Below are 69,826 nucleotides of genomic sequence, written 5' to 3' on the forward strand. Positions count from 1 at the left end.
TACTGTTTTCTGCACAAAAGCGATTCTTGCGAAGCAATGTGAACACTTCTGCTTCCCAGGCACAGAGAAGGTGCTAGCAGGGAATTCTCTGCCTGCCTTTCCCCAGTGCTCTGCAAGCTCTCCAGGACAACATAGAATCTGGGGCTCTGTGCTTTCTTTCGTTCTGAACAAGTGTTACTGTTTTCTGCACAAAAGCGATTCTGCGAAGCAATGTGAACAGGCACAGAGAAGGTGCTAGCAGGGAATTCTCTGCCTGCCTTTCCCCAGTGCTCTGCAAGCTCTCCAGGACAACATAAAATCTGGGGCTCTGTGCTTTCTTTCCTTCTGAACAAGTGTTACTGTTTTCTGCACAAAAGCGATTCTTGCGAAGCAATGTGAACACTTCTGCTTCCCAGGCACAGAGAAGGTGCTAGCAAGGAATTCTCTGCCTGCCTTTCCTCAGTGCTCTGCAAGCTCTCCAGGACAACATAGAATCTGGGGCTCTGTGCTTTCTTTCGTTCTGAACAAGTGTTACTGTTTTCTGCACAAAAGCGATTCTGCGAAGCAATGTGAACAGGCACAGAGAAGGTGCTAGCAGGGAATTCTCTGCCTGCCTTTCCCCAGTGCTCTGCAAGCTCTCCAGGACAACATAAAATCTGGGGCTCTGTGCTTTCTTTCCTTCTGAACAAGTGTTACTGTTTTCTGCACAAAAGCGATTCTTGCGAAGCAATGTGAACACTTCTGCTTCCCAGGCACAGAGAAGGTGCTAGCAGGGAATTCTCTGCCTGCCTTTCCCCAGTGCTCTGCAAGCTCTCCAGGACAACATAGAATCTGGGGCTCTCTGCTTTCTTTCGTTCTGAACAAGTGTTACTGTTTTCTGCACAAAAGCGATTCTGCGAAGCAATGTGAACACTTCTGCTTCCCAGGCACAGAGAAGGTGCTAGCAAGGAATTCTCTGCCTGCCTTTCCCCAGTGCTCTGCAAGCTCTCCAGGACAACATAGAATCTGGGGCTCTCTGCTTTCTTTCGTTCTGAACAAGTGTTAGTGTTTTCTGCACAAAAGCGATTCTGCGAAGCAATGTGAACAGGCACAGAGAAGGTGCTAGCAGGGAATTCTCTGCCTGCCTTTCCCCAGTGCTCTGCAAGCTCTCCAGGACAACATAAAATCTGGGGCTCTGTGCTTTCTTTCCTTCTGAACAAGTGTTACTGTTTTCTGCACAAAAGCGATTCTGCGAAGCAATGTGAACACATCTGCTTCCCAGGCACAGAGAAGGTGCTAGCAGGGAATTCTCTGCCTGCCTTTCCCCAGTGCTCTGCAAGCTCTCCAGGACAACAGCAAATCTGGGGCTCTGTGCTTTCTTTCCTTCTGAACAAGTGTTACTGTTTTCTGCACAAAAGCGATTCTTGCGAAGCAATGTGAACACTTCTGCTTCCCAGGCACAGAGAAGGTGCTAGCAGGGAATTCTCTGCCTGCCTTTCCCCAGTGCTCTGCAAGCTCTCCAGGACAACATAAAATCTGGGGCTCTCTGCTTTCTTTCGTTCTGAACAAGTGTTACTGTTTTCTGCACAAAAGCGATTCTGCGAAGCAATGTGAACACATCTGCTTCCCAGGCACAGAGAAGGTGCTAGCAAGGAATTCTCTGCCTGCCTTTGCCCAGTGCTCTGCAAGCTCTCCAGGACAACATAAAATCTGGGGCTCTCTGCTTTCTTTCGTTCTGAACAAGTGTTACTGTTTTCTGCACAAAAGCGATTCTGCAAAGCAATGTGAACACATCTGCTTCCCAGGCACAGAGAAGGTGCTAGAAGGAATTCTCTGCCTGCCTTTCCCCAGTACTCTGCAAGCTCTCCAGGACAACATAGAATCTGGGGCTCTGTGCTTTCTTTCGTTCTGAACAAGTGTTACTGTTTTCTGCACAAAAGCGATTCTGCGAAGCAATGTGAACAGGCACAGAGAAGGTGCTAGCAGGGAATTCTCTGCCTGCCTTTCCCCAGTGCTCTGCAAGCTCTCCAGGACAACAGCAAATCTGGGGCTCTGTGCTTTCTTTCCTTCTGAACAAGTGTTACTGTTTTCTGCACAAAAGCGATTCTTGCGAAGCAATGTGAACACTTCTGCTTCCCAGGCACAGAGAAGGTGCTAGCAAGGAATTGTCTGCCTGCCTTTCCCCAGTGCTCTGCAAGCTCTCCAGGACAACATAAAATCTGGGGCTCTCTGCTTTCTTTCGTTCTGAACAAGTGTTACTGTTTTCTGCACAAAAGCGATTCTGCGAAGCAATGTGAACAATTCTGCTTCCCAGGCACAGAGAAGGTGCTAGCAAGGAATTCTCTGCCTGCCTTTCCCCAGTGCTCTGCAAGCTCTCCAGGACAACATAGAATCTGGGGCACTCTGCTTTCCTTCGTTCTGAACAAGTGTTACTGTTTTCTGCACAAAAGCGATTCTGTGAAGCAATGTGAACACTTCTGCTTCCCAGGCACAGAGAAGGTGCTAGCAAGGAATTCTCTGCCTGCCTTTCCCCAGTGCTCTGCAAGCTCTCCAGGACAACATAGAATCTGGGGCTCTGTGCTTTTTTTCGTTCTGAACAAGTGTTACTGTTTTCTGCACAAAAGCGATTCTTGCGAAGCAATGTGAACACTTCTGCTTCCCAGGCACAGAGAAGGTGCTAGCAAGGAATTCTATGCCTGCCTTTCCCCAGTGCTCTGCAAGCTCTCCAGGACAACATAGAATCTGGGGCTCTGTGCTTTCTTTCCTTCTGAACAAGTGTTACTGTTTTCTGCACAAAAGCGATTCTTGCGAAGCAATGTGAACACTTCTGCTTCCCAGGCACAGAGAAGGTGCTAGCAGGGAATTCTCTGCCTGCCTTTCCCCAGTGCTCTGCAAGCTCTCCAGGACAACATAGAATCTGGGGCTCTGTGCTTTCTTTCGTTCTGAACAAGTGTTAGTGTTTTCTGCACAAAAGCGATTCTGCGAAGCAATGTGAACAGGCACAGAGAAGGTGCTAGCAGGGAATTCTCTGCCTGCCTTTCCCCAGTGCTCTGCAAGCTCTCCAGGACAACATAAAATCTGGGGCTCTGTGCTTTCTTTCCTTCTGAACAAGTGTTACTGTTTTCTGCACAAAAGCGATTCTTGCGAAGCAATGTGAACACTTCTGCTTCCCAGGCACAGAGAAGGTGCTAGCAAGGAATTCTCTGCCTGCCTTTCCCCAGTGCTCTGCAAGCTCTCCAGGACAACATAGAATCTGGGGCTCTGTGCTTTCTTTCGTTCTGAACAAGTGTTATAGTTTTCTGCACAAAAGCGATTCTGCGAAGCAATGTGAACAGGCACAGAGAAGGTGCTAGCAGGGAATTCTCTGCCTGCCTTTCCCCAGTGCTCTGCAAGCTCTCCAGGACAACATAAAATCTGGGGATCTGTGCTTTCTTCCGTTCTGAACAAGTGTTACTGTTTTCTGCACAAAAGCGATTGTGCGAAGCAACGTGAACAGGCACAGAGAAGGTGCTAGCAGGGAATTCTCTGCCTGCCTTTCCCCAGTGCTCTGCAAGCTCTCCAGGACAACATAAAATCTGGGGCTCTGTGCTTTCTTTCTTTCTGAACAAGTGTTATTGATTTCTGCACAAAAGCAGTTCTGCGAAGCAATGTGAACACTTCTGCTTCCCAGGCACAGAGAAGGTGCTAGCAAGGAATTCTCTGCCAGCCTTTCCCCAGTGCTCTGCAAGCTCTCCAGGACAACATCAAATCTGGGGCTCTGTGCTTTCTTTCCTTCTGAACAAGTGTTACTGTTTTCTGCACAAAAGCGATTCTTGCGAAGCAATGTGAACACTTCTGCTTCCCAGGCACAGAGAAGCTGCTAGCAAGGAATTGTCTGCCTGCCTTTCCCCAGTGCACTGCAAGCTCTCCAGGACAACATAAAATCTGGGGCTCTGTGCCTTCTTTCGTTCTGAACAAGTGATACTGTTTTCTGCACAAAAGCGATTCTGCGAAGCAATGTGAACAGGCACAGAGAAGGTGCTAGCAGGGAATTCTCTGCCTGCCTTTCCCCAGTGCTCTGCAAGCTCTCCAGGACAACATAAAATCTGGGGCTCTGTGCTTTCTTTCCTTCTGAACAAGTGTTACTGTTTTCTGCACAAAAGCGATTCTTGCGAAGCAATGTGAACACTTCTGCTTCCCAGGCACAGAGAAGGTGCTAGAAGGAATTCTCTGCCTGCCTTTCCCCAGTGCTCTGCAAGCTCTCCAGGACAACATAGAATCTGGGGCTCTGTGCTTTCTTTCGTTCTGAACAAGTGTTACTGTTTTCTGCACAAAAGCGATTCTGCGAAGCAATGTGAACAGGCACAGAGAAGCTGCTAGCAGGGAATTCTCTGCCTGCCTTCCCCAGTGCTCTGCAAGCTCTCCAGGACAACATAGAATCTGGGGCTCTGTGCCTTCTTTCCTTCTGAACAAGTGATACTGTTTTCTGCACAAAAGCGATTCTGCGAAGCAATGTGAACAGGCACAGAGAAGGTGCTAGCAGGGAATTGTCTGCCTGCCTTTCCCCAGTGCTCTGCAAGCTCTCCAGGACAACATAAAATCTGGGGCTCTGTGCTTTCTTTCCTTCTGAACAAGTGTTACTGTTTTCTGCACAAAAGCGATTCTTGCGAAGCAATGTGAACACTTCTGCTTCCCAGGCACAGAGAAGGTGCTAGAAGGAATTCTCTGCCTGCCTTTCCCCAGTGCTCTGCAAGCTCTCCAGGACAACAGCAAATCTGGGGCTCTGTGCTTTCTTTCCTTCTGAACAAGTGTTACTGTTTTCTGCACAAAAGCGATTCTTGCGAAGCAATGTGAACACTTCTGCTTCCCAGGCACAGAGAAGGTGCTAGCAGGGAATTCTCTGCCTGCCTTTCCCCAGTGCTCTGCAAGCTCTCCAGGACAACATAGAATCTGGGGCTCTGTGCTTTCTTTCGTTCTGAACAAGTGTTACTGTTTTCTGCACAAAAGCGATTCTGCGAAGCAATGTGAACACTTCTGCTTCCCAGGCACAGAGAAGGTGCTAGCAAGGAATTCTCTGCCTGCCTTTCCCCAGTGCTCTGCAAGCTCTCCAGGACAACATAGAATCTGGGGCTCTCTGCTTTCTTTCGTTCTGAACACGTGTTAATGTTTTCTGCACAAAAGCGATTCTGCGAAGCAATGTGAACAGGCACAGAGAAGGTGCTAGCAGGGAATTCTCTGCCTGCCTTTCCCCAGTGCTCTGCAAGCTCTCCAGGACAACATAAAATCTGGGGCTCTGTGCTTTCTTTCTTTCTGAACAAGTGTTACTGATTTCTGCACAAAAGCGATTCTGCGAAGCAATGTGAACACTTCTGCTTCCCAGGCACAGAGAAGGTGCTAGCAGGGAATTCTCTGCCTGCCTTTCCCCAGTGCTCTGCAAGCTCTCCAGGACAACATAGAATCTGGGGCTCTGTGCCTTCTTTCGTTCTGAACAAGTGTTACTGTTTTCTGCACAAAAGCGATTCTTGCGAAGCAATGTGAACACTTCTGCTTCCCAGGCACAGAGAAGGTGCTAGCAAGGAATTCTCTGCCTGCCTTTCCCCAGTGCTCTGCAAGCTCTCCAGGACAACATAAAATCTGGGGCTCTCTGCTTTCTTTCGTTCTGAACAAGTGTTACTGTTTTCTGCACAAAAGCGATTCTGCGAAGCAATGTGAACACTTCTGCTTCCCAGGCACAGAGAAGGTGCTAGCAAGGAATTCTCTGCCTGCCTTTCCCCAGTGCTCTGCAAGCTCTCCAGGACAACATAGAATCTGGGGCTCTGTGCTTTCTTTCGTTCTGAACAAGTGTTAGTGTTTTCTGCACAAAAGCGATTCTGCGAAGCAATGTGAACAGGCACAGAGAAGGTGCTAGCAGGGAATTCTCTGCCTGCCTTTCCCCAGTGCTCTGCAAGCTCTCCAGGACAACATAAAATCTGGGGCTCTGTGCTTTCTTTCCTTCTGAACAAGTGTTAGTGTTTTCTGCACAAAAGCGATTCTTGCGAAGCAATGTGAACACTTCTGCTTCCCAGGCACAGAGAAGGTGCTAGCAAGGAATTCTCTGCCTGCCTTTCCCCAGTGCTCTGCAAGCTCTCCAGGACAACATAGAATCTGGGGCTCTCTGCTTTCTTTCGTTCTGAACACGTGTTAATGTTTTCTGCACAAAAGCGATTCTGCGAAGCAATGTGAACAGGCACAGAGAAGGTGCTAGCAGGGAATTCTCTGCCTGCCTTTCCCCAGTGCTCTGCAAGCTCTCCAGGACAACATAAAATCTGGGGCTCTGTGCTTTCTTTCTTTCTGAACAAGTGTTACTGATTTCTGCACAAAAGCGATTCTGCGAAGCAATGTGAACACTTCTGCTTCCCAGGCACAGAGAAGGTGCTAGCAGGGAATTCTCTGCCTGCCTTCCCCAGTGCTCTGCAAGCTCTCCAGGACAACATTGAATCTGGGGCTCTGTGCCTTCTTTCGTTCTGAACAAGTGTTACTGTTTTCTGCACAAAAGCGATTCTGCGAAGCAATGTGAACAGGCACAGAGAAGGTGCTAGCAGGGAATTCTCTGCCTGCCTTTCCCCAGTGCTCTGCAAGCTCTCCAGGACAACATAAAATCTGGGGCTCTGTGCTTTCTTTCCTTCTGAACAAGTGTTACTGTTTTCTGCACAAAAGCGATTCTTGCGAAGCAATGTGAACACTTCTGCTTCCCAGGCACAGAGAAGGTGCTAGCAGGGAATTCTCTGCCTGCCTTTCCCCAGTGCTCTGCAAGCTCTCCAGGACAACATAGAATCTGGGGCTCTCTGCTTTCTTTCGTTCTGAACAAGTGTTACTGTTTTCTGCACAAAAGCGATTCTGTGAAGCAATGTGAACACTTCTGCTTCCCAGGCACAGAGAAGGTGCTAGCAAGGAATTCTATGCCTGCCTTTCCCCAGTGCTCTGCAAGCTCTCCAGGACAACATAGAATCTGGGGCTCTCTGCTTTCTTTCGTTCTGAACAAGTGTTACTGTTTTCTGCACAAAAGCGATTCTGCGAAGCAATGTGAACAGGCACAGAGAAGGTGCTAGCAGGGAATTCTCTGCCTGCCTTTCCCCAGTGCTCTGCAAGCTCTCCAGGACAACATAAAATCTGGGGCTCTGTGCTTTCTTTCCTTCTGAACAAGTGTTACTGTTTTCTGCATAAAAGCGATTCTTGCGAAGCAATGTGAACACTTCTGCTTCCCAGGCACAGAGAAGGTGCTAGCAAGGAATTCTATGCCTGCCTTTCCCCAGTGCTCTGCAAGCTCTCCAGGACAACATAAAATCTGGGGCTCTGTGCTTTCTTTCCTTCTGAACAAGTGTTACTGTTTTCTGCACAAAAGCGATTCTGCGAAGCAATGTGAACACATCTGCTTCCCAGGCACAGAGAAGGTGCTAGCAGGGAATTCTCTGCCTGCCTTTCCCCAGTGCTCTGCAAGCTCTCCAGGACAACATATAATCTGGGGCTCTCTGCTTTCTTTCGTTCTGAACAAGTGTTAATGTTTCCTGCACAAAACCGATTCTGCGAAGCAATGTAACACATCTGCTTCCCAGGCACAGAGAAGGTGCTAGCAGGGAATTCTCTGCCTGCCTTTCCCCAGTGCTCTGCAAGCTCTCCAGGACAACATAAAATCTGGGGCTCTCTGCTTTCTTTCGTTCTGAACAAGTGTTACTGTTTTCTGCACAAAAGCGATTCTGCGAAGCAATGTGAACACATCTGCTTCCCAGGCACAGAGAAGGTGCTAGCAAGGAATTCTCTGCCTGCCTTTGCCCAGTGCTCTGCAAGCTCTCCAGGACAACATAAAATCTGGGGCTCTCTGCTTTCTTTCGTTCTGAACAAGTGTTACTGTTTTCTGCACAAAAGCGATTCTGCAAAGCAATGTGAACACATCTGCTTCCCAGGCACAGAGAAGGTGCTAGAAGGAATTCTCTGCCTGCCTTTCCCCAGTGCTCTGCAAGCTCTCCAGGACAACATAGAATCTGGGGCTCTGTGCTTTCTTTCGTTCTGAACAAGTGTTACTGTTTTCTGCACAAAAGCGATTCTGCGAAGCAATGTGAACAGGCACAGAGAAGGTGCTATCAGGGAATTCTCTGCCTGCCTTTCCCCAGTGCTCTGCAAGCTCTCCAGGACAACAGCAAATCTGGGGCTCTGTGCTTTCTTTCCTTCTGAACAAGTGTTACTGTTTTCTGCACAAAAGCGATTCTTGCGAAGCAATGTGAACACTTCTGCTTCCCAGGCACAGAGAAGGTGCTAGCAAGGAATTGTCTGCCTGCCTTTCCCCAGTGCTCTGCAAGCTCTCCAGGACAACATAAAATCTGGGGCTCTCTGCTTTCTTTCGTTCTGAACAAGTGTTACTGTTTTCTGCACAAAAGCGATTCTGCGAAGCAATGTGAACAATTCTGTTTCCCAGGCACAGAGAAGGTGCTAGCAAGGAATTCTCTGCCTGCCTTTCCCCAGTGCTCTGCAAGCTCTCCAGGACAACATAGAATCTGGGGCACTCTGCTTTCCTTCGTTCTGAACACGTGTTAATGTTTTCTGCACAAAAGCGATTCTGTGAAGCAATGTGAACACTTCTGCTTCCCAGGCACAGAGAAGGTGCTAGCAAGGAATTCTCTGCCTGCCTTTCCCCAGTGCTCTGCAAGCTCTCCAGGACAACATAGAATCTGGGGCTCTGTGCTTTCTTTCCTTCTGAACAAGTGTTACTGTTTTCTGCACAAAAGCGATTCTTGCGAAGCAATGTGAACACTTCTGCTTCCCAGGCACAGAGAAGGTGCTAGCAAGGAATTCTATGCCTGCCTTTCCCCAGTGCTCTGCAAGCTCTCCAGGACAACATAAAATCTGGGGCTCTCTGCTTTCTTTCGTTCTGAACAAGTGTTACTGTTTTCTGCACAAAAGCGATTCTGTGAAGCAATGTGAACAATTCTGCTTCCCAGGCACAGAGAAGGTGCTAGCAAGGAATTCTCTGCCTGCCTTTCCCCAGTGCTCTGCAAGCTCTCCAGGACAACATAGAATCTGGGGCACTCTGCTTTCCTTCGTTCTGAACAAGTGTTACTGTTTTCTGCACAAAAGCGATTCTGTGAAGCAATGTGAACACTTCTGCTTCCCAGGCACAGAGAAGGTGCTAGCAAGGAATTCTCTGCCTGCCTTTCCCCAGTGCTCTGCAAGCTCTCCAGGACAACATAGAATCTGGGGCTCTCTGCTTTCTTTCGTTCTGAACAAGTGTTATTGTTTTCTGCACAAAAGCGATTCTGTGAAGCAATGTGAACAGGCACAGAGAAGGTGCTAGCAGGGAATTCTCTGCCTGCCTTTCCCCAGTGCTCTGCAAGCTCTCCAGGACAACATAAAATCTGGGGATCTGTGCTTTCTTCCGTTCTGAACAAGTGTTAGTGTTTTCTGCACAAAAGCGATTGTGCGAAGCAACGTGAACAGGCACAGAGAAGGTGCTAGCAGGGAATTCTCTGCCTGCCTTTCCCCAGTGCTCTGCAAGCTCTCCAGGACAACATAAAATCTGGGGCTCTGTGCTTTCTTTCTTTCTGAACAAGTGTTACTGTTTTCTGCACAAAAGCAATTCTGCGAAGCAATGTGAACACTTCTGCTTCCCAGGCACAGAGAAGGTGCTAGCAGGGAATTCTCTGCCTGCCTTTCCCCAGTGCTCTGCAAGCTCTCCAGGACAACATAGAATCTGGGGCTCTGTGCCTTCTTTCGTTCTGAACAAGTGTTACTGTTTTCTGCACAAAAGCGATTCTGCGAAGCAATGTGAACAGGCACAGAGAAGGTGCTAGCAGGGAATTCTCTGCCTGCCTTTCCCCAGTGCTCTGCAAGCTCTCCAGGACAACATAAAATCTGGGGCTCTGTGCTTTCTTTCGTTCTGAACAAGTGTTACTGTTTTCTGCACAAAAGCGATTCTTGCGAAGCAATGTGAACACTTCTGCTTCCCAGGCACAGAGAAGGTGCTAGCAAGGAATTCTATGCCTGCCTTTCCCCAGTGCTCTGCAAGCTCTCCAGGACAACATAAAATCTGGGGCTCTGTGCTTTCTTTCCTTCTGAACAAGTGTTACTGTTTTCTGCACAAAAGCGATTCTGTGAAGCAATGTGAACACTTCTGCTTCCCAGGCACAGAGAAGGTGCTATCAGGGAATTCTCTGCCTGCCTTTCCCCAGTGCTCTGCAAGCTCTCCAGGACAACATAGAATCTGGGGCTCTGTGCTTTCTTTCGTTCTGAACAAGTGTTACTGTTTTCTGCACAAAAGCGATTCTGTGAAGCAATGTGAACAGGCACAGAGAAGGTGCTAGCAGGGAATTCTCTGCCTGCCTTTCCCCAGTGCTCTGCAAGCTCTCCAGGACAACATAAAATCTGGGGATCTGTGCTTTCTTTCGTTCTGAACAAGTGTTACTGTTTTCTGCACAAAAGCGATTGTGCGAAGCAACGTGAACAGGCACAGAGAAGGTGCTAGCAGGGAATTCTCTGCCTGCCTTTCCCCAGTGCTCTGCAAGCTCTCCAGGACAACATAAAATCTGGGGCTCTGTGCTTTCTTTCGTTCTGAACAAGTGTTATTGATTTCTGCACAAAAGCAATTCTGCGAAGCGATGTGAACACATCTGCTTCCCAGGCACAGAGAAGGTGCTAGCAAGGAATTCTCTGCCTGCCTTTCCCCAGTGCTCTGCAAGCTCTCCAGGACAACATAGAATCTGGGGCTCTGTGCTTTCTTTCCTTCTGAACAAGTGTTACTGTTTTCTGCACAAAAGCGATTCTTGCGAAGCAATGTGAACACTTCTGCTTCCCAGGCACAGAGAAGGTGCTAGCAAGGAATTCTATGCCTGCCTTTCCCCAGTGCTCTGCAAGCTCTCCAGGACAACATAAAATCTGGGGCTCTCTGCTTTCTTTCGTTCTGAACAAGTGTTACTGTTTTCTGCACAAAAGCGATTCTGCGAAGCAATGTGAACAGGCACAGAGAAGGTGCTAGCAGGGAATTCTCTGCCTGCCTTTCCCCAGTGCTCTGCAAGCTCTCCAGGACAACATAGAATCTGGGGCTCTGTGCTTTCTTTCGTTCTGAACAAGTGTTACTGTTTTCTGCACAAAAGCGATTCTGCGAAGCAATGTGAACAGGCACAGAGAAGGTGCTAGCAGGGAATTCTCTGCCTGCCTTTCCCCAGTGCTCTGCAAGCTCTCCAGGACAACATAAAATCTGGGGCTCTGTGCTTTCTTTCCTTCTGAACAAGTGTTACTGTTTTCTGCACAAAAGCGATTCTTGCGAAGCAATGTGAACACTTCTGCTTCCCAGGCACAGAGAAGGTGCTAGCAAGGAATTGTCTGCCTGCCTTTCCCCAGTGCACTGCAAGCTCTCCAGGACAACATAAAATCTGGGGCTCTCTGCTTTCTTTCGTTCTGAACAAGTGTTACTGTTTTCTGCACAAAAGCGATTCTGTGAAGCAATGTGAACACTACTGCTTCCCAGGCACAGAGAAGGTGCTAGCAGGGAATTCTCTGCCTGCCTTTCCCCAGTGCTCTGCAAGCTCTCCAGGACAACATAGAATCTGGGGCTCTCTGCTTTCTTTCGTTCTGAACAAGTGTTACTGTTTTCTGCACAAAAGCGATTCTGCGAAGCAATGTGAACACTTCTGCTTCCCAGGCACAGAGAAGGTGCTAGCAAGGAATTCTATGCCTGCCTTTCCCCAGTGCTCTGCAAGCTCTCCAGGACAACATAGAATCTGGGGCTCTCTGCTTTCTTTCGTTCTGAACAAGTGTTACTGTTTTCTGCACAAAAGCGATTCTGCGAAGCAATGTGAACAGGCACAGAGAAGGTGCTAGCAGGGAATTCTCTGCCTGCCTTTCCCCAGTGCTCTGCAAGCTCTCCAGGACAACATAAAATCTGGGGCTCTGTGCTTTCTTTCCTTCTGAACAAGTGTTACTGTTTTCTGCATAAAAGCGATTATTGCGAAGCAATGTGAACACTTCTGCTTCCCAGGCACAGAGAAGGTGCTAGCAAGGAATTCTATGCCTGCATTTCCCCAGTGGTCTGCAAGCTCTCCAGGACAACATAAAATCTGGGGCTCTCTGCTTTCTTTCCTTCTGAACAAGTGTTACTGTTTTCTGCACAAAAGCGATTCTGCGAAGCAACGTGAACACATCTGCTTCCCAGGCACAGAGAAGGTGCTAGCAGGGAATTCTCTGCCTGCCTTTCCCCAGTGCTCTGCAAGCTCTCCAAGACAACATAGAATCTGGGGCTCTCTGCTTTCTTTCGTTCTGAACAAGTGTTAATGTTTCCTGCACAAAAGCGATTCTGCGAAGCAATGTAACACATCTGCTTCCCAGGCACAGAGAAGGTGCTAGCAGGGAATTCTCTGCCTGCCTTTCCCCAGTGCTCTGCAAGCTCTCCAGGACAACATAAAATCTGGGGCTCTCTGCTTTCTTTCGTTCTGAACAAGTGTTACTGTTTTCTGCACAAAAGCGATTCTGCGAAGCAATGTGAACACATCTGCTTCCCAGGCACAGAGAAGGTGCTAGCAAGGAATTCTCTGCCTGCCTTTCCCCAGTGCTCTGCAAGCTCTCCAGGACAACATAAAATCTGGGGCTCTGTGCTTTCTTTCCTTCTGAACAAGTGTTACTGTTTTCTGCACAAAAGCGATTCTTGCGAAGCAATGTGAACACTTCTGCTTCCCAGGCACAGAGAAGGTGCTAGCAAGGAATTGTCTGCCTGCCTTTCCCCAGTGCTCTGCAAGCTCTCCAGGACAACATAAAATCTGGGGCTCTCTGCTTTCTTTCGTTCTGAACAAGTGTTACTGTTTTCTGCACAAAAGCGATTCTGCGAAGCAATGTGAACACTTCTGCTTCCCAGGCACAGAGAAGGTGCTAGCAAGGAATTCTCTGCCTGCCTTTCCCCAGTGCTCTGCAAGCTCTCCAGGACAACATAGAATCTGGGGCACTCTGCTTTCCTTCGTTCTGAACAAGTGTTACTGTTTTCTGCACAAAAGCGATTCTGTGAAGCAATGTGAACACTTCTGCTTCCCAGGCACAGAGAAGGTGCTAGCAAGGAATTCTCTGCCTGCCTTTCCCCAGTGCTCTGCAAGCTCTCCAGGACAACATAGAATCTGGGGCTCTTTGCTTTCTTTCCTTCTGAACAAGTGTTACTGTTTTCTGCACAAAAGCGATTCTGTGAAGCAATGTGAACAGGCACAGAGAAGGTGCTAGCAGGGAATTCTCTGCCTGCCTTTCCCCAGTGCTCTGCAAGCTCTCCAGGACAACATAAAATCTGGGGATCTGTGCTTTCTTCCGTTCTGAACAAGTGTTAGTGTTTTCTGCACAAAAGCGATTGTGCGAAGCAACGTGAACAGGCACAGAGAAGGTGCTAGCAGGGAATTCTCTGCCTGCCTTTCCCCAGTGCTCTGCAAGCTCTCCAGGACAACATAAAATCTGGGGCTCTGTGCTTTCTTTCTTTCTGAACAAGTGTTATTGATTTCTGCACAAAAGCAATTCTGCGAAGCAATGTGAACACTTCTGCTTCCCAGGCACAGAGAAGGTGCTAGCAGGGAATTCTCTGCTGCCTTTCCCCAGTGCTCTGCAAGCTCTCCAGGACAACATAGAATCTGGGGCTCTGTGCCTTCTTTCGTTCTGAACAAGTGTTACTGTTTTCTGCACAAAAGCGATTCTGCGAAGCAATGTGAACAGGCACAGAGAAGGTGCTAGCAGGGAATTCTCTGCCTGCCTTTCCCCAGTGCTCTGCAAGCTCTCCAGGACAACATAAAATCTGGGGCTCTGTGCTTTCTTTCCTTCTGAACAAGTGTTACTGTTTTCTGCACAAAAGCGATTCTTGCGAAGCAATGTGAACACTTCTGCTTCCCAGGCACAGAGAAGGTGCTAGCAAGGAATTCTATGCCTGCCTTTCCCCAGTGCTCTGCAAGCTCTCCAGGACAACATAAAATCTGGGGCTCTGTGCTTTCTTTCCTTCTGAACAAGTGTTACTGTTTTCTGCACAAAAGCGATTCTTGCGAAGCAATGTGAACACTTCTGCTTCCCAGGCACAGAGAAGCTGCTAGCAAGGAATTGTCTGCCTGCCTTTCCCCAGTGCACTGCAAGCTCTCCAGGACAACATAAAATCTGGGGCTCTCTGCTTTCTTTCGTTCTGAACAAGTGTTACTGTTTTCTGCACAAAAGCGATTCTGTGAAGCAATGTGAACACTTCTGCTTCCCAGGCACAGAGAAGGTGCTAGCAAGGAATTCTCTGCCTGCCTTTCCCCAGTGCTCTGCAAGCTCTCCAGGACAACATAGAATCTGGGGCTCTGTGCTTTCTTTCGTTCTGAACAAGTGTTACTGTTTTCTGCACAAAAGCGATTCTGTGAAGCAATGTGAACAGGCACAGAGAAGGTGCTAGCAGGGAATTCTCTGCCTGCCTTTCCCCAGTGCTCTGCAAGCTCTCCAGGACAACATAAAATCTGGGGATCTGTGCTTTCTTTCGTTCTGAACAAGTGTTAGTGTTTTCTGCACAAAAGCGATTCTTGCGAAGCAATGTGAACACTTCTGCTTCCCAGGCACAGAGAAGGTGCTAGCAAGGAATTGTCTGCCTGCCTTTCCCCAGTGCTCTGCAAGCTCTCCAGGACAACATAAAATCTGGGGCTCTCTGCTTTCTTTCGTTCTGAACAAGTGTTACTGTTTTCTGCACAAAAGCGATTCTGCGAAGCAATGTGAACACTTCTGCTTCCCAGGCACAGAGAAGGTGCTAGCAAGGAATTCTCTGCCTGCCTTTCCCCAGTGCTCTGCAAGCTCTCCAGGACAACATAGAATCTGGGGCTCTGTGCTTTCTTTCGTTCTGAACAAGTGTTACTGTTTTCTGCACAAAAGCGATTCTGTGAAGCAATGTGAACAGGCACAGAGAAGGTGCTAGCAGGGAATTCTCTGCCTGCCTTTCCCCAGTGCTCTGCAAGCTCTCCAGGACAACATAAAATCTGGGGATCTGTGCTTTCTTTCGTTCTGAACAAGTGTTAGTGTTTTCTGCACAAAAGCGATTGTGCGAAGCAATGTGAACAGGCACAGAGAAGGTGCTAGCAGGGAATTCTCTGCCTGCCTTTCCCCAGTGCTCTGCAAGCTCTCCAGGACAACATAAAATCTGGGGCTCTGTGCTTTCTTTCTTTCTGAACAAGTGTTATTGATTTCTGCACAAAAGCAATTCTGCGAAGCAATGTGAACACTTCTGCTTCCCAGGCACAGAGAAGGTGCTAGCAGGGAATTCTCTGCCTGCCTTTCCCCAGTGCTCTGCAAGCTCTCCAGGACAACATAGAATCTGGGGCTCTGTGCCTTCTTTCGTTCTGAACAAGTGTTACTGTTTTCTGCACAAAAGCGATTCTGCGAAGCAATGTGAACAGGCACAGAGAAGGTGCTAGCAGGGAATTCTCTGCCTGCCTTTCCCCAGTGCTCTGCAAGCTCTCCAGGACAACAGCAAATCTGGGGCTCTGTGCTTTCTTTCCTTCTGAACAAGTGTTACTGTTTTCTGCACAAAAGCGATTCTGCAAAGCGATGTGAACACATCTAATTCCCAGGCACAGAGAAGGTGCTAGAAGGAATTCTCTGCCTGCCTTTCCCCAGTGCTCTGCAAGCTCTCCAGGACAACATAGAATCTGGGGCTCTGTGCTTTCTTTCGTTCTGAACAAGTGTTACTGTTTTCTGCACAAAAGCGATTCTGCGAAGCAATGTGAACAGGCACAGAGAAGGTGCTAGCAGGGAATTCTCTGCCTGCCTTTCTCCAGTGCTCTGCAAGCTCTCCAGGACAACATAAAATCTGGGGCTCTGTGCTTTCTTTCCTTCTGAACAAGTGTTACTGTTTTCTGCACAAAAGCGATTCTTGCGAAGCAATGTGAACACTTCTGCTTCCCAGGCACAGAGAAGGTGCTAGCAAGGAATTCTATGCCTGCCTTTCCCCAGTGCTCTGCAAGCTCTCCAGGACAACATAAAATCTGGGGCTCTGTGCTTTCTTTCCTTCTGAACAAGTGTTACTGTTTTCTGCACAAAAGCGATTCTTGCGAAGCAATGTGAACACTTCTGCTTCCCAGGCACAGAGAAGCTGCTAGCAAGGAATTGTCTGCCTGCCTTTCCCCAGTGCACTGCAAGCTCTCCAGGACAACATAAAATCTGGGGCTCTCTGCTTTCTTTCGTTCTGAACAAGTGTTACTGTTTTCTGCACAAAAGCGATTCTGCGAAGCAATGTGAACAATTCTGCTTCCCAGGCACAGAGAAGGTGCTAGCAAGGAATTCTCTGCCTGCCTTTCCCCAGTGCTCTGCAAGCTCTCCAGGACAACATAGAATCTGGGGCACTCTGCTTTCCTTCGTTCTGAACAAGTGTTACTGTTTTCTGCACAAAAGCGATTCTGTGAAGCAATGTGAACACTTCTGCTTCCCAGGCACAGAGAAGGTGCTATCAGGGAATTCTCTGCCTGCCTTTCCCCAGTGCTCTGCAAGCTCTCCAGGACAACATAGAATCTGGGGCTCTGTGCTTTCTTTCGTTCTGAACAAGTGTTACTGTTTTCTGCACAAAAGCGATTCTGTGAAGCAATGTGAACGGGTACAGAGAAGGTGCTAGCAGGGAATTCTCTGCCTGCCTTTCCCCAGTGCTCTGCAAGCTCTCCAGGACAACATAAAATCTGGGGATCTGTGCTTTCTTTCGTTCTGAACAAGTGTTAGTGTTTTCTGCACAAAAGCGATTGTGCGAAGCAACGTGAACAGGCACAGAGAAGGTGCTAGCAGGGAATTCTCTGCCTGCCTTTCCCCAGTGCTCTGCAAGCTCTCCAGGACAACATAAAATCTGGGGCTCTGTGCTTTCTTTCGTTCTGAACAAGTGTTACTGTTTTCTGCACAAAAGCGATTCTTGCGAAGCAATGTGAACACTTCTGCTTCCCAGGCACAGAGAAGGTGCTAGCAAGGAATTCTATGCCTGCCTTTCCCCAGTGCTCTGCAAGCTCTCCAGGACAACATAAAATCTGGGGCTCTGTGCTTTCTTTCCTTCTGAACAAGTGTTACTGTTTTCTGCACAAAAGCGATTCTGTGAAGCAATGTGAACACTTCTGCTTCCCAGGCACAGAGAAGGTGCTATCAGGGAATTCTCTGCCTGCCTTTCCCCAGTGCTCTGCAAGCTCTCCAGGACAACATAGAATCTGGGGCTCTGTGCTTTCTTTCGTTCTGAACAAGTGTTACTGTTTTCTGCACAAAAGCGATTCTGTGAAGCAATGTGAACAGGCACAGAGAAGGTGCTAGCAGGGAATTCTCTGCCTGCCTTTCCCCAGTGCTCTGCAAGCTCTCCAGGACAACATAAAATCTGGGGATCTGTGCTTTCTTTCGTTCTGAACAAGTGTTACTGTTTTCTGCACAAAAGCGATTGTGCGAAGCAACGTGAACAGGCACAGAGAAGGTGCTAGCAGGGAATTCTCTGCCTGCCTTTCCCCAGTGCTCTGCAAGCTCTCCAGGACAACATAAAATCTGGGGCTCTGTGCTTTCTTTCGTTCTGAACAAGTGTTATTGATTTCTGCACAAAAGCAATTCTGCGAAGCGATGTGAACACATCTGCTTCCCAGGCACAGAGAAGGTGCTAGCAAGGAATTCTCTGCCTGCCTTTCCCCAGTGCTCTGCAAGCTCTCCAGGACAACATAGAATCTGGGGCTCTGTGCTTTCTTTCCTTCTGAACAAGTGTTACTGTTTTCTGCACAAAAGCGATTCTTGCGAAGCAATGTGAACACTTCTGCTTCCCAGGCACAGAGAAGGTGCTAGCAAGGAATTCTATGCCTGCCTTTCCCCAGTGCTCTGCAAGCTCTCCAGGACAACATAAAATCTGGGGCTCTCTGCTTTCTTTCGTTCTGAACAAGTGTTACTGTTTTCTGCACAAAAGCGATTCTGCGAAGCAATGTGAACAGGCACAGAGAAGGTGCTAGCAGGGAATTCTCTGCCTGCCTTTCCCCAGTGCTCTGCAAGCTCTCCAGGACAACATAAAATCTGGGGCTCTGTGCTTTCTTTCCTTCTGAACAAGTGTTACTGTTTTCTGCACAAAAGCGATTCTTGCGAAGCAATGTGAACACTTCTGCTTCCCAGGCACAGAGAAGGTGCTAGAAGGAATTCTCTGCCTGCCTTTCCCCAGTGCTCTGCAAGCTCTCCAGGACAACATAGAATCTGGGGCTCTGTGCTTTCTTTCGTTCTGAACAAGTGTTACTGTTTTCTGCACAAAAGCGATTCTGCGAAGCAATGTGAACAGGCACAGAGAAGGTGCTAGCAGGGAATTCTCTGCCTGCCTTTCCCCAGTGCTCTGCAAGCTCTCCAGGACAACATAAAATCTGGGGCTCTGTGCTTTCTTTCCTTCTGAACAAGTGTTACTGTTTTCTGCACAAAAGCGATTCTTGCGAAGCAATGTGAACACTTCTGCTTCCCAGGCACAGAGAAGGTGCTAGCAAGGAATTGTCTGCCTGCCTTTCCCCAGTGCACTGCAAGCTCTCCAGGACAACATAAAATCTGGGGCTCTCTGCTTTCTTTCGTTCTGAACAAGTGTTACTGTTTTCTGCACAAAAGCGCTTCTGTGAAGCAATGTGAACACTTCTGCTTCCCAGGCACAGAGAAGGTGCTAGCAGGGAATTCTCTGCCTGCCTTTCCCCAGTGCTCTGCAAGCTCTCCAGGACAACATAGAATCTGGGGCTCTCTGCTTTCTTTCGTTCTGAACAAGTGTTACTGTTTTCTGCACAAAAGCGATTCTGCGAAGCAATGTGAACACTTCTGCTTCCCAGGCACAGAGAAGGTGCTAGCAAGGAATTCTATGCCTGCCTTTCCCCAGTGCTCTGCAAGCTCTCCAGGACAACATAGAATCTGGGGCTCTCTGCTTTCTTTCGTTCTGAACAAGTGTTACTGTTTTCTGCACAAAAGCGATTCTGCGAAGCAATGTGAACAGGCACAGAGAAGGTGCTAGCAGGGAATTCTCTGCCTGCCTTTCCCCAGTGCTCTGCAAGCTCTCCAGGACAACATAAAATCTGGGGCTCTGTGCTTTCTTTCCTTCTGAACAAGTGTTACTGTTTTCTGCATAAAAGCGATTATTGCGAAGCAATGTGAACACTTCTGCTTCCCAGGCACAGAGAAGGTGCTAGCAAGGAATTCTATGCCTGCATTTCCCCAGTGGTCTGCAAGCTCTCCAGGACAACATAAAATCTGGGGCTCTGTGCTTTCTTTCCTTCTGAACAAGTGTTACTGTTTTCTGCACAAAAGCGATTCTGCGAAGCAATGTGAACACATCTGCTTCCCAGGCACAGAGAAGGTGCTAGCAGGGAATTCTCTGCCTGCCTTTCCCCAGTGCTCTGCAAGCTCTCCAAGACAACATAGAATCTGGGGCTCTCTGCTTTCTTTCGTTCTGAACAAGTGTTAATGTTTCCTGCACAAAAGCGATTCTGCGAAGCAATGTAACACATCTGCTTCCCAGGCACAGAGAAGGTGCTAGCAGGGAATTCTCTGCCTGCCTTTCCCCAGTGCTCTGCAAGCTCTCCAGGACAACATAAAATCTGGGGCTCTCTGCTTTCTTTCGTTCTGAACAAGTGTTACTGTTTTCTGCACAAAAGCGATTCTGCGAAGCAATGTGAACACATCTGCTTCCCAGGCACAGAGAAGGTGCTAGCAAGGAATTCTCTGCCTGCCTTTCCCCAGTGCTCTGCAAGCTCTCCAGGACAACATAAAATCTGGGGCTCTGTGCTTTCTTTCCTTCTGAACAAGTGTTACTGTTTTCTGCACAAAAGCGATTCTTGCGAAGCAATGTGAACACTTCTGCTTCCCAGGCACAGAGAAGGTGCTAGCAAGGAATTGTCTGCCTGCCTTTCCCCAGTGCTCTGCAAGCTCTCCAGGACAACATAAAATCTGGGGCTCTCTGCTTTCTTTCGTTCTGAACAAGTGTTACTGTTTTCTGCACAAAAGCGATTCTGCGAAGCAATGTGAACACTTCTGCTTCCCAGGCACAGAGAAGGTGCTAGCAAGGAATTCTCTGCCTGCCTTTCCCCAGTGCTCTGCAAGCTCTCCAGGACAACATAGAATCTGGGGCACTCTGCTTTCCTTCGTTCTGAACAAGTGTTACTGTTTTCTGCACAAAAGCGATTCTGTGAAGCAATGTGAACACTTCTGCTTCCCAGGCACAGAGAAGGTGCTAGCAAGGAATTCTCTGCCTGCCTTTCCCCAGTGCTCTGCAAGCTCTCCAGGACAACATAGAATCTGGGGCTCTGTGCTTTCTTTCGTTCTGAACAAGTGTTACTGTTTTCTGCACAAAAGCGATTCTGTGAAGCAATGTGAACAGGCACAGAGAAGGTGCTAGCAGGGAATTCTCTGCCTGCCTTTCCCCAGTGCTCTGCAAGCTCTCCAGGACAACATAAAATCTGGGGATCTGTGCTTTCTTCCGTTCTGAACAAGTGTTAGTGTTTTCTGCACAAAAGCGATTGTGCGAAGCAACGTGAACAGGCACAGAGAAGGTGCTAGCAGGGAATTCTCTGCCTGCCTTTCCCCAGTGCTCTGCAAGCTCTCCAGGACAACATAAAATCTGGGGCTCTGTGCTTTCTTTCTTTCTGAACAAGTGTTATTGATTTCTGCACAAAAGCAATTCTGCGAAGCAATGTGAACACTTCTGCTTCCCAGGCACAGAGAAGGTGCTAGCAGGGAATTCTCTGCCTGCCTTTCCCCAGTGCTCTGCAAGCTCTCCAGGACAACATAGAATCTGGGGCTCTGTGCTTTCTTTCGTTCTGAACAAGTGTTACTGTTTTCTGCACAAAAGCGATTCTGCGAAGCAATGTGAACAGGCACAGAGAAGGTGCTAGCAGGGAATTCTCTGCCTGCCTTTCCCCAGTGCTCTGCAAGCTCTCCAGGACAACATAAAATCTGGGGCTCTGTGCTTTCTTTCCTTCTGAACAAGTGTTACTGTTTTCTGCACAAAAGCGATTCTTGCGAAGCAATGTGAACACTTCTGCTTCCCAGGCACAGAGAATGTGCTAGCAAGGAATTCTATGCCTGCCTTTCCCCAGTGCTCTGCAAGCTCTCCAGGACAACATAAAATCTGGGGCTCTGTGCTTTCTTTCCTTCTGAACAAGTGTTACTGTTTTCTGCACAAAAGCGATTCTTGCGAAGCAATGTGAACACTTCTGCTTCCCAGGCACAGAGAAGGTGCTAGCAAGGAATTCTCTGCCTGCCTTTCCCCAGTGCTCTGCAAGCTCTCCAGGACAACATAGAATCTGGGGCTCTGTGCTTTCTTTCCTTCTGAACAAGTGTTACTGTTTTCTGCACAAAAGCGATTCTTGCGAAGCAATGTGAACACTTCTGCTTCCCAGGCACAGAGAAGGTGCTAGCAAGGAATTCTATGCCTGCCTTTCCCCAGTGCTCTGCAAGCTCTCCAGGACAACATAAAATCTGGGGCTCTCTGCTTTCTTTCGTTCTGAACAAGTGTTACTGTTTTCTGCACAAAAGCGATTCTGCGAAGCAATGTGAACAGGCACAGAGAAGGTGCTAGCAGGGAATTCTCTGCCTGCCTTTCCCCAGTGCTCTGCAAGCTCTCCAGGACAACATAAAATCTGGGGCTCTGTGCTTTCTTTCCTTCTGAACAAGTGTTACTGTTTTCTGCACAAAAGCGATTCTTGCGAAGCAATGTGAACACTTCTGCTTCCCAGGCACAGAGAAGGTGCTAGCAAGGAATTCTCTGCCTGCCTTTCCCCAGTGCTCTGCAAGCTCTCCAGGACAACATAGAATCTGGGGCTCTGTGCTTTCTTTCGTTCTGAACAAGTGTTACTGTTTTCTGCACAAAAGCGATTCTGCGAAGCAATGTGAACAGGCACAGAGAAGGTGCTAGCAGGGAATTCTCTGCCTGCCTTTCCCCAGTGCTCTGCAAGCTCTCCAGGACAACATAAAATCTGGGGCTCTGTGCTTTCTTTCCTTCTGAACAAGTGTTACTGTTTTCTGCACAAAAGCGATTCTTGCGAAGCAATGTGAACACTTCTGCTTCCCAGGCACAGAGAAGCTGCTAGCAAGGAATTGTCTGCCTGCCTTTCCCCAGTGCACTGCAAGCTCTCCAGGACAACATAAAATCTGGGGCTCTCTGCTTTCTTTCGTTCTGAACAAGTGTTACTGTTTTCTGCACAAAAGCGATTCTGTGAAGCAATGTGAACACTTCTGCTTCCCAGGCACAGAGAAGGTGCTAGCAAGGAATTCTCTGCCTGCCTTTCCCCAGTGCTCTGCAAGCTCTCCAGGACAACATAGAATCTGGGGCTCTGTGCTTTCTTTCGTTCTGAACAAGTGTTACTGTTTTCTGCACAAAAGCGATTCTGTGAAGCAATGTGAACAGGCACAGAGAAGGTGCTAGCAGGGAATTCTCTGCCTGCCTTTCCCCAGTGCTCTGCAAGCTCTCCAGGACAACATAAAATCTGGGGATCTGTGCTTTCTTTCGTTCTGAACAAGTGTTAGTGTTTTCTGCACAAAAGCGATTCTTGCGAAGCAATGTGAACACTTCTGCTTCCCAGGCACAGAGAAGGTGCTAGCAAGGAATTGTCTGCCTGCCTTTCCCCAGTGCTCTGCAAGCTCTCCAGGACAACATAAAATCTGGGGCTCTCTGCTTTCTTTCGTTCTGAACAAGTGTTACTGTTTTCTGCACAAAAGCGATTCTGCGAAGCAATGTGAACACTTCTGCTTCCCAGGCACAGAGAAGGTGCTAGCAAGGAATTCTCTGCCTGCCTTTCCCCAGTGCTCTGCAAGCTCTCCAGGACAACATAGAATCTGGGGCTCTGTGCTTTCTTTCGTTCTGAACAAGTGTTACTGTTTTCTGCACAAAAGCGATTCTGTGAAGCAATGTGAACAGGCACAGAGAAGGTGCTAGCAGGGAATTCTCTGCCTGCCTTTCCCCAGTGCTCTGCAAGCTCTCCAGGACAACATAAAATCTGGGGATCTGTGCTTTCTTTCGTTCTGAACAAGTGTTAGTGTTTTCTGCACAAAAGCGATTGTGCGAAGCAATGTGAACAGGCACAGAGAAGGTGCTAGCAGGGAATTCTCTGCCTGCCTTTCCCCAGTGCTCTGCAAGCTCTCCAGGACAACATAAAATCTGGGGCTCTGTGCTTTCTTTCTTTCTGAACAAGTGTTATTGATTTCTGCACAAAAGCAATTCTGCGAAGCAATGTGAACACTTCTGCTTCCCAGGCACAGAGAAGGTGCTAGCAGGGAATTCTCTGCCTGCCTTTCCCCAGTGCTCTGCAAGCTCTCCAGGACAACATAGAATCTGGGGCTCTGTGCCTTCTTTCGTTCTGAACAAGTGTTACTGTTTTCTGCACAAAAGCGATTCTGCGAAGCAATGTGAACAGGCACAGAGAAGGTGCTAGCAGGGAATTCTCTGCCTGCCTTTCCCCAGTGCTCTGCAAGCTCTCCAGGACAACAGCAAATCTGGGGCTCTGTGCTTTCTTTCCTTCTGAACAAGTGTTACTGTTTTCTGCACAAAAGCGATTCTGCAAAGCGATGTGAACACATCTAATTCCCAGGCACAGAGAAGGTGCTAGAAGGAATTCTCTGCCTGCCTTTCCCCAGTGCTCTGCAAGCTCTCCAGGACAACATAGAATCTGGGGCTCTGTGCTTTCTTTCGTTCTGAACAAGTGTTACTGTTTTCTGCACAAAAGCGATTCTGCGAAGCAATGTGAACAGGCACAGAGAAGGTGCTAGCAGGGAATTCTCTGCCTGCCTTTCTCCAGTGCTCTGCAAGCTCTCCAGGACAACATAAAATCTGGGGCTCTGTGCTTTCTTTCCTTCTGAACAAGTGTTACTGTTTTCTGCACAAAAGCGATTCTTGCGAAGCAATGTGAACACTTCTGCTTCCCAGGCACAGAGAAGGTGCTAGCAAGGAATTCTATGCCTGCCTTTCCCCAGTGCTCTGCAAGCTCTCCAGGACAACATAAAATCTGGGGCTCTGTGCTTTCTTTCCTTCTGAACAAGTGTTACTGTTTTCTGCACAAAAGCGATTCTTGCGAAGCAATGTGAACACTTCTGCTTCCCAGGCACAGAGAAGCTGCTAGCAAGGAATTGTCTGCCTGCCTTTCCCCAGTGCACTGCAAGCTCTCCAGGACAACATAAAATCTGGGGCTCTCTGCTTTCTTTCGTTCTGAACAAGTGTTACTGTTTTCTGCACAAAAGCGATTCTGCGAAGCAATGTGAACAATTCTGCTTCCCAGGCACAGAGAAGGTGCTAGCAAGGAATTCTCTGCCTGCCTTTCCCCAGTGCTCTGCAAGCTCTCCAGGACAACATAGAATCTGGGGCACTCTGCTTTCCTTCGTTCTGAACAAGTGTTACTGTTTTCTGCACAAAAGCGATTCTGTGAAGCAATGTGAACACTTCTGCTTCCCAGGCACAGAGAAGGTGCTATCAGGGAATTCTCTGCCTGCCTTTCCCCAGTGCTCTGCAAGCTCTCCAGGACAACATAGAATCTGGGGCTCTGTGCTTTCTTTCGTTCTGAACAAGTGTTACTGTTTTCTGCACAAAAGCGATTCTGTGAAGCAATGTGAACGGGTACAGAGAAGGTGCTAGCAGGGAATTCTCTGCCTGCCTTTCCCCAGTGCTCTGCAAGCTCTCCAGGACAACATAAAATCTGGGGATCTGTGCTTTCTTTCGTTCTGAACAAGTGTTAGTGTTTTCTGCACAAAAGCGATTGTGCGAAGCAACGTGAACAGGCACAGAGAAGGTGCTAGCAGGGAATTCTCTGCCTGCCTTTCCCCAGTGCTCTGCAAGCTCTCCAGGACAACATAAAATCTGGGGCTCTGAGCTTTCTTTCTTTCTGAACAAGTGTTATTGATTTCTGCACAAAAGCAATTCTGCGAAGCGATGTGAACACATCTGCTTCCCAGGCACAGAGAAGGTGCTAGCAAGGAATTCTCTGCCTGCCTTTCCCCAGTGCTCTGCAAGCTCTCCAGGACAACATAGAATCTGGGGCTCTGTGCTTTCTTTCCTTCTGAACAAGTGTTACTGTTTTCTGCACAAAAGCGATTCTTGCGAAGCAATGTGAACACTTCTGCTTCCCAGGCACAGAGAAGGTGCTAGCAAGGAATTCTCTGCCTGCCTTTCCCCAGTGCTCTGCAAGCTCTCCAGGACAACATAGAATCTGGGGCTCTGTGCTTTCTTTCCTTCTGAACAAGTGTTACTGTTTTCTGCACAAAAGCGATTCTTGCGAAGCAATGTGAACACTTCTGCTTCCCAGGCACAGAGAAGGTGCTAGAAGGAATTCTCTGCCTGCCTTTCCCCAGTGCTCTGCAAGCTCTCCAGGACAACATAGAATCTGGGGCTCTGTGCTTTCTTTCGTTCTGAACAAGTGTTACTGTTTTCTGCACAAAAGCGATTCTGCGAAGCAATGTGAACAGGCACAGAGAAGGTGCTAGCAGGGAATTCTCTGCCTGCCTTTCCCCAGTGCTCTGCAAGCTCTCCAGGACAACATAAAATCTGGGGCTCTCTGCTTTCTTTCCTTCTGAACAAGTGTTACTGTTTTCTGCACAAAAGCGATTCTTGCGAAGCAATGTGAACACTTCTGCTTCCCAGGCACAGAGAAGCTGCTAGCAAGGAATTGTCTGCCTGCCTTTCCCCAGTGCACTGCAAGCTCTCCAGGACAACATAAAATCTGGGGCTCTCTGCTTTCTTTCGTTCTGAACAAGTGTTACTGTTTTCTGCACAAAAGCGATTCTGCGAAGCAATGTGAACACTTCTGCTTCCCAGGCACAGAGAAGGTGCTAGCAAGGAATTCTCTGCCTGCCTTTCCCCAGTGCTCTGCAAGCTCTCCAGGACAACATAGAATCTGGGGCACTCTGCTTTCCTTCGTTCTGAACAAGTGTTACTGTTTTCTGCACAAAAGCGATTCTGTGAAGCAATGCGAACACTTCTGCTTCCCAGGCACAGAGAAGGTGCTAGCAAGGAATTCTCTGCCTGCCTTTCCCCAGTGCTCTGCAAGCTCTCCAGGACAACATAGAATCTGGGGCTCTGTGCTTTCTTTCGTTCTGAACAAGTGTTACTGTTTTCTGCACAAAAGCGATTCTGTGAAGCAATGTGAACAGGCACAGAGAAGGTGCTAGCAGGGAATTCTCTGCCTGCCTTTCCCCAGTGCTCTGCAAGCTCTCCAGGACAACATAGAATCTGGGGCTCTGTGCCTTCTTTCGTTCTGAAGAAGTGTTAGTGTTTTCTGCACAAAAGCGATTGTGCGAAGCAACGTGAACAGGCACAGAGAAGGTGCTAGCAGGGAATTCTCTGCCTACCTTTCCCCAGTGCTCTGCAAGCTCTCCAGGACAACATAAAATCTGGGGCTCTGTGCTTTCTTTCTTTCTGAACAAGTGTTATTGATTTCTGCACAAAAGCAATTCTGCGAAGCGATGTGAACACATCTGCTTCCCAGGCACAGAGAAGGTGCTAGCAGGGAATTCTCTGCCTGCCTTTCCCCAGTGCTCTGCAAGCTCTCCAGGACAACATAGAATCTGGGGCTCTGTGCTTTCTTTCCTTCTGAACAAGTGTTACTGTTTTCTGCACAAAAGCGATTCTTGCGAAGCAATGTGAACACTTCTGCTTCCCAGGCACAGAGAAGGTGCTAGCAAGGAATTCTATGCCTGCCTTTCCCCAGTGCTCTGCAAGCTCTCCAGGACAACATAAAATCTGGGGCTCTCTGCTTTCTTTCGTTCTGAACAAGTGTTACTGTTTTCTGCACAAAAGCGATTCTGCGAAGCAATGTGAACACTTCTGCTTCCCAGGCACAGAGAAGGTGCTAGCAGGGAACTCTCTGCCTGCCTTTCCCCAGTACTCTGCAAGCTCTCCAGGACAACATAGAATCTGGGGCTCTCTGCTTTCTTTCGTTCTGAACAAGTGTTACTGTTTTCTGCACAAAAGCGATTCTGTGAAGCAATGTGAACAGGCACAGAGAAGGTGCTAGCAGGGAATTCTCTGCCTGCCTTTCCCCAGTGCTCTGCAAGCTCTCCAGGACAACATAAAATCTGGGGCTCTGTGCTTTCTTTCCTTCTGAACAAGTGTTACTGTTTTCTGCACAAAAGCGATTCTTGCGAAGCAATGTGAACACTTCTGCTTCCCAGGCACAGAGAAGGTGCTAGCAAGGAATTCTCTGCCTGCCTTTCCCCAGTGCTCTGCAAGCTCTCCAGGACAACATAGAATCTGGGGCTCTGTGCTTTCTTTCTTTCTGAACAAGTGTTACTGTTTTCTGCACAAAAGCGATTCTGTGAAGCAATGTGAACAGGCACAGAGAAGGTGCTAGCAGGGAATTCTCTGCCTGCCTTTCCCCAGTGCTCTGCAAGCTCTCCAGGACAACATAAAATCTGGGGGTCTGTGCTTTTTTTCCTTCTGAACAAGTGTTAGTGTTTTCTGCACAAAAGCGATTCTTGAGAAGCAATGTGAACACTTCTGCTTCCCAGGCACAGAGAAGGTGCTAGCAGGGAATTCTCTGCCTGCCTTTCCCCAGTGCTCTGCAAGCTCTCCAGGACAACATAGAATCTGGGGCTCTCTGCTTTCTTTCGTTCTGAACAAGTGTTACTGTTTTCTGCACAAAAGCGATTCTGCAAAGCAATGTGAACACTTCTGCTTCCCAGGCACAGAGAAGGTGCTAGCAAGGAATTCTCTGCCAGCCTTTCCCCAGTGCTCTGCAAGCTCTCCAGGACAGCATAGAATCTGGGGCTCTCTGCTTTCTTTCGTTCTGAACAAGTGTTACTGTTTTCTGCACAAAAGCGATTCTTGCGAAGCAATGTGAACACTTCTGCTTCCCAGGCACAGAGAAGGTGCTAGCAAGGAATTCTATGCCTGCCTTTCCCCAGTGCTCTGCAAGCTCTCCAGGACAACATAAAATCTGGGGCTCTGTGCTTTCTTTCGTTCTGAACAAGTGTTACTGTTTTCTGCACAAAAGCGATTCTGCGAAGCAATGTGAACACATCTGCTTCCCAGGCACAGAGAAGGTGGTAGCAGGGAATTCTCTGCCTGCCTTTCCCCAGTGCTCTGCAAGCTCTCCAGGACAACATAGAATCTGGGGCTCTCTGCTTTCTTTCGTTCTGAACAAGTGTTACTGTTTTCTGCACAAAAGCGATTCTGCGAAGCAATGTGAACACTTCTGCTTCCCAGGCACAGAGAAGGTGCTAGAAGGAATTCTCTGCCTGCCTTTCCCCAGTGCTCTGCAAGCTCTCCAGGACAACATAGAATCTGGGGCTCTGTGCTTTCTTTCCTTCTGAACAAGTGTTACTGTTTTCTGCACAAAAGCGATTCTGCGAAGCAATGTGAACAGGCACAGAGAAGGTGCTAGCAGGGAATTCTCTGCCTGCCTTTCCCCAGTGCTCTGCAAGCTCTCCAGGACAACAGCAAATCTGGGGCTCTGTGCTTTCTTTCCTTCTGAACAAGTGTTACTGTTTTCTGCACAAAAGCGATTCTTGCGAAGCAATGTGAACACTTCTGCTTCCCAGGCACAGAGAAGGTGCTAGCAGGGAATTCTCTGCCTGCCTTTCCCCAGTGCTCTGCAAGCTCTCCAGGACAACATAGAATCTGGGGCACTCTGCTTTCCTTCGTTCTGAACAAGTGTTACTGTTTTCTGCACAAAAGCGATTCTGTGAAGCAATGTGAACACTTCTGCTTCCCAGGCACAGAGAAGGTGCTAGCAAGGAATTCTCTGCCTGCCTTTCCCCAGTGCTCTGCAAGCTCTCCAGGACAACATAGAATCTGGGGCTCTGTGCTTTCTTTCCTTCTGAACAAGTGTTACTGTTTTCTGCACAAAAGCGATTCTTGCGAAGCAATGTGAACACTTCTGCTTCCCAGGCACAGAGAAGGTGCTAGCAGGGAATTCTCTGCCTGCCTTTCCCCAGTGCTCTGCAAGCTCTCCAGGACAACATAAAATCTGGGGCTCTCTGCTTTCTTTCATTCTGAACAAGTGTTACTGTTTTCTGCACAAAAGCGATTCTGCGAAGCAATGTGAACACATCTGCTTCCCAGGCACAGAGAAGGTGCTAGCAGGGAATTCTCTGCCTGCCTTTCCCCAGTGCTCTGCAAGCTCTCCAGGACAACATAGAATCTGGGGCTCTCTGCTTTCTTTCGTTCTGAACAAGTGTTACTGTTTTCTGCACAAAAGCGATTCTTGCGAAGCAATGTGAACACATCTGCTTCCCAGGCACAGAGAAGGTGCTAGCAGGGAATTCTCTGCCTGCCTTTCCCCAGTGCTCTGCAAGCTCTCCAGGACAACATAGAATCTGGGGCTCTCTGCTTTCTTTCGTTCTGAACAAGTGTTACTGTTTTCTGCACAAAAGCGATTGTGCGAAGCAATGTGAACAGGCACAGAGAAGGTGCTAGCAGGGAATTCTCTGCCTGCCTTTCCCCAGTGCTCTGCAAGCTCTCCAGGACAACAGCAAATCTGGGGCTCTGTGCTTTCTTTCCTTCTGAACAAGTGTTACTGTTTTCTGCACAAAAGCGATTCTTGCGAAGCAATGTGAACACTTCTGCTTCCCAGGCACAGAGAAGGTGCTAGCAAGGAATTGTCTGCCTGCCTTTCCCCAGTGCTCTGCAAGCTCTCCAGGACAACATAAAATCTGGGGCTCTCTGCTTTCTTTCGTTCTGAACAAGTGTTACTGTTTTCTGCACAAAAGCGATTCTGCGAAGCAATGTGAACACTTCTGCTTCCCAGGCACAGAGAAGGTGCTAGCAAGGAATTCTCTGCCTGCCTTTCCCCAGTGCTCTGCAAGCTCTCCAGGACAACATAGAATCTGGGGCACTCTGCTTTCCTTCGTTCTGAACAAGTGTTACTGTTTTCTGCACAAAAGCGATTCTGTGAAGCAATGCGAACACTTCTGCTTCCCAGGCACAGAGAAGGTGCTAGCAAGGAATTCTCTGCCTGCCTTTCCCCAGTGCTCTGCAAGCTCTCCAGGACAACATAGAATCTGGGGCTCTCTGCTTTCTTTCGTTCTGAACAAGTGTTACTGTTTTCTGCACAAAAGCGATTCTGTGAAGCAATGTGAACAGGCACAGAGAAGGTGCTAGCAGGGAATTCTCTGCCTGCCTTTCCCCAGTGCTCTGCAAGCTCTCCAGGACAACATAGAATCTGGGGCTCTGTGCCTTCTTTCGTTCTGAAGAAGTGTTAGTGTTTTCTGCACAAAAGCGATTGTGCGAAGCAACGTGAACAGGCACAGAGAAGGTGCTAGCAGGGAATTCTCTGCCTACCTTTCCCCAGTGCTCTGCAAGCTCTCCAGGACAACATAAAATCTGGGGCTCTGTGCTTTCTTTCTTTCTGAACAAGTGTTATTGATTTCTGCACAAAAGCAATTCTGCGAAGCGATGTGAACACATCTGCTTCCCAGGCACAGAGAAGGTGCTAGCAGGGAATTCTCTGCCTGCCTTTCCCCAGTGCTCTGCAAGCTCTCCAGGACAACATAGAATCTGGGGCTCTGTGCTTTCTTTCCTTCTGAACAAGTGTTACTGTTTTCTGCACAAAAGCGATTCTTGCGAAGCAATGTGAACACTTCTGCTTCCCAGGCACAGAGAAGGTGCTAGCAAGGAATTCTATGCCTGCCTTTCCCCAGTGCTCTGCAAGCTCTCCAGGACAACATAGAATCTGGGGCACTCTGCTTTCCTTCGTTCTGAACAAGTGTTACTGTTTTCTGCACAAAAGCGATTCTGTGAAGCAATGTGAACACTTCTGCTTCCCAGGCACAGAGAAGGTGCTAGCAAGGAATTCTCTGCCTGCCTTTCCCCAGTGCTCTGCAAGCTCTCCAGGACAACATAGAATCTGGTGCTCTGTGCTTTCTTTCCTTCTGAACAAGTGTTACTGTTTTCTGCACAAAAGCGATTCTTGCGAAGCAATGTGAACACTTCTGCTTCCCAGGCACAGAGAAGGTGCTAGCAGGGAATTCTCTGCCTGCCTTTCCCCAGTGCTCTGCAAGCTCTCCAGGACAACATAAAATCTGGGGCTCTCTGCTTTCTTTCATTCTGAACAAGTGTTACTGTTTTCTGCACAAAAGCGATTCTGCGAAGCAATGTGAACACATCTGCTTCCCAGGCACAGAGAAGGTGCTAGCAGGGAATTCTCTGCCTGCCTTTCCCCAGTGCTCTGCAAGCTCTCCAGGACAACATAGAATCTGGGGCTCTCTGCTTTCTTTCGTTCTGAACAAGTGTTACTGTTTTCTGCACAAAAGCGATTCTGCAAAGCAATGTGAACACTTCTGCTTCCCAGGCACAGAGAAGGTGCTAGCAAGGAATTCTCTGCCAGCCTTTCCCCAGTGCTCTGCAAGCTCTCCAGGACAACATAGAATCTGGGGCTCTCTGCTTTCTTTCGTTCTGAACAAGTGTTACTGTTTTCTGCACAAAAGCGATTCTTGCGAAGCAATGTGAACACATCTGCTTCCCAGGCACAGAGAAGGTGCTAGCAGGGAATTCTCTGCCTGCCTTTCCCCAGTGCTCTGCAAGCTCTCCAGGACAACATAGAATCTGGGGCTCTCTGCTTTCTTTCGTTCTGAACAAGTGTTACTGTTTTCTGCACAAAAGCGATTCTGCGAAGCAATGTGAACACTTCTGCTTCCCAGGCACAGAGAAGGTGCTAGAAGGAATTCTCTGCCTGCCTTTCCCCAGTGCTCTGCAAGCTCTCCAGGACAACATAGAATCTGGGGCTCTGTGCTTTCTTTCGTTCTGAACAAGTGTTACTGTTTTCTGCACAAAAGCGATTGTGCGAAGCAATGTGAACAGGCACAGAGAAGGTGCTAGCAGGGAATTCTCTGCCTGCCTTTCCCCAGTGCTCTGCAAGCTCTCCAGGACAACAGCAAATCTGGGGCTCTGTGCTTTCTTTCCTTCTGAACAAGTGTTACTGTTTTCTGCACAAAAGCGATTCTTGCGAAGCAATGTGAACACTTCTGCTTCCCAGGCACAGAGAAGGTGCTAGCAAGGAATTGTCTGCCTGCCTTTCCCCAGTGCTCTGCAAGCTCTCCAGGACAACATAAAATCTGGGGCTCTCTGCTTTCTTTCGTTCTGAACAAGTGTTACTGTTTTCTGCACAAAAGCGATTCTGCGAAGCAATGTGAACACTTCTGCTTCCCAGGCACAGAGAAGGTGCTAGCAAGGAATTCTCTGCCTGCCTTTCCCCAGTGCTCTGCAAGCTCTCCAGGACAACATAGAATCTGGGGCACTCTGCTTTCCTTCGTTCTGAACAAGTGTTACTGTTTTCTGCACAAAAGCGATTCTGTGAAGCAATGCGAACACTTCTGCTTCCCAGGCACAGAGAAGGTGCTAGCAAGGAATTCTCTGCCTGCCTTTCCCCAGTGCTCTGCAAGCTCTCCAGGACAACATAGAATCTGGGGCTCTGTGCTTTCTTTCGTTCTGAACAAGTGTTACTGTTTTCTGCACAAAAGCGATTCTGTGAAGCAATGTGAACAGGCACAGAGAAGGTGCTAGCAGGGAATTCTCTGCCTGCCTTTCCCCAGTGCTCTGCAAGCTCTCCAGGACAACATAGAATCTGGGGCTCTGTGCCTTCTTTCGTTCTGAAGAAGTGTTAGTGTTTTCTGCACAAAAGCGATTGTGCGAAGCAACGTGAACAGGCACAGAGAAGGTGCTAGCAGGGAATTCTCTGCCTACCTTTCCCCAGTGCTCTGCAAGCTCTCCAGGACAACATAAAATCTGGGGCTCTGTGCTTTCTTTCTTTCTGAACAAGTGTTATTGATTTCTGCACAAAAGCAATTCTGCGAAGCGATGTGAACACATCTGCTTCCCAGGCACAGAGAAGGTGCTAGCAGGGAATTCTCTGCCTGCCTTTCCCCAGTGCTCTGCAAGCTCTCCAGGACAACATAGAATCTGGGGCTCTGTGCTTTCTTTCCTTCTGAACAAGTGTTACTGTTTTCTGCACAAAAGCGATTCTTGCGAAGCAATGTGAACACTTCTGCTTCCCAGGCACAGAGAAGGTGCTAGCAAGGAATTCTATGCCTGCCTTTCCCCAGTGCTCTGCAAGCTCTCCAGGACAACATAAAATCTGGGGCTCTCTGCTTTCTTTCGTTCTGAACAAGTGTTACTGTTTTCTGCACAAAAGCGATTCTGCGAAGCAATGTGAACACTTCTGCTTCCCAGGCACAGAGAAGGTGCTAGCAGGGAACTCTCTGCCTGCCTTTCCCCAGTACTCTGCAAGCTCTCCAGGACAACATAGAATCTGGGGCTCTCTGCTTTCTTTCGTTCTGAACAAGTGTTACTGTTTTCTGCACAAAAGCGATTCTGTGAAGCAATGTGAACAGGCACAGAGAAGGTGCTAGCAGGGAATTCTCTGCCTGCCTTTCCCCAGTGCTCTGCAAGCTCTCCAGGACAACATAAAATCTGGGGCTCTGTGCTTTCTTTCCTTCTGAACAAGTGTTACTGTTTTCTGCACAAAAGCGATTCTTGCGAAGCAATGTGAACACTTCTGCTTCCCAGGCACAGAGAAGGTGCTAGCAAGGAATTCTCTGCCTGCCTTTCCCCAGTGCTCTGCAAGCTCTCCAGGACAACATAGAATCTGGGGCTCTGTGCTTTCTTTCTTTCTGAACAAGTGTTACTGTTTTCTGCACAAAAGCGATTCTGTGAAGCAATGTGAACAGGCACAGAGAAGGTGCTAGCAGGGAATTCTCTGCCTGCCTTTCCCCAGTGCTCTGCAAGCTCTCCAGGACAACATAAAATCTGGGGCTCTGTGCTTTTTTTCCTTCTGAACAAGTGTTAGTGTTTTCTGCACAAAAGCGATTCTTGAGAAGCAATGTGAACACTTCTGCTTCCCAGGCACAGAGAAGGTGCTAGCAGGGAATTCTCTGCCTGCCTTTCCCCAGTGCTCTGCAAGCTCTCCAGGACAACATAGAATCTGGGGCTCTCTGCTTTCTTTCGTTCTGAACAAGTGTTACTGTTTTCTGCACAGAAGCGATTCTGCAAAGCAATGTGAACACTTCTGCTTCCCAGGCACAGAGAAGGTGCTAGCAAGGAATTCTCTGCCAGCCTTTCCCCAGTGCTCTGCAAGCTCTCCAGGACAACATAGAATCTGGGGCTCTCTGCTTTCTTTCGTTCTGAACAAGTGTTACTGTTTTCTGCACAAAAGCGATTCTTGCGAAGCAATGTGAACACTTCTGCTTCCCAGGCACAGAGAAGGTGCTAGCAAGGAATTCTCTGCCTGCCTTTCCCCAGTGCTCTGCAAGCTCTCCAGGACAACATAAAATCTGGGGCTCTGTGCTTTCTTTCGTTCTGAACAAGTGTTACTGTTTTCTGCACAAAAGCGATTCTGCGAAGCAATGTGAACACATCTGCTTCCCAGGCACAGAGAAGGTGCTAGCAGGGAATTCTCTGCCTGCCTTTCCCCAGTGCTCTGCAAGCTCTCCAGGACAACATAGAATCTGGGGCTCTCTGCTTTCTTTCGTTCTGAACAAGTGTTACTGTTTTCTGCACAAAAGCGATTCTGCGAAGCAATGTGAACACTTCTGCTTCCCAGGCACAGAGAAGGTGCTAGAAGGAATTCTCTGCCTGCCTTTCCCCAGTGCTCTGCAAGCTCTCCAGGACAACATAGAATCTGGGGCTCTGTGCTTTCTTTCGTTCTGAACAAGTGTTACTGTTTTCTGCACAAAAGCGATTCTGCGAAGCAATGTGAACAGGCACAGAGAAGGTGCTAGCAGGGAATTCTCTGCCTGCCTTTCCCCAGTGCTCTGCAAGCTCTCCAGGACAACAGCAAATCTGGGGCTCTGTGCTTTCTTTCCTTCTGAACAAGTGTTACTGTTTTCTGCACAAAAGCGATTCTTGCGAAGCAATGTGAACACTTCTGCTTCCCAGGCACAGAGAAGGTGCTAGCAGGGAATTCTCTGCCTGCCTTTCCCCAGTGCTCTGCAAGCTCTCCAGGACAACATAAAATCTGGGGCTCTCTGCTTTCTTTCCTTCTGAACAAGTGTTACTGTTTTCTGCACAAAAGCGATTCTGCGAAGCAATGTGAACACATCTGCTTCCCAGGCACAGAGAAGGTGCTAGCAGGGAATTCTCTGCCTGCCTTTCCCCAGTGCTCTGCAAGCTCTCCAGGACAACATAGAATCTGGGGCTCTCTGCTTTCTTTCGTTCTGAACAAGTGTTACTGTTTTCTGCACAAAAGCGATTCTGCAAAGCAATGTGAACACTTCTGCTTCCCAGGCACAGAGAAGGTGCTAGCAAGGAATTCTCTGCCAGCCTTTCCCCAGTGCTCTGCAAGCTCTCCAGGACAACATAGAATCTGGGGCTCTCTGCTTTCTTTCGTTCTGAACAAGTGTTACTGTTTTCTGCACAAAAGCGATTCTTGCGAAGCAATGTGAACACATCTGCTTCCCAGGCACAGAGAAGGTGCTAGCAGGGAATTCTCTGCCTACCTTTCCCCAGTGCTCTGCAAGCTCTCCAGGACAACATAGAATCTGGGGCTCTCTGCTTTCTTTCGTTCTGAACAAGTGTTAATGTTTCCTGCACAAAAGCGATTCTGCGAAGCAATGTGAACACTTCTGCTTCCCAGGCACAGAGAAGGTGCTAGAAGGAATTCTCTGCCTGCCTTTCCCCAGTGCTCTGCAAGCTCTCCAGGACAACATAGAATCTGGGGCTCTGTGCTTTCTTTCGTTCTGAACAAGTGTTACTGTTTTCTGCACAAAAGCGATTGTGCGAAGCAATGTGAACAGGCACAGAGAAGGTGCTAGCAGGGAATTCTCTGCCTGCCTTTCCCCAGTGCTCTGCAAGCTCTCCAGGACAACAGCAAATCTGGGGCTCTGTGCTTTCTTTCCTTCTGAACAAGTGTTACTGTTTTCTGCACAAAAGCGATTCTTGCGAAGCAATGTGAACACTTCTGCTTCCCAGGCACAGAGAAGGTGCTAGCAAGGAATTGTCTGCCTGCCTTTCCCCAGTGCTCTGCAAGCTCTCCAGGACAACATAAAATCTGGGGCTCTCTGCTTTCTTTCGTTCTGAACAAGTGTTACTGTTTTCTGCACAAAAGCGATTCTGCGAAGCAATGTGAACAATTCTGCTTCCCAGGCACAGAGAAGGTGCTAGCAAGGAATTCTCTGCCTGCCTTTCCCCAGTGCTCTGCAATCTCTCCAGGACAACATAGAATCTGGGGCACTCTGCTTTCCTTCGTTCTGAACAAGTGTTACTGTTTTCTGCACAAAAGCGATTCTGCGAAGCAATGTGAACAATTCTGCTTCCCAGGCACAGAGAAGGTGCTAGCAAGGAATTCTCTGCCTGCCTTTCCCCAGTGCTCTGCAAGCTCTCCAGGACAACATAGAATCTGGGGCTCTGTGCTTTCTTTCCTTCTGAACAAGTGTTACTGTTTTCTGCACAAAAGCGATTCTGCGAAGCAATGTGAACACTTCTGCTTCGCAGGCACAGAGAAGGTGCTAGCAGGGAATTCTCTGCCTGCCTTTCCCCAGTGCTCTGCAAGCTCTCCAGGACAACATAGAATATGGGGCTCTCTGCTTTCTTTCGTTCTGAACAAGTGTTACTGTTTTCTGCACAAAAGCGATTCTGCGAAGCAATGTGAACAGGCACAGAGAAGGTGCTAGCAGGGAATTCTCTGCCTGCCTTTCCCCAGTGCTCTGCAAGCTCTCCAGGACAACATAAAATCTGGGGCTCTGTGCTTTCTTTCGTTCTGAACAAGTGTTACTGTTTTCTGCACAAAAGCGATTCTTGCGAAGCAATGTGAACACTTCTGCTTCCCAGGCACAGAGAAGGTGCTAGCAAGGAATTCTCTGCCTGCCTTTCCCCAGTGCTCTGCAAGCTCTCCAGGACAACATAGAATCTGGGGCTCTGTGCTTTCTTTCCTTCTGAACAAGTGTTACTGTTTTCTGCACAAAAGCGATTCTGCGAAGCAATGTGAACACATCTGCTTCCCAGGCACAGAGAAGGTGCTAGCAGGGATTTCTCTGCCTGCCTTTCCCCAGTGCTCTGCAAGCTCTCCAGGACAACATAGAATCTGGGGCTCTCTGCTTTCTTTCGTTCTGAACAAGTGTTAATGTTTCCTGCACAAAAGCGATTCTGCGAAGCAATGTAACACATCTGCTTCCCAGGCACAGAGAAGGTGCTAGCAGGGAATTCTCTGCCTGCCTTTCCCCAGTGCTCTGCAAGCTCTCCAGGACAACATAAAATCTGGGGCTCTCTGCTTTCTTTCATTCTGAACAAGTGTTACTGTTTTCTGCACAAAAGCGATTCTGCGAAGCAATGTGAACACATCTGCTTCCCAGGCACAGAGAAGGTGCTAGCAAGGAATTCTCTGCCTGCCTTTGCCCAGTGCTCTGCAAGCTCTCCAGGACAACATAAAATCTGGGGCTCTCTGCTTTCTTTCGTTCTGAACAAGTGTTACTGTTTTCTGCACAAAAGCGATTCTGCAAAGCAATGTGAACACATCTGCTTCCCAGGCACAGAGAAGGTGCTAGAAGGAATTCTCTGCCTGCCTTTCCCCAGTGCTCTGCAAGCTCTCCAGGACAACAGCAAATCTGGGGCTCTGTGCTTTCTTTCCTTCTGAACAAGTGTTACTGTTTTCTGCACAAAAGCGATTCTTGCGAAGCAATGTGAACACTTCTGCTTCCCAGGCACAGAGAAGGTGCTAGCAAGGAATTCTATGCCTGCCTTTCCCCAGTGCTCTGCAAGCTCTCCAGGACAACATAAAATCTGGGGCTCTGTGCTTTCTTTCCTTCTGAACAAGTGTTACTGTTTTCTGCACAAAAGCGATTCTTGCGAAGCAATGTGAACACTTCTGCTTCCCAGGCACAGAGAAGCTGCTAGCAAGGAATTCTCTGCCTGCCTTTCCCCAGTGCTCTGCAAGCTCTCCAGGACAACATAAAATCTGGGGCTCTCTGCTTTCTTTCGTTCTGAACAAGTGTTACTGTTTTCTGCACAAAAGCGATTCTGTGAAGCAATGTGAACACTTCTGCTTCCCAGGCACAGAGAAGGTGCTAGCAAGGAATTCTCTGCCTGCCTTTCCCCAGTGCTCTGCAAGCTCTCCAGGACAACATAGAATCTGGGGCTCTGTGCTTTCTTTCGTTCTGAACAAGTGTTACTGTTTTCTGCACAAAAGCGATTCTGTGAAGCAATGTGAACAGGCACAGAGAAGGTGCTAGCAGGGAATTCTCTGCCTGCCTTTCCCCAGTGCTCTGCAAGCTCTCCAGGACAACATAAAATCTGGGGATCTGTGCTTTCTTTCGTTCTGAACAAGTGTTAGTGTTTTCTGCAGAAAAGCGATTGTGCGAAGCAACGTGAACAGGCACAGAGAAGGTGCTAGCAGGGAATTCTCTGCCTGCCTTTCCCCAGTGCTCTGCAAGCTCTCCAGGACAACATAAAATCTGGGGCTCTGTGCTTTCTTTCTTTCTGAACAAGTATTATTGATTTCTGCACAAAAGCAATTCTGCGAAGCGATGTGAACACATCTGCTTCCCAGGCACAGAGAAGGTGCTAGCAGGGAATTCTCTGCCTGCCTTTCCCCAGTGCTCTGCAAGCTCTCCAGGACAACATAGAATCTGGGGCTCTGTGCTTTCTTTCCTTCTGAACAAGTGTTACTGTTTTCTGCACAAAAGCGATTCTTGCGAAGCAATGTGAACACTTCTGCTTCCCAGGCACAGAGAAGGTGCTAGCAAGGAATTCTATGCCTGCCTTTCCCCAGTGCTCTGCAAGCTCTCCAGGACAACATAAAATCTGGGGCTCTCTGCTTTCTTTCGTTCTGAACAAGTGTTACTGTTTTCTGCACAAAAGCGATTCTGTGAAGCAATGTGAACACTTCTGCTTCCCAGGCACAGAGAAGGTGCTAGCAGGGAATTCTCTGCCTGCCTTTCCCCAGTGCTCTGCAAGCTCTCCAGGACAACATAAAATCTGGGGCTCTGTGCTTTCTTTCCTTCTGAACAAGTGTTACTGTTTTCTGCACAAAAGCGATTCTGCGAAGCAATGTGAACACTTCTGCTTCCCAGGCACAGAGAAGGTGCTAGCAAGGAATTCTCTGTCTGCCTTTCCCCAGTGCTCTGCAAGCTCTCCAGGACAACATAGAATCTGGGGCTCTCTGCTTTCTTTCGTTCTGAACACGTGTTAATGTTTTCTGCACAAAAGCGATTCTGCGAAGCAATGTGAACAGGCACAGGGAAGGTGCTAGCAGGGAATTCTCTGCCTGCCTTTCCCCAGTGCTCTGCAAGCTCTCCAGGACAACATAAAATCTGGGGCTCTGTGCTTTCTTTCTTTCTGAACAAGTGTTACTGATTTCTGCACAAAAGCAATTCTGCGAAGCAATGTGAACACTTCTGCTTCCCAGGCACAGAGAAGGTGCTAGCAGGGAATTCTCTGCCTGCCTTCCCCAGTGCTCTGCAAGCTCTCCAGGACAACATAGAATCTGGGGCTCTGTGCCTTCTTTCGTTCTGAACAAGTGTTACTGTTTTCTGCACAAAAGCGATTCTTGCGAAGCAATGTGAACACTTCTGCTTCCCAGGCACAGAGAAGGTGCTAGCAAGGAATTCTCTGCCTGCCTTTCCCCAGTGCTCTGCAAGCTCTCCAGGACAACATAAAATCTGGGGCTCTGTGCTTTCTTTCCTTCTGAACAAGTGTTACTGTTTTCTGCACAAAAGCGATTCTGCGAAGCAATGTGAACACTTCTGCTTCCCAGGCACAGACAAGGTGCTAGCAAGGAATTCTCTGCCTGCCTTTCCCCAGTGCTCTGCAAGCTCTCCAGGACAACATAGAATCTGGGGCTCTCTGCTTTCTTTCGTTCTGAACAAGTGTTAGTGTTTTCTGCACAAAAGCGATTCTGCGAAGAAATGTGAACAGGCACAGAGAAGGTGCTAGCAGGGAATTCTCTGCCTGCCTTTCCCCAGTGCTCTGCAAGCTCTCCAGGACAACATAAAATCTGGGGCTCTGTGCTTTCTTTCCTTCTGAACAAGTGTTACTGTTTTCTGCACAAAAGCGATTCTTGCGAAGCAATGTGAACACTTCTGCTTCCCAGGCACAGAGAAGGTGCTAGCAAGGAATTCTCTGCCTGCCTTTCCCCAGTGCTCTGCAAGCTCTCCAGGACAACATAGAATCTGGGGCTCTGTGCTTTCTTTCTTTCTGAACAAGTGTTACTGTTTTCTGCACAAAAGCGATTGTGCGAAGCAATGTGAACAGGCACAGAGAAGGTGCTAGCAAGGAATTCTCTGCCTGCCTTTCCCCAGTGCTCTGCAAGCTCTCCAGGACAACATAAAATCTGGGGCTCTGTGCTTTCTTTCCTTCTGAACAAGTGTTAGTGTTTTCTGCACAAAAGCGATTCTTGCGAAGCAATGTGAACACTTCTGCTTCCCAGGCACAGAGAAGGTGCTAGCAGGGAATTCTCTGCCTGCCTTTCCCCAGTGCTCTGCAAGCTCTCCAGGACAACATAGAATCTGGGGCTCTCTGCTTTCTTTCGTTCTGAACAAGTGTTACTGTTTTCTGCACAAAAGCGATTCTGCGAAGCAATGTGAACACTTCTGCTTCCCAGGCACAGAGAAGGTGCTAGCAAGGAATTCTCTGCCAGCCTTTCCCCAGTGCTCTGCAAGCTCTCCAGGACAACATAGAATCTGGGGCTCTGTGCTTTCTTTCCTTCTGAACAAGTGTTACTGTTTTCTGCACAAAAGCGATTCTGCGAAGCAATGTGAACAGGCACAGAGAAGGTGCTAGCAGGGAATTCTCTGCCTGCCTTTCCCCAGTGCTCTGCAAGCTCTCCAGGACAACATAAAATCTGGGGCTCTGTGCTTTCTTTCGTTCTGAACAAGTGTTACTGTTTTCTGCACAAAAGCGATTCTTGCGAAGCAATGTGAACACTTCTGCTTCCCAGGCACAGAGAAGGTGCTAGCAAGGAATTCTATGCCTGCCTTTCCCCAGTGCTCTGCAAGCTCTCCAGGACAACATAAAATCTGGGGCTCTGTGCTTTCTTTCGTTCTGAACAAGTGTTACTGTTTTCTGCACAAAAGCGATTCTGCGAAGCAATGTGAACACATCTGCTTCCCAGGCACAGAGAAGGTGCTAGCAAGGAATTCTATGCCTGCCTTTCCCCAGTGCTCTGCAAGCTCTCCAGGACAACATAGAATCTGGGGCTCTCTGCTTTCTTTCGTTCTGAACAAGTGTTACTGTTTTCTGCACAAAAGCGATTCTGCGAAGCAATGTGAACACTTCTGCTTCCCAGGCACAGAGAAGGTGCTAGCAGGGAATTCTCTGCCTGCCTTTCCCCAGTGCTCTGCAAGCTCTCCAGGACAACATAGAATCTGGGGCTCTCTGCTTTCTTTCGTTCTGAACAAGTGTTAATGTTTCCTGCACAAAAGCGATTCTGCGAAGCAATGTAACACATCTGCTTCCCAGGCACAGAGAAGGTGCTAGCAGGGAATTCTCTGCCTGCCTTTCCCCAGTGCTCTGCAAGCTCTCCAGGACAACATAGAATCTGGGGCTCTGTGCTTTCTTTCCTTCTGAACAAGTGTTACTGTTTTCTGCACAAAAGCGATTCTGCGAAGCAATGTGAACACTTCTGCTTCCCAGGCACAGAGAAGGTGCTAGCAGGGATTTCTCTGCCTGCCTTTCTCCAGTGCTCTGCAAGCTCTCCAGGACAACATAGAATCTGGGGCTCTCTGCTTTCTTTCGTTCTGAACAAGTGTTAATGTTTCCTGCACAAAAGCGATTCTGCGAAGCAATGTAACACATCTGCTTCCCAGGCACAGAGAAGGTGCTAGCAGGGAATTCTCTGCCTGCCTTTCCCCAGTGCTCTGCAAGCTCTCCAGGACAACATAAAATCTGGGGCTCTCTGCTTTCTTTCATTCTGAACAAGTGTTACTGTTTTCTGCACAAAAGCGATTCTGCGAAGCAATGTGAACACATCTGCTTCCCAGGCACAGAGAAGGTGCTAGCAAGGAATTCTCTGCCTGCCTTTGCCCAGTGCTCTGCAAGCTCTCCAGGACAACATAAAATCTGGGGCTCTCTGCTTTCTTTCGTTCTGAACAAGTGTTACTGTTTTCTGCACAAAAGCGATTCTGCAAAGCAATGTGAACACTTCTGCTTCCCAGGCACAGAGAAGGTGCTAGAAGGAATTCTCTGCCTGCCTTTCCCCAGTGCTCTGCAAGCTCTCCAGGACAACAGCAAATCTGGGGCTCTGTGCTTTCTTTTGTTCTGAACAAGTGTTACTGTTTTCTGCACAAAAGCGATTCTGCGAAGCAATGTGAACACTTCTGCTTCCCAGGCACAGAGAAGGTGCTAGCAAGGAATTCTATGCCTGCCTTTCCCCAGTGCTCTGCAAGCTCTCCAGGACAACATAAAATCTGGGGCTCTGTGCTTTCTTTCCTTCTGAACAAGTGTTACTGTTTTCTGCACAAAAGCGATTCTTGCGAAGCAATGTGAACACTTCTGCTTCCCAGGAACAGAGAAGCTGCTAGCAAGGAATTCTCTGCCTGCCTTTCCCCAGTGCTCTGCAAGCTCTCCAGGACAACATAAAATCTGGGGCTCTCTGCTTTCTTTCGTTCTGAACAAGTGTTACTGTTTTCTGCACAAAAGCGATTCTGTGAAGCAATGTGAACACTTCTGCTTCCCAGGCACAGAGAAGGTGCTAGCAAGGAATTCTCTGCCTGCCTTTCCCCAGTGCTCTGCAAGCTCTCCAGGACAACATAGAATCTGGGGCTCTGTGCTTTCTTTCGTTCTGAACAAGTGTTACTGTTTTCTGCACAAAAGCGATTCTGTGAAGCAATGTGAACAGGCACAGAGAAGGTGCTAGCAGGGAATTCTCTGCCTGCCTTTCCCCAGTGCTCTGCAAGCTCTCCAGGACAACATAAAATCTTCGGATCTGTGCTTTCTTTCGTTCTGAACAAGTGTTACTGTTTTCTACACAAAAGCGATTGTGCGAAGCAACGTGAACAGGCACAGAGAAGGTGCTAGCAGGGAATTCTCTGCCTGCCTTTCCCCAGTGCTCTGCAAGCTCTCCAGGACAACATAAAATCTGGGGCTCTGTGCTTTCTTTCTTTCTGAACAAGTATTATTGATTTCTGCACAAAAGCAATTCTGCGAAGCGATGTGAACACATCTGCTTCCCAGGCACAGAGAAGGTGCTAGCAGGGAATTCTCTGCCTGCCTTTCCCCAGTGCTCTGCAAGCTCTCCAGGACAACATAGAATCTGGGGCTCTGTGCTTTCTTTCCTTCTGAACAAGTGTTACTGTTTTCTGCACAAAAGCGATTCTTGCGAAGCAATGTGAACACTTCTGCTTCCCAGGCACAGAGAAGGTGCTAGCAAGGAATTCTATGCCTGCCTTTCCCCAGTGCTCTGCAAGCTCTCCAGGACAACATAAAATCTGGGGCTCTCTGCTTTCTTTCGTTCTGAACAAGTGTTACTTTTTTCTGCACAAAAGCCATTCTGCGAAGCAATGTGAACACTTCTGCTTCCCAGGCACAGAGAAGGTGCTAGCAGGGAACTCTCTGCCTGCCTTTCCCCAGTGCTCTGCAAGCTCTCCAGGACAACATAGAATTTTGTGCTCTGTGCTTTCTTTCCTTCTGAACAAGTGTTACTGTTTTCTGCACAAAAGCGATTCTGCGAAGCAATGTGAACACTTCTGCTTCCCAGGCACAGAGAAGGTGCTAGCAAGGAATTCTCTGTCTGCCTTTCCCCAGTGCTCTGCAAGCTCTCCAGGACAACATAGAATCTGGGGCTCTCTGCTTTCTTTCGTTCTGAACACGTGTTAATGTTTTCTGCACAAAAGCGATTCTGCGAAGCAATGTGAACAGGCACAGAGAAGGTGCTAGCAGGGAATTCTCTGCCTGCCTTTCCCCAGTGCTCTGCAAGCTCTCCAGGACAACATAAAATCTGGGGCTCTGTGCTTTCTTTCTTTCTGAACAAGTGTTACTGATTTCTGCACAAAAGCAATTCTGTGAAGCAATGTGAACACTTCTGCTTCCCAGGCACAGAGAAGGTGCTAGCAGGGAATTCTCTGCCTGCCTTCCCCAGTGCTCTGCAAGCTCTCCAGGACAACATAGAATCTGGGGCTCTGTGCCTTCTTTCGTTCTGAACAAGTGTTACTGTTTTCTGCACAAAAGCGATTCTTGCGAAGCAATGTGAACACTTCTGCTTCCCAGGCACAGAGAAGGTGCTAGCAAGGAATTCTCTGCCTGCCTTTCCCCAGTGCTCTGCAAGCTCTCCAGGACAACATAAAATCTGGGGCTCTGTGCTTTCTTTCCTTCTGAACAAGTGTTACTGTTTTCTGCACAAAAGCGATTCTGCGAAGCAATGTGAACACTTCTGCTTCCCAGGCACAGAGAAGGTGCTAGCAAGGAATTCTCTGCCTGCCTTTCCCCAGTGCTCTGCAAGCTCTCCAGGACAACATAGAATCTGGGGCTCTCTGCTTTCTTTCGTTCTGAACAAGTGTTAGTGTTTTCTGCACAAAAGCGATTCTGCGAAGCAATGTGAACAGGCACAGAGAAGGTGCTAGCAGGGAATTCTCTGCCTGCCTTTCCCCAGTGCTCTGCAAGCTCTCCAGGACAACATAAAATCTGGGGCTCTGTGCTTTCTTTCCTTCTGAACAAGTGTTAGTGTTTTCTGCACAAAAGCGATTCTTGCGAAGCAATGTGAACACTTCTGCTTCCCAGGCACAGAGAAGGTGCTAGCAAGGAATTCTCTGCCTGCCTTTCCCCAGTGCTCTGCAAGCTCTCCAGGACAACATAGAATCTGGGGCTCTGTGCTTTCTTTCGTTCTGAACAAGTGTTACTGTTTTCTGCACAAAAGCGATTCTGCGAAGCAATGTGAACACTTCTGCTTCCCAGGCACAGAGAAGGTGCTAGCAAGGAATTCTCTGCCAGCCTTTCCCCAGTGCTCTGCAAGCTCTCCAGGACAACATAGAATCTGGGGCTCTCTGCTTTCTTTCGTTCTGAACAAGTGTTACTGTTTTCTGCACAAAAGCGATTCTGCGAAGCAATGTGAACAGGCACAGAGAAGGTGCTAGCAGGGAATTCTCTGCCTGCCTTTCCCCAGTGCTCTGCAAGCTCTCCAGGACAACATAAAATCTGGGGCTCTGTGCTTTCTTTCGTTCTGAACAAGTGTTACTGTTTTCTGCACAAAAGCGATTCTTGCGAAGCAATGTGAACACTTCTGCTTCCCAGGCACAGAGAAGGTGCTAGCAAGGAATTCTATGCCTGCCTTTCCCCAGTGCTCTGCAAGCTCTCCAGGACAACATAAAATCTGGGGCTCTGTGCTTTCTTTCGTTCTGAACAAGTGTTACTGTTTTCTGCACAAAAACGATTCTGCGAAGCAATGTGAACACATCTGCTTCCCAGGCACAGAGAAGGTGCTAGCAAGGAATTCTATGCCTGCCTTTCCCCAGTGCTCTGCAAGCTCTCCAGGACAACATAGAATCTGGGGCTCTCTGCTTTCTTTCGTTCTGAACAATTGTTACTGTTTTCTGCACAAAAGCGATTCTGCGAAGCAATGTGAACACTTCTGCTTCCCAGGCACAGAGAAGGTGCTAGCAGGGAATTCTCTGCCTGCCTTTCCCCAGTGCTCTGCAAGCTCTCCAGGACAACATAGAATCTGGGGCTCTCTGCTTTCTTTCGTTCTGAACAAGTGTTAATGTTTCCTGCACAAAAGCGATTCTGCGAAGCAATGTAACACATCTGCTTCCCAGGCACAGAGAAGGTGCTAGCAGGGAATTCTCTGCCTGCCTTTCCCCAGTGCTCTGCAAGCTCTCCAGGACAACATAAAATCTGGGGCTCTCTGCTTTCTTTCGTTCTGAACAAGTGTTACTGTTTTCTGCACAAAAGCGATTCTGCAACGCAATGTGAACACATCTGCTTCCCAGGCACAGAGAAGGTGCTAGCAGGGAATTCTCTGCCTGCCTTTCCCCAGTGCTCTGCAAGCTCTCCAGGACAACATAAAATCTGGGGCTCTGTGCTTTCTTTCCTTCTGAACAAGTGTTACTGTTTTCTGCACAAAAGCGATTCTTGCGAAGCAATGTGAACACTTCTGCTTCCCAGGCACAGAGAAGGTGCTAGCAGGGAATTCTCTGCCTGCCTTTCCCCAGTGCTCTGCAAGCTCTCCAGGACAACATAGAATGTGGGGCTCTCTGCTTTCTTTCGTTCTGAACAAGTGTTACTGTTTTCTGCACAAAAGCGATTCTGCGAAGCAATGTGAACACTTCTGCTTCCCAGGCACAGAGAAGGTGCTAGCAAGGAATTCTCTGCCTGCCTTTCCCCAGTGCTCTGCAAGCTCTCCAGGACAACATAGAATCTGGGGCTCTCTGCTTTCTTTCGTTCTGAACACGTGTTAATGTTTTCTGCACAAAAGCGATTCTGCGAAGCAATGTGAACAGGCACAGAGAAGGTGCTAGCAGGGAATTCTCTGCCTGCCTTTCCCCAGTGCTCTGCAAGCTCTCCAGGACAACATAAAATCTGGGGCTCTGTGCTTTCTTTCTTTCTGAACAAGTGTTACTGATTTCTGCACAAAAGCAATTCTGCGAAGCAATGTGAACACTTCTGCTTCCCAGGCACAGAGAAGGTGCTAGCAGGGAATTCTCTGCCTGCCTTCCCCAGTGCTCTGCAAGCTCTCCAGGACAACATAGAATCTGGGGCTCTGTGCCTTCTTTCGTTCTGAACAAGTGTTACTGTTTTCTGCACAAAAGCGATTCTTGCGAAGCAATGTGAACACTTCTGCTTCCCAGGCACAGAGAAGGTGCTAGCAAGGAATTCTCTGCCTGCCTTTCCCCAGTGCTCTGCAAGCTCTCCAGGACAACATAAAATCTGGGGCTCTGTGCTTTCTTTCGTTCTGAACAAGTGTTACTGTTTTCTGCACAAAAGCGATTCTGCGAAGCAATGTGAACACTTCTGCTTCCCAGGCACAGAGAAGGTGCTAGCAAGGAATTCTCTGCCTGCCTTTCCCCAGTGCTCTGCAAGCTCTCCAGGACAACATAAAATCTGGGGCTCTGTGCTTTCTTTCGTTCTGAACAAGTGTTACTGTTTTCTGCACAAAAGCGATTCTTGCGAAGCAATGTGAACACTTCTGCTTCCCAGGCACAGAGAAGGTGCTAGCAAGGAATTCTCTGCCTGCCTTTCCCCAGTGCTCTGCAAGCTCTCCAGGACAACATAGAATCTGGGGCTCTCTGCTTTCTTTCGTTCTGAACAAGTGTTACTGTTTTCTGCACAAAAGCGATTCTGCGAAGCAATGTGAACATTTCTGCTTCCCAGGCACAGAGAAGGTGCTAGCAAGGAATTCTCTGCCTGCCTTTCCCCAGTGCTCTGCAAGCTCTCCAGGACAACAGCAAATCTGGGGCTCTCTGCTTTCTTTCCTTCTGAACAAGTGTTACTGTTTTCTGCACAAAAGCGATTCTTGCGAAGCAATGTGAACACTTCTGCTTCCCAGGCACAGAGAAGGTGCTAGCAAGGAATTCTATGCCTGCCTTTCCCCAGTGCTCTGCAAGCTCTCCAGGACAACATAAAATCTGGGGCTCTGTGCTTTCTTTCGTTCTGAACAAGTGTTACTGTTTTCTGCACAAAAGCGATTCTGCGAAGCAATGTGAACACTTCTGCTTCCCAGGCACAGAGAAGGTGCTAGCAAGGAATTCTATGCCTGCCTTTCCCCAGTGCTCTGCAAGCTCTCCAGGACAACATAAAATCTGGGGCTCTCTGCTTTCTTTCCTTCTGAACAAGTGTTAGTGTTTTCTGCACAAAAGCGATTCTTGCGAAGCAATGTGAACAGTTCTGCTTCCCAGGCACAGAGAAGGTGCTAGCAAGGAATTCTCTGCCTGCCTTTCCCCAGTGCTCTGCAAGCTCTCCAGGACAACATAGAATCTGGGGCTCTCTGCTTTCTTTCGTTCTGAACAAGTGTTACTGTTTTCTGCACAAAAGCGATTCTGCGAAGCAATGTGAACACTTCTGCTTCCCAGGCACAGAGAAGGTGCTAGCAAGGAATTCTCTGCCTGCCTTTCCCCAGTGCTCTGCAAGCTCTCCAGGACAACATAGAATCTGGGGCTCTGTGCTTTCTTTCGTTCTGAACAAGTGTTACTGTTTTCTGCACAAAAGCGATTCTGCGAAGCAATGTGAACACATCTGCTTCCCAGGAACAGAGAAGGTGCTAGCAGGGAATTCTCTGCCTGCCTTTCCCCAGTGCTCTGCAAGCTCTCCAGGACAACATAGAATCTGGGGCTCTCTGCTTTCTTTCCTTCTGAACAAGTGTTACTGTTTTCTGCACAAAAGCGATTGTGCGAAGCAATGTGAACAGGCACAGAGAAGGTGCTAGCAGGGAATTCTCTGCCTGCCTTTCCCCAGTGCTCTGCAAGCTCTCCAGGACAACAGCAAATCTGGGGCTCTGTGCTTTCTTTCCTTCTGAACAAGTGTTACTGTTTTCTGCACAAAAGCGATTCTTGCGAAGCAATGTGAACACTTCTGCTTCCCAGGCACAGAGAAGGTGCTAGCAGGGAACTCTCTGCCTGCCTTTCCCCAGTACTCTGCAAGCTCTCCAGGACAACATAGAATCTGGGGCTCTCTGCTTTCTTTCGTTCTGAACAAGTGTTACTGTTTTCTGCACAAAAGCGATTCTGTGAAGCAATGTGAACAGGCACAGAGAAGGTGCTAGCAGGGAATTCTCTGCCTGCCTTTCCCCAGTGCTCTGCAAGCTCTCCAGGACAACATAAAATCTGGGGCTCTGTGCTTTCTTTCCTTCTGAACAAGTGTTACTGTTTTCTGCACAAAAGCGATTCTTGCGAAGCAATGTGAACACTTCTGCTTCCCAGGCACAGAGAAGGTGCTAGCAAGGAATTCTCTGCCTGCCTTTCCCCAGTGCTCTGCAAGCTCTCCAGGACAACATAAAATCTGGGGCTCTGTGCTTTCTTTCCTTCTGAACAAGTGTTACTGTTTTCTGCACAAAAGCGATTCTGCAAAGCAATGTGAACACTTCTGCTTCCCAGGCACAGAGAAGGTGCTAGCAAGGAATTCTCTGCCTGCCTTTCCCCAGTGCTCTGCAAGCTCTCCAGGACAACATAGAATCTGGGGCTCTCTGCTTTCTTTCGTTCTGAACACGTGTTAATGTTTTCTGCACAAAAGCGATTCTGCGAAGCAATGTGAACAGGCACAGGGAAGGTGCTAGCAGGGAATTCTCTGCCTGCCTTTCCCCAGTGCTCTGCAAGCTCTCCAGGACAACATAAAATCTGGGGCTCTGTGCTTTCTTTCCTTCTGAACAAGTGTTACTGTTTTCTGCACAAAAGCGATTCTTGCGAAGCAATGTGAACACTTCTGCTTCCCAGGCACAGAGAAGGTGCTAGCAAGGAATTCTATGCCTGCCTTTCCCCAGTGCTCTGCAAGCTCTCCAGGACAACATAGAATCTGGGGCTCTGTGCTTTCTTTCTTTCTGAACAAGTGTTACTGTTTTCTGCACAAAAGCGATTCTGTGAAGCAATGTGAACAGGCACAGAGAAGGTGCTAGCAGGGAATTCTCTGCCTGCCTTTCCCCAGTGCTCTGCAAGCTCTCCAGGACAACATAAAATCTGGGGCTCTGTGCTTTCTTTCCTTCTGAACAAGTGTTAGTGTTTTCTGCACAAAAGCGATTCTTGCGAAGCAATGTGAACACTTCTGCTTCCCAGGCACAGAGAAGGTGCTAGCAGGGAATTCTCTGCCTGCCTTTCCCCAGTGCTCTGCAAGCTCTCCAGGACAACATAGAATCTGGGGCTCTCTGCTTTCTTTCGTTCTGAACAAGTGTTACTGTTTTCTGCACAAAAGCGATTCTGCAAAGCAATGTGAACACTTCTGCTTCCCAGGCACAGAGAAGGTGCTAGCAAGGAATTCTATGCCAGCCTTTCCCCAGTGCTCTGCAAGCTCTCCAGGACAACATAGAATCTGGGGCTCTCTGCTTTCTTTCGTTCTGAACAAGTGTTACTGTTTTCTGCACAAAAGCGATTCTTGCGAAGCAATGTGAACACTTCTGCTTCCCAGGCACAGAGAAGGTGCTAGCAAGGAATTCTATGCCTGCCTTTCCCCAGTGCTCTGCAAGCTCTCCAGGACAACATAAAATCTGGGGCTCTGTGCTTTCTTTCGTTCTGAACAAGTGTTACTGTTTTCTGCACAAAAGCGATTCTGCGAAGCAATGTGAACACATCTGCTTCCCAGGCACAGAGAAGGTGCTAGCAGGGAATTCTCTGCCTGCCTTTCCCCAGTGCTCTGCAAGCTCTCCAGGACAACATAGAATCTGGGGCTCTCTGCTTTCTTTCGTTCTGAACAAGTGTTACTGTTTTCTGCACAAAAGCGATTCTGCGAAGCAATGTGAACACTTCTGCTTCCCAGGCACAGAGAAGGTGCTAGAAGGAATTCTCTGCCTGCCTTTCCCCAGTGCTCTGCAAGCTCTCCAGGACAACATAGAATCTGGGGCTCTGTGCTTTCTTTCCTTCTGAACAAGTGTTACTGTTTTCTGCACAAAAGCGATTCTGCGAAGCAATGTGAACAGGCACAGAGAAGGTGCTAGCAGGGAATTCTATGCCTGCCTTTCCCCAGTGCTCTGCAAGCTCTCCAGGACAACAGCAAATCTGGGGCTCTGTGCTTTCTTTCCTTCTGAACAAGTGTTACTGTTTTCTGCACAAAAGCGATTCTTGCGAAGCAATGTGAACACTTCTGCTTCCCAGGCACAGAGAAGGTGCTAGCAAGGAATTGTCTGCCTGCCTTTCCCCAGTGCTCTGCAAGCTCTCCAGGACAACATAAAATCTGGGGCTCTCTGCTTTCTTTCCTTCTGAACAAGTGTTACTGTTTTCTGCACAAAAGCGATTCTGCGAAGCAATGTGAACAGGCACAGAGAAGGTGCTAGCAGGGAATTCTCTGCCTGCCTTTCCCCAGTGCTCTGCAAGCTCTCCAGGACAACAGCAAATCTGGGGCTCTGTGCTTTCTTTCCTTCTGAACAAGTGTTACTGTTTTCTGCACAAAAGCGATTCTTGCGAAGCAATGTGAACACTTCTGCTTCCCAGGCACAGAGAAGGTGCTAGAAGGAATTCTCTGCCTGCCTTTCCCCAGTGCTCTGCAAGCTCTCCAGGACAACATAGAATCTGGGGCTCTGTGCTTTCTTTCGTTCTGAACAAGTGTTACTGTTTTCTGCACAAAAGCGATTCTGCGAAGCATGTGAACAGGCACAGAGAAGGTGCTAGCAGGGAATTCTATGCCTGCCTTTCCCCAGTGCTCTGCAAGCTCTCCAGGACAACATAAAATCTGGGGCTCTGTGCTTTCTTTCCTTCTGAACAAGTGTTACTGTTTTCTGCACAAAAGCGATTCTTGCGAAGCAATGTCAACACTTCTGCTTCCCAGGCACAGAGAAGCTGCTAGCAAGGAATTGTCTGCCTGCCTTTCCCCAGTGCTCTGCAAGCTCTCCAGGACAACATAAAATCTGGGGCTCTGTGCTTTCTTTCTTTCTGAACAAGTGTTATTGATTTCTGCACAAAAGCAATTCTGCGAAGCGATGAGAACACTTCTGCTTCCCAGGCACAGAGAAGGTGCTAGCAGGGAATTCTCTGCCTGCCTTTCCCCAGTGCTCTGCAAGCTCTGCAGGACAACATAGAATCTGGGGCTCTGTGCTTTCTTTCCTTCTGAACAAGTGTTACTGTTTTCTGCACAAAAGCGATTCTTGCGAAGCAATGTGAACACTTCTGCTTCCCAGGGACAGAGAAGGTGCTAGCAAGGAATTCTATGCCTGCCTTTCCCCAGTGCTCTGCAAGCTCTCCAAGACAACATAAAATCTGGGGCTCTCTGCTTTCTTTCGTTCTGAACAAGTGTTACTGTTTTCTGCACAAAAGCGATTCTGCGAAGCAATGTGAACACTTCTGCTTCCCAGGCACAGAGAAGGTGCTAGCAGGGAACTCTCTGCCTGCCTTTCCCCAGTACTCTGCAAGCTCTCCAGGACAACATAGAATCTGGGGCTCTCTGCTTTCTTTCGTTCTGAACAAGTGTTACTGTTTTCTGCACAAAAGCGATTCTGCGAAGCAATGTGAACAGGCACAGAGAAGGTGCTAGCAGGGAATTCTCTGCCTGCCTTTCCCCAGTGCTCTGCAAGCTCTCCAGGACAACATAAAATCTGGGGCTCTGTGCTTTCTTTCCTTCTGAACAAGTGTTACTGTTTTCTGCACAAAAGCGATTCTTGCGAAGCAATGTGAACACTTCTGCTTCCCAGGCACAGAGAAGGTGCTAGCAAGGAATTCTCTGCCTGCCTTTCCCCAGTGCTCTGCAAGCTCTCCAGGACAACATAAAATCTGGGGCTCTGTGCTTTCTTTCCTTCTGAACAAGTGTTACTGTTTTCTGCACAAAAGCGATTCTGCAAAGCAATGTGAACACTTCTGCTTCCCAGGCACAGAGAAGGTGCTAGCAAGGAATTCTCTGCCTGCCTTTCCCCAGTGCTCTGCAAGCTCTCCAGGACAACATAGAATCTGGGGCTCTCTGCTTTCTTTCGTTCTGAACACGTGTTAATGTTTTCTGCACAAAAGCGATTCTGCGAAGCAATGTGAACAGGCACAGGGAAGGTGCTAGCAGGGAATTCTCTGCCTGCCTTTCCCCAGTGCTCTGCAAGCTCTCCAGGACAACATAAAATCTGGGGCTCTGTGCTTTCTTTCCTTCTGAACAAGTGTTACTGTTTTCTGCACAAAAGCGATTCTTGCGAAGCAATGTGAACACTTCTGCTTCCCAGGCACAGAGAAGGTGCTAGCAAGGAATTCTCTGCCTGCCTTTCCCCAGTGCTCTGCAAGCTCTCCAGGACAACATAGAATCTGGGGCTCTGTGCTTTCTTTCTTTCTGAACAAGTGTTACTGTTTTCTGCACAAAAGCGATTCTGTGAAGCAATGTGAACAGGCACAGAGAAGGTGCTAGCAGGGAATTCTCTGCCTGCCTTTCCCCAGTGCTCTGCAAGCTCTCCAGGACAACATAAAATCTGGGGCTCTGTGCTTTCTTTCCTTCTGAACAAGTGTTAGTGTTTTCTGCACAAAAGCGATTCTTGCGAAGCAATGTGAACACTTCTGCTTCCCAGGCACAGAGAAGGTGCTAGCAGGGAATTCTCTGCCTGCCTTTCCCCAGTGCTCTGCAAGCTCTCCAGGACAACATAGAATCTGGGGCTCTCTGCTTTCTTTCGTTCTGAACAAGTGTTACTGTTTTCTGCACAAAAGCGATTCTGCAAAGCAATGTGAACACTTCTGCTTCCCAGGCACAGAGAAGGTGCTAGCAAGGAATTCTATGCCAGCCTTTCCCCAGTGCTCTGCAAGCTCTCCAGGACAACATAGAATCTGGGGCTCTCTGCTTTCTTTCGTTCTGAACAAGTGTTACTGTTTTCTGCACAAAAGCGATTCTTGCGAAGCAATGTGAACACTTCTGCTTCCCAGGCACAGAGAAGGTGCTAGCAAGGAATTCTATGCCTGCCTTTCCCCAGTGCTCTGCAAGCTCTCCAGGACAACATAAAATCTGGGGCTCTGTGCTTTCTTTCGTTCTGAACAAGTGTTACTGTTTTCTGCACAAAAGCGATTCTGCGAAGCAATGTGAACACATCTGCTTCCCAGGCACAGAGAAGGTGCTAGCAGGGAATTCTCTGCCTGCCTTTCCCCAGTGCTCTGCAAGCTCTCCAGGACAACATAGAATCTGGGGCTCTCTGCTTTCTTTCGTTCTGAACAAGTGTTACTGTTTTCTGCACAAAAGCGATTCTGCGAAGCAATGTGAACACTTCTGCTTCCCAGGCACAGAGAAGGTGCTAGAAGGAATTCTCTGCCTGCCTTTCCCCAGTGCTCTGCAAGCTCTCCAGGACAACATAGAATCTGGGGCTCTGTGCTTTCTTTCGTTCTGAACAAGTGTTACTGTTTTCTGCACAAAAGCGATTCTGCGAAGCAATGTGAACAGGCACAGAGAAGGTGCTAGCAGGGAATTCTATGCCTGCCTTTCCCCAGTGCTCTGCAAGCTCTCCAGGACAACAGCAAATCTGGGGCTCTGTGCTTTCTTTCCTTCTGAACAAGTGTTACTGTTTTCTGCACAAAAGCGATTCTTGCGAAGCAATGTGAACACTTCTGCTTCCCAGGCACAGAGAAGGTGCTAGAAGGAATTCTCTGCCTGCCTTTCCCCAGTGCTCTGCAAGCTCTCGAGGACAACATAAAATCTGGGGCTCTCTGCTTTCTTTCGTTCTGAACAAGTGTTACTGTTTTCTGCACAAAAGCGATTCTGCGAAGCAATGTGAACAATTCTGCTTCCCAGGAACAGAGAAGGTGCTAGCAAGGAATTCTCTGCCTGCCTTTCCCCAGTGCTCTGCAAGCTCTCCAGGACAACATAGAATCTGGGGCACTCTGCTTTCCTTCGTTCTGAACAAGTGTTATTGTTTTCTGCACAAAAGCGATTCTTGCGAAGCAATGTGAACACTTCTGCTTCCCAGGCACAGAGAAGGTGCTAGCAAGGAATTCTATGCCTGCCTTTCCCCAGTGCTCTGCAAGCTCTCCAGGACAACATAAAATCTGGGGCTCTGTGCTTTCTTTCCTTCTGAACAAGTGTTACTGTTTTCTGCACAAAAGCAATTCTGCGAAGCAATGTGAACACTTCTGCTTCCCAGGCACAGAGAAGGTGCTAGCAGGGAATTCTCTGCCTGCCTTTCCCCAGTGCTCTGCAAGCTCTCCAGGACAACATAGAATCTGGGGCTCTGTGCCTTCTTTCGTTCTGAACAAGTGTTACTGTTTTCTGCACAAAAGCGATTCTTGCGAAGCAATGTGAACACTTCTGCTTCCCAGGCACAGAGAAGGTGCTAGCAAGGAATTCTATGCCTGCCTTTCCCCAGTGCTCTGCAAGCTCTCCAGGACAACATAGAATCTGGGGCTCTGTGCTTTCTTTCGTTCTGAACAAGTGTTACTGTTTTCTGCACAAAAGCGATTCTGCGAAGCAATGTGAACACTTCTGCTTCCCAGGCACAGAGAAGGTGCTAGCAGGGAATTCTCTGCCTGCCTTTCCCCAGTGCTCTGCAAGCTCTCCAGGACAACATAGAATCTGGGGCTCTCTGCTTTATTTCGTTCTGAACAAGTGTTACTGTTTTCTGCACAAAAGCGATTCTGCGAAGCAATGTGAACACTTCTGCTTCCCAGGCACAGAGAAGGTGCTAGAAGGAATTCTCTGCCTGCCTTTCCCCAGTGCTCTGCAAGCTCTCCAGGACAACATAGAATCTGGGGCTCTGTGCTTTCTTTCGTTCTGAACAAGTGTTACTGTTTTCTGCACAAAAGCGATTCTGCGAAGCAATGTGAACAGGCACAGAGAAGGTGCTAGCAGGGAATTCTATGCCTGCCTTTCCCCAGTGCTCTGCAAGCTCTCCAGGACAACAGCAAATCTGGGGCTCTGTGCTTTCTTTCCTTCTGAACAAGTGTTACTGTTTTCTGCACAAAAGCGATTCTTGCGAAGCAATGTGAACACTTCTGCTTCCCAGGCACAGAGAAGGTGCTAGCAAGGAATTGTCTGCCTGCCTTTCCCCAGTGCTCTGCAAGCTCTCCAGGACAACATAAAATCTGGGGCTCTCTGCTTTCTTTCCTTCTGAACAAGTGTTACTGTTTTCTGCACAAAAGCGATTCTGCGAAGCAATGTGAACAGGCACAGAGAAGGTGCTAGCAGGGAATTCTCTGCCTGCCTTTCCCCAGTGCTCTGCAAGCTCTCCAGGACAACAGCAAATCTGGGGCTCTGTGCTTTCTTTCCTTCTGAACAAGTGTTACTGTTTTCTGCACAAAAGCGATTCTTGCGAAGCAATGTGAACACTTCTGCTTCCCAGGCACAGAGAAGGTGCTAGAAGGAATTCTCTGCCTGCCTTTCCCCAGTGCTCTGCAAGCTCTCCAGGACAACATAGAATCTGGGGCTCTGTGCTTTCTTTCGTTCTGAACAAGTGTTACTGTTTTCTGCACAAAAGCGATTCTGCGAAGCATGTGAACAGGCACAGAGAAGGTGCTAGCAGGGAATTCTATGCCTGCCTTTCCCCAGTGCTCTGCAAGCTCTCCAGGACAACATAAAATCTGGGGCTCTGTGCTTTCTTTCCTTCTGAACAAGTGTTACTGTTTTCTGCACAAAAGCGATTCTTGCGAAGCAATGTCAACACTTCTGCTTCCCAGGCACAGAGAAGCTGCTAGCAAGGAATTGTCTGCCTGCCTTTCCCCAGTGCTCTGCAAGCTCTCCAGGACAACATAAAATCTGGGGCTCTGTGCTTTCTTTCTTTCTGAACAAGTGTTATTGATTTCTGCACAAAAGCAATTCTGCGAAGCGATGTGAACACTTCTGCTTCCCAGGCACAGAGAAGGTGCTAGCAGGGAATTCTCTGCCTGCCTTTCCCCAGTGCTCTGCAAGCTCTGCAGGACAACATAGAATCTGGGGCTCTGTGCTTTCTTTCCTTCTGAACAAGTGTTACTGTTTTCTGCACAAAAGCGATTCTTGCGAAGCAATGTGAACACTTCTGCTTCCCAGGCACAGAGAAGGTGCTAGCAAGGAATTCTATGCCTGCCTTTCCCCAGTGCTCTGCAAGCTCTCCAAGACAACATAAAATCTGGGGCTCTCTGCTTTCTTTCGTTCTGAACAAGTGTTACTGTTTTCTGCACAAAAGCGATTCTGCGAAGCAATGTGAACACTTCTGCTTCCCAGGCACAGAGAAGGTGCTAGCAGGGAACTCTCTGCCTGCCTTTCCCCAGTACTCTGCAAGCTCTCCAGGACAACATAGAATCTGGGGCTCTCTGCTTTCTTTCGTTCTGAACAAGTGTTACTGTTTTCTGCACAAAAGCGATTCTGCGAAGCAATGTGAACAGGCACAGAGAAGGTGCTAGCAGGGAATTCTCTGCCTGCCTTTCCCCAGTGCTCTGCAAGCTCTCCAGGACAACATAAAATCTGGGGCTCTGTGCTTTCTTTCCTTCTGAACAAGTGTTACTGTTTTCTGCACAAAAGCGATTCTTGCGAAGCAATGTGAACACTTCTGCTTCCCAGGCACAGAGAAGGTGCTAGCAAGGAATTCTCTGCCTGCCTTTCCCCAGTGCTCTGCAAGCTCTCCAGGACAACATAAAATCTGGGGCTCTGTGCTTTCTTTCCTTCTGAACAAGTGTTACTGTTTTCTGCACAAAAGCGATTCTGCAAAGCAATGTGAACACTTCTGCTTCCCAGGCACAGAGAAGGTGCTAGCAAGGAATTCTCTGCCTGCCTTTCCCCAGTGCTCTGCAAGCTCTCCAGGACAACATAGAATCTGGGGCTCTCTGCTTTCTTTCGTTCTGAACACGTGTTAATGTTTTCTGCACAAAAGCGATTCTGCGAAGCAATGTGAACAGGCACAGGGAAGGTGCTAGCAGGGAATTCTCTGCCTGCCTTTCCCCAGTGCTCTGCAAGCTCTCCAGGACAACATAAAATCTGGGGCTCTGTGCTTTCTTTCCTTCTGAACAAGTGTTACTGTTTTCTGCACAAAAGCGATTCTTGCGAAGCAATGTGAACACTTCTGCTTCCCAGGCACAGAGAAGGTGCTAGCAAGGAATTCTCTGCCTGCCTTTCCCCAGTGCTCTGCAAGCTCTCCAGGACAACATAGAATCTGGGGCTCTCTTCTTTCTTTCGTTCTGAACACGTTTTAATGTTTTCTGCACAAAAGCAATTCTGCGAAGCAATGTGAACAGGCACAGAGAAGGTGCTAGCAGGGAATTCTCTGCCTGCCTTTCCCCAGTGCTCTGCAAGCTCTCCAGGACAACATAAAATCTGGGGCTCTGTGCTTTCTTTCCTTCTGAACAAGTGTTAGTGTTTTCTGCACAAAAGCGATTCTTGCGAAGCAATGTGAACACTTCTGCTTCCCAGGCACAGAGAAGGTGCTAGCAGGGAATTCTCTGCCTGCCTTTCCCCAGTGCTCTGCAAGCTCTCCAGGACAACATAAAATCTGGGGCTCTGTGCTTTCTTTCGTTCTGAACAAGTGTTACTGTTTTCTGCACAAAAGCGATTCTGCGAAGCAATGTGAACACATCTGCTTCCCAGGCACAGAGAAGGTGCTAGCAGGGAATTCTCTGCCTGCCTTTCCCCAGTGCTCTGCAAGCTCTCCAGGACAACATAGAATCTGGGGCTCTCTGCTTTCTTTCGTTCTGAACAAGTGTTACTGTTTTCTGCACAAAAGCGATTCTGCGAAGCAATGTGAACACTTCTGCTTCCCAGGCACAGAGAAGGTGCTAGAAGGAATTCTCTGCCTGCCTTTCCCCAGTGCTCTGCAAGCTCTCCAGGACAACAGCAAATCTGGGGCTCTGTGCTTTCTTTTGTTCTGAACAAGTGTTACTGTTTTCTGCACAAAAGCGATTCTGCGAAGCAATGTGAACAGGCACAGAGAAGGTGCTAGCAGGGAATTCTATGCCTGCCTTTCCCCAGTGCTCTGCAAGCTCTCCAGGACAACAGCAAATCTGGGGCTCTGTGCTTTCTTTCCTTCTGAACAAGTGTTACTGTTTTCTGCACAAAAGCGATTCTTGCGAAGCAATGTGAACACTTCTGCTTCCCAGGCACAGAGAAGGTGCTAGAAGGAATTCTCTGCCTGCCTTTCCCCAGTGCTCTGCAAGCTCTCGAGGACAACATAAAATCTGGGGCTCTCTGCTTTCTTTCGTTCTGAACAAGTGTTACTGTTTTCTGCACAAAAGCGATTCTGCGAAGCAATGTGAACAATTCTGCTTCCCAGGAACAGAGAAGGTGCTAGCAAGGAATTCTCTGCCTGCCTTTCCCCAGTGCTCTGCAAGCTCTCCAGGACAACATAGAATCTGGGGCACTCTGCTTTCCTTCGTTCTGAACAAGTGTTATTGTTTTCTGCACAAAAGCGATTCTTGCGAAGCAATGTGAACAATTCTGCTTCCCAGGCACAGAGAAGGTGCTAGCAAGGAATTCTATGCCTGCCTTTCCCCAGTGCTCTGCAAGCTCTCCAGGACAACATAAAATCTGGGGCTCTGTGCTTTCTTTCCTTCTGAACAAGTGTTACTGTTTTCTGCACAAAAGCAATTCTGCGAAGCAATGTGAACACTTCTGCTTCCCAGGCACAGAGAAGGTGCTAGCAGGGAATTCTCTGCCTGCCTTTCCCCAGTGCTCTGCAAGCTCTCCAGGACAACATAGAATCTGGGGCTCTGTGCCTTCTTTCGTTCTGAACAAGTGTTACTGTTTTCTGCACAAAAGCGATTCTGCGAAGCAATGTGAACAGGCACAGAGAAGGTGCTATCAGGGAATTCTCTGCCTGCCTTTCCCCAGTGCTCTGCAAGCTCTCCAGGACAACAGCAAATCTGGGGCTCTCTGCTTTCTTTCCTTCTGAACAAGTGTTACTGTTTTCTGCACAAAAGCGATTCTTGCGAAGCAATGTGAACATTTCTGCTTCCCAGGCACAGAGAAGGTGCTAGCAAGGAATTCTCTGCCTGCCTTTCCCCAGTGCTCTGCAAGCTCTCCAGGACAACAGCAAATCTGGGGCTCTCTGCTTTCTTTCCTTCTGAACAAGTGTTACTGTTTTCTGCACAAAAGCGATTCTTGCGAAGCAATGTGAACACTTCTGCTTCCCAGGCACAGAGAAGGTGCTAGCAAGGAATTCTATGCCTGCCTTTCCCCAGTGCTCTGCAAGCTCTCCAGGACAACATAAAATCTGGGGCTCTGTGCTTTCTTTCGTTCTGAACAAGTGTTACTGTTTTCTGCACAAAAGCGATTCTGCGAAGCAATGTGAACACTTCTGCTTCCCAGGCACAGAGAAGGTGCTAGCAAGGAATTCTATGCCTGCCTTTCCCCAGTGCTCTGCAAGCTCTCCAGGACAACATAAAATCTGGGGCTCTCTGCTTTCTTTCCTTCTGAACAAGTGTTAGTGTTTTCTGCACAAAAGCGATTCTTGCGAAGCAATGTGAACAGTTCTGCTTCCCAGGCACAGAGAAGGTGCTAGCAAGGAATTCTCTGCCTGCCTTTCCCCAGTGCTCTGCAAGCTCTCCAGGACAACATAGAATCTGGGGCTCTCTGCTTTCTTTCGTTCTGAACAAGTGTTACTGTTTTCTGCACAAAAGCGATTCTGCGAAGCAATGTGAACACTTCTGCTTCCCAGGCACAGAGAAGGTGCTAGCAAGGAATTCTCTGCCTGCCTTTCCCCAGTGCTCTGCAAGCTCTCCAGGACAACATAGAATCTGGGGCTCTGTGCTTTCTTTCGTTCTGAACAAGTGTTACTGTTTTCTGCACAAAAGCGATTCTGCGAAGCAATGTGAACACATCTGCTTCCCAGGAACAGAGAAGGTGCTAGCAGGGAATTCTCTGCCTGCCTTTCCCCAGTGCTCTGCAAGCTCTCCAGGACAACATAAAATCTGGGGCTCTCTGCTTTCTTTCCTTCTGAACAAGTGTTACTGTTTTCTGCACAAAAGCGATTCTTGCGAAGCAATGTGAACAGGCACAGAGAAGGTGCTAGCAGGGAATTCTCTGCCTGCCTTTCCCCAGTGCTCTGCAAGCTCTCCAGGACAACAGCAAATCTGGGGCTCTGTGCTTTCTTTCCTTCTGAACAAGTGTTACTGTTTTCTGCACAAAAGCGATTCTTGCGAAGCAATGTGAACACTTCTGCTTCCCAGGCACAGAGAAGGTGCTAGAAGGAATTCTCTGCCTGCCTTTCCCCAGTGCTCTGCAAGCTCTCCAGGACAACATAGAATCTGGGGCTCTGTGCTTTCTTTCGTTCTGAACAAGTGTTACTGTTTTCTGCACAAAAGCGATTCTGCGAAGCATGTGAACAGGCACAGAGAAGGTGCTAGCAGGGAATTCTATGCCTGCCTTTCCCCAGTGCTCTGCAAGCTCTCCAGGACAACATAAAATCTGGGGCTCTGTGCTTTCTTTCCTTCTGAACAAGTGTTACTGTTTTCTGCACAAAAGCGATTCTTGCGAAGCAATGTCAACACTTCTGCTTCCCAGGCACAGAGAAGCTGCTAGCAAGGAATTGTCTGCCTGCCTTTCCCCAGTGCTCTGCAAGCTCTCCAGGACAACATAAAATCTGGGGCTCTGTGCTTTCTTTCTTTCTGAACAAGTGTTATTGATTTCTGCACAAAAGCAATTCTGCGAAGCGATGTGAACACTTCTGCTTCCCAGGCACAGAGAAGGTGCTAGCAGGGAATTCTCTGCCTGCCTTTCCCCAGTGCTCTGCAAGCTCTGCAGGACAACATAGAATCTGGGGCTCTGTGCTTTCTTTCCTTCTGAACAAGTGTTACTGTTTTCTGCACAAAAGCGATTCTTGCGAAGCAATGTGAACACTTCTGCTTCCCAGGGACAGAGAAGGTGCTAGCAAGGAATTCTATGCCTGCCTTTCCCCAGTGCTCTGCAAGCTCTCCAGGACAACATAAAATCTGGGGCTCTCTGCTTTCTTTCGTTCTGAACAAGTGTTACTGTTTTCTGCACAAAAGCGATTCTGCGAAGCAATGTGAACACTTCTGCTTCCCAGGCACAGAGAAGGTGCTAGCAGGGAACTCTCTGCCTGCCTTTCCCCAGTACTCTGCAAGCTCTGCAGGACAACATAGAATCTGGGGCTCTCTGCTTTCTTTCGTTCTGAACAAGTGTTACTGTTTTCTGCACAAAAGCGATTCTGCGAAGCAATGTGAACAGGCACAGAGAAGGTGCTAGCAGGGAATTCTCTGCCTGCCTTTCCCCAGTGCTCTGCAAGCTCTCCAGGACAACATAAAATCTGGGGCTCTGTGCTTTCTTTCCTTCTGAACAAGTGTTACTGTTTTCTGCACAAAAGCGATTCTTGCGAAGCAATGTGAACACTTCTGCTTCCCAGGCACAGAGAAGGTGCTAGCAAGGAATTCTCTGCCTGCCTTTCCCCAGTGCTCTGCAAGCTCTCCAGGACAACATAAAATCTGGGGCTCTGTGCTTTCTTTCCTTCTGAACAAGTGTTACTGTTTTCTGCACAAAAGCGATTCTGCAAAGCAATGTGAACACTTCTGCTTCCCAGGCACAGAGAAGGTGCTAGCAAGGAATTCTCTGCCTGCCTTTCCCCAGTGCTCTGCAAGCTCTCCAGGACAACATAGAATCTGGGGCTCTCTGCTTTCTTTCGTTCTGAACACGTGTTAATGTTTTCTGCACAAAAGCGATTCTGCGAAGCAATGTGAACAGGCACAGGGAAGGTGCTAGCAGGGAATTCTCTGCCTGCCTTTCCCCAGTGCTCTGCAAGCTCTCCAGGACAACATAAAATCTGGGGCTCTGTGCTTTCTTTCCTTCTGAACAAGTGTTACTGTTTTCTGCACAAAAGCGATTCTTGCGAAGCAATGTGAACACTTCTGCTTCCCAGGCACAGAGAAGGTGCTAGCAAGGAATTCTATGCCTGCCTTTCCCCAGTGCTCTGCAAGCTCTCCAGGACAACATAGAATCTGGGGCTCTGTGCTTTCTTTCTTTCTGAACAAGTGTTACTGTTTTCTGCACAAAAGCGATTCTGTGAAGCAATGTGAACAGGCACAGAGAAGGTGCTAGCAGGGAATTCTCTGCCTGCCTTTCCCCAGTGCTCTGCAAGCTCTCCAGGACAACATAAAATCTGGGGCTCTGTGCTTTCTTTCCTTCTGAACAAGTGTTACTGTTTTCTGCACAAAAGCGATTCTTGCGAAGCAATGTGAACACTTCTGCTTCCCAGGCACAGAGAAGGTGCTAGCAAGGAATTCTATGCCAGCCTTTCCCCAGTGCTCTGCAAGCTCTCCAGGACAACATAGAATCTGGGGCTCTCTGCTTTCTTTCGTTCTGAACAAGTGTTACTGTTTTCTGCACAAAAGCGATTCTTGCGAAGCAATGTGAACACTTCTGCTTCCCAGGCACAGAGAAGGTGCTAGCAAGGAATTCTATGCCTGCCTTTCCCCAGTGCTCTGCAAGCTCTCCAGGACAACATAAAATCTGGGGCTCTGTGCTTTCTTTCGTTCTGAACAAGTGTTACTGTTTTCTGCACAAAAGCGATTCTGCGAAGCAATGTGAACACATCTGCTTCCCAGGCACAGAGAAGGTGCTAGCAGGGAATTCTCTGCCTGCCTTTCCCCAGTGCTCTGCAAGCTCTCCAGGACAACATAGAATCTGGGGCTCTCTGCTTTCTTTCGTTCTGAACAAGTGTTACTGTTTTCTGCACAAAAGCGATTCTGCGAAGCAATGTGAACACTTCTGCTTCCCAGGCACAGAGAAGGTGCTAGAAGGAATTCTCTGCCTGCCTTTCCCCAGTGCTCTGCAAGCTCTCCAGGACAACATAGAATCTGGGGCTCTGTGCTTTCTTTCGTTCTGAACAAGTGTTACTGTTTTCTGCACAAAAGCGATTCTGCGAAGCAATGTGAACAGGCACAGAGAAGGTGCTAGCAGGGAATTCTATGCCTGCCTTTCCCCAGTGCTCTGCAAGCTCTCCAGGACAACAGCAAATCTGGGGCTCTGTGCTTTCTTTCCTTCTGAACAAGTGTTACTGTTTTCTGCACAAAAGCGATTCTTGCGAAGCAATGTGAACACTTCTGCTTCACAGGCACAGAGAAGGTGCTAGCAAGGAATTGTCTGCCTGCCTTTCCCCAGTGCTCTGCAAGCTCTCCAGGACAACATAAAATCTGGGGCTCTCTGCTTTCTTTCGTTCTGAACAAGTGTTACTGTTTTCTGCACAAAAGCGATTCTGCGAAGCAATGTGAACAATTCTGCTTCCCAGGAACAGAGAAGGTGCTAGCAAGGAATTCTCTGCCTGCCTTTCCCCAGTGCTCTGCAAGCTCTCCAGGACAACATAGAATCTGGGGCACTCTGCTTTCCTTCGTTCTGAACAAGTGTTACTGTTTTCTGCACAAAAGCGATTCTTGCGAAGCAATGTGAACACTTCTGCTTCCCAGGCACAGAGAAGGTGCTAGCAAGGAATTCTATGCCTGCCTTTCCCCAGTGCTCTGCAAGCTCTCCAGGACAACATAAAATCTGGGGCTCTGTGCTTTCTTTCCTTCTGAACAAGTGTTACTGTTTTCTGCACAAAAGCAATTCTGCGAAGCAATGTGAACACTTCTGCTTTGCAGGCACAGAGAAGGTGCTAGCAGGGAATTCTCTGCCTGCCTTTCCCCAGTGCTCTGCAAGCTCTCCAGGACAACATAGAATCTGGGGCTCTGTGCCTTCTTTCGTTCTGAACAAGTGTTACTGTTTTCTGCACAAAAGCGATTCTGCGAAGCAATGTGAACAGGCACAGAGAAGGTGCTATCAGGGAATTCTCTGCCTGCCTTTCCCCAGTGCTCTGCAAGCTCTCCAGGACAACATAAAATCTGGGGCTCTGTGCTTTCTTTCCTTCTGAACAAGTGTTACTGTTTTCGGCACAAAAGCGATTCTTGCGAAGCAATGTGAACACTACTGCTTCCCAGGCACAGAGAAGGTGCTAGAAGGAATTCTCTGCCTGCCTTTCCCCAGTGCTCTGCAAGCTCTCCAGGACAACATAGAATCTGGGGCTCTGTGCTTTCTTTCGTTCTGAACAAGTGTTACTGTTTTCTGCACAAAAGCGATTCTGCGAAGCATGTGAACAGGCACAGAGAAGGTGCTAGCAGGGAATTCTCTGCCTGCCTTTCCCCAGTGCTCTGCAAGCTCTCCAGGACAACATAAAATCTGGGGCTCTGTGCTTTCTTTCCTTCTGAACAAGTGTTACTGTTTTCTGCACAAAAGCGATTCTTGCGAAGCAATGTCAACACTTCTGCTTCCCAGGCACAGAGAAGCTGCTAGCAAGGAATTGTCTGCCTGCCTTTCCCCAGTGCTCTGCAAGCTCTCCAGGACAACATAAAATCTGGGGCTCTGTGCTTTCTTTCTTTCTGAACAAGTGTTATTGATTTCTGCACAAAAGCAATTCTGCGAAGCGATGTGAACACTTCTGCTTCCCAGGCACAGAGAAGGTGCTAGCAGGGAATTCTCTGCCTGCCTTTCCCCAGTGCTCTGCAAGCTCTGCAGGACAACATAGAATCTGGGGCTCTGTGTTTTCTTTCCTTCTGAACAAGTGTTACTGTTTTCTGCACAAAAGCGATTCTTGCGAAGCAATGTGAACACTTCTGCTTCCCTGGGACAGAGAAGGTGCTAGCAAGGAATTCTATGCCTGCCTTTCCCCAGTGCTCTGCAAGCTCTCCAGGACAACATAGAATCTGGGGCTCTGTGCTTTCTTTCTTTCTGAACAAGTGTTACTGTTTTCTGCACAAAAGCGATTCTGTGAAGCAATGTGAACAGGCACAGAGAAGGTGCTAGCAGGGAATTCTCTGCCTGCCTTTCCCCAGTGCTCTGCAAGCTCTCCAGGACAACAGCAAATCTGGGGCTCTGTGCTTTCTTTCCTTCTGAACAAGTGTTACTGTTTTCTGCACAAAAGCGATTCTTGCGAAGCAATGTGAACACTTCTGCTTCCCAGGCACAGAGAAGGTGCTAGCAAGGAATTCTCTGCCTGCCTTTCCCCAGTGCTCTGCAAGCTCTCCAGGACAACATAAAATCTGGGGCTCTGTGCTTTCTTTCCTTCTGAACAAGTGTTACTGTTTTCTGCACAAAAGCGATTCTGCGAAGCAATGTGAACACTTCTGCTTCCCAGGCACAGAGAAGGTGCTAGCAAGGAATTCTCTGCCTGCCTTTCCCCAGTGCTCTGCAAGCTCTCCAGGACAACATAGAATCTGGGGCTCTCTGCTTTCTTTCGTTCTGAACACGTGTTAATGTTTTCTGCACAAAAGCGATTCTGCGAAGCAATGTGAACAGGCACAGGGAAGGTGCTAGCAGGGAATTCTCTGCCTGCCTTTCCCCAGTGCTCTGCAAGCTCTCCAGGACAACATAAAATCTGGGGCTCTGTGCTTTCTTTCTTTCTGAACAAGTGTTACTGATTTCTGCACAAAAGCAATTCTGCGAAGCAATGTGAACACTTCTGCTTCCCAGGCACAGAGAAGGTGCTAGCAGGGAATTCTCTGCCTGCCTTCCCCAGTGCTCTGCAAGCTCTCCAGGACAACATAGAATCTGGGGCTCTGTGCCTTCTTTCGTTCTGAACAAGTGTTACTGTTTTCTGCACAAAAGCGATTCTTGCGAAGCAATGTGAACACTTCTGCTTCCCAGGCACAGAGAAGGTGCTAGCAAGGAATTCTCTGCCTGCCTTTCCCCAGTGCTCTGCAAGCTCTCCAGGACAACATAAAATCTGGGGCTCTGTGCTTTCTTTCCTTCTGAACAAGTGTTACTGTTTTCTGCACAAAAGCGATTCTGCAAAGCAATGTGAACACTTCTGCTTCCCAGGCACAGAGAAGGTGCTAGCAAGGAATTCTCTGCCTGCCTTTCCCCAGTGCTCTGCAAGCTCTCCAGGACAACATAGAATCTGGGGCTCTGTGCTTTCTTTCTTTCTGAACAAGTGTTACTGTTTTCTGCACAAAAGCGATTGTGCGAAGCAATGTGAACAGGCACAGAGAAGGTGCTAGCAAGGAATTCTCTGCCTGCCTTTCCCCAGTGCTCTGCAAGCTCTCCAGGACAACATAAAATCTGGGGCTCTGTGCTTTCTTTCCTTCTGAACAAGTGTTAGTGTTTTCTGCACAAAAGCGATTCTTGCGAAGCAATGTGAACACTTCTGCTTCCCAGGCACAGAGAAGGTGCTAGCAGGGAATTCTCTGCCTGCCTTTCCCCAGTGCTCTGCAAGCTCTCCAGGACAACATAGAATCTGGGGCTCTGTGCTTTCTTTTGTTCTGAACAAGTGTTAGTGTTTTCTGCACAAAAGCGATTCTGCGAAGCAATGTGAACACTTCTGCTTCCCAGGCACAGAGAAGGTGCTAGCAAGGAATTCTCTGCCAGCCTTTCCCCAGTGCTCTGCAAGCTCTCCAGGACAACAGCAAATCTGGGGCTCTGTGCTTTCTTTCGTTCTGAACAAGTGTTACTGTTTTCTGCACAAAAGCGATTGTGCGAAGCAATGTGAACAGGCACAGAGAAGGTGCTAGCAGGGAATTCTCTGCCTGCCTTTCCCCAGTGCTCTGCAAGCTCTCCAGGACAACATAAAATCTGGGGCTCTGTGCTTTCTTTCGTTCTGAACAAGTGTTACTGTTTTCTGCACAAAAGCGATTCTTGCGAAGCAATGTGAACACTTCTGCTTCCCAGGCACAGAGAAGGTGCTAGCAAGGAATTCTATGCCTGCCTTTCCCCAGTGCTCTGCAAGCTCTCCAGGACAACATAAAATCTGGGGCTCTGTGCTTTCTTTCGTTCTGAACAAGTGTTACTGTTTTCTGCACAAAAGCGATTCTGCGAAGCAATGTGAACACATCTGCTTCCCAGGCATAGAGAAGGTGCTAGCAAGGAATTCTATGCCTGCCTTTCCCCAGTGCTCTGCAAGCTCTCCAGGACAACATAGAATCTGGGGCTCTGTGCTTTCTTTCGTTCTGAACAAGTGTTACTGTTTTCTGCACAAAAGCGATTCTGCGAAGCAATGTGAACACTTCTGCTTCCCAGGCACAGAGAAGGTGCTAGCAGGGAATTCTCTGCCTGCCTTTCCCCAGTGCTCTGCAAGCTCTCCAGGACAACATAGAATCTGGGGCTCTCTGCTTTCTTTCGTTCTGAACAAGTGTTAATGTTTCCTGCACAAAAGCGATTCTGCGAAGCAATGTAACACATCTGCTTCCCAGGCACAGAGAAGGTGCTAGCAGGGAATTCTCTGCCTGCCTTTCCCCAGTGCTCTGCAAGCTCTCCAGGACAACATAAAATCTGGGGCTCTCTGCTTTCTTTCGTTCTGAACAAGTGTTACTGTTTTCTGCACAAAAGCGATTCTGCAACGCAATGTGAACACATCTGCTTCCCAGGCACAGAGAAGGTGCTAGCAGGGAATTCTCTGCCTGCCTTTCCCCAGTGCTCTGCAAGCTCTCCAGGACAACATAAAATCTGGGGCTCTGTGCTTTCTTTCCTTCTGAACAAGTGTTACTGTTTTCTGCACAAAAGCGATTCTTGCGAAGCAATGTGAACACTTCTGCTTCCCAGGCACAGAGAAGGTGCTAGCAGGGAATTCTCTGCCTGCCTTTCCCCAGTGCTCTGCAAGCTCTCCAGGACAACATAGAATCTGGGGCTCTCTGCTTTCTTTCCTTCTGAACAAGTGTTACTGTTTTCTGCACAAAAGCGATTCTGCGAAGCAATGTGAACACTTCTGCTTCCCAGGCACAGAGAAGGTGCTAGCAAGGAATTCTCTGCCTGCCTTTCCCCAGTGCTCTGCAAGCTCTCCAGGACAACATAGAATCTGGGGCTCTCTGCTTTCTTTCGTTCTGAACACGTGTTAATGTTTTCTGCACAAAAGCGATTCTGCGAAGCAATGTGAACAGGCACAGAGAAGGTGCTAGCAGGGAATTCTCTGCCTGCCTTTCCCCAGTGCTCTGCAAGCTCTCCAGGACAACATAAAATCTGGGGCTCTCTGCTTTCTTTCGTTCTGAACAAGTGTTACTGATTTCTGCACAAAAGCAATTCTGCGAAGCAATGTGAACACTTCTGCTTCCCAGGCACAGAGAAGGTGCTAGCAGGGAATTCTCTGCCTGCCTTCCCCAGTGCTCTGCAAGCTCTCCAGGACAACATAGAATCTGGGGCTCTGTGCCTTCTTTCGTTCTGAACAAGTGTTACTGTTTTCTGCACAAAAGCGATTCTTGCGAAGCAATGTGAACACTTCTGCTTCCCAGGCACAGAGAAGGTGCTAGCAAGGAATTCTCTGCCTGCCTTTCCCCAGTGCTCTGCAAGCTCTCCAGGACAACATAAAATCTGGGGCTCTGTGCTTTCTTTCGTTCTGAACAAGTGTTACTGTTTTCTGCACAAAAGCGATTCTGCGAAGCAATGTGAACACTTCTGCTTCCCAGGCACAGAGAAGGTGCTAGCAAGGAATTCTCTGCCTGCCTTTCCCCAGTGCTCTGCAAGCTCTCCAGGACAACATAAAATCTGGGGCTCTGTGCTTTCTTTCCTTCTGAACAAGTGTTACTGTTTTCTGCACAAAAGCGATTCTGCGAAGCAATGTGAACACTTCTGCTTCCCAGGCACAGAGAAGGTGCTAGCAAGGAATTCTCTGCCTGCCTTTCCCCAGTGCTCTGCAAGCTCTCCAGGACAACATAGAATCTGGGGCTCTGTGCTTTCTTTCGTTCTGAACAAGTGTTACTGTTTTCTGCACAAAAGCGATTCTGCGAAGCAATGTGAACAGGCACAGAGAAGGTGCTAGCAGGGAATTCTCTGCCTGCCTTTCCCCAGTGCTCTGCAAGCTCTCCAGGACAACATAAAATCTGGGGCTCTGTGCTTTCTTTCCTTCTGAACAAGTGTTACTGTTTTCTGCACAAAAGCGATTCTTGCGAAGCAATGTGAACAGTTCTGCTTCCCAGGCACAGAGAAGGTGCTAGCAGGGAATTCTCTGCCTGCCTTTCCCCAGTGCTCTGCAAGCTCTCCAGGACAACATAGAATCTGGGGCTCTCTGCTTTCTTTCGTTCTGAACAAGTGTTACTGTTTTCTGCACAAAAGCGATTCTGCGAAGCAATGTGAACATTTCTGCTTCCCAGGCACAGAGAAGGTGCTAGCAAGGAATTCTCTGCCTGCCTTTCCCCAGTGCTCTGCAAGCTCTCCAGGACAACAGCAAATCTGGGGCTCTCTGCTTTCTTTCCTTCTGAACAAGTGTTACTGTTTTCTGCACAAAAGCGATTCTTGCGAAGCAATGTGAACACTTCTGCTTCCCAGGCACAGAGAAGGTGCTAGCAAGGAATTCTATGCCTGCCTTTCCCCAGTGCTCTGCAAGCTCTCCAGGACAACATAAAATCTAGGGCTCTGTGCTTTCTTTCGTTCTGAACAAGTGTTACTGTTTTCTGCACAAAAGCGATTCTGCGAAGCAATGTGAACACTTCTGCTTCCCAGGCACAGAGAAGGTGCTAGCAAGGAATTCTCTGCCTGCCTTTCCCCAGTGCTCTGCAAGCTCTCCAGGACAACATAAAATCTGGGGCTCTCTGCTTTCTTTCCTTCTGAACAAGTGTTAGTGTTTTCTGCACAAAAGCGATTCTTGCGAAGCAATGTGAA

This window comes from Strix aluco, chromosome 35 (assembly GCF_031877795.1).
Source record: "Strix aluco isolate bStrAlu1 chromosome 35, bStrAlu1.hap1, whole genome shotgun sequence".
Classification (NCBI taxonomy): Eukaryota; Metazoa; Chordata; class Aves; order Strigiformes; family Strigidae; genus Strix; species Strix aluco.